This window comes from Manis javanica, chromosome 14 (assembly GCF_040802235.1).
Source record: "Manis javanica isolate MJ-LG chromosome 14, MJ_LKY, whole genome shotgun sequence".
Lineage (NCBI taxonomy): Eukaryota > Metazoa > Chordata > Mammalia > Pholidota > Manidae > Manis > Manis javanica.
In genome coordinates, this window is record NC_133169.1 from 64,770,717 (window position 1) to 64,842,805 (window position 72,089).

The following is a 72,089-nucleotide window of genomic DNA, read 5'->3' on the forward strand; positions in this document are numbered from 1 at the left end:
GGCAAGCACTTCAGCCTAATAAAAGCCATTTCCTATGCCTTCACAGAATCCACAGAAGTTGGTGTGCTGCTCTGTTGTTTTCATTTGTCTCCATATATTGCTTGATTTCTGTTTTAATTTGGTCATTGACCCCCTGATTTTTCAGGAACATGCTGTTAAACCTCCAACTGTTTGTGAGCCTTCTTGTTTTCTTTGTACAATTTATTTCTTCTTTCATACCTTTGTGATATGAGGAGTTCTTTGGTAGAATTTCAATCTTTTTGAATTTACTGAGGCTCTTTTTGTGGCCTAGTATGTGGTCTGTTTTGGAAAATGTTCCATGTGCACTTCAGAAGAAAGTGCAGCCTGCTGCTTTTGGATGGAGTGTTCTCTAGTTGTTTGTTAGGTCCATCTGTTCTAATGGGCTGTTCAGTGCCTCTGTGTCCTTACTTATTTTCTTTCTTGTTGATCTGTCCTTTGCAGTGAGTGGTGTGATGAAGTCTCCTAGAATGAATGCATTGCATTCTATTTCCCTTTTTAATTCTGTTAGTATTTGTTTCACATATATAGGTGCTCCTTTATTGGGTGAATAGATATTTATAATGGTTATATCCTCTTGTATATTTATGTATATTTATGTACTTAATTATGTACAATTATGACCCCTTTATAATTATGTAATGTCCTTCTTTGTTTCTTGGTACATTCTTTGTTTTGAGGTCTATTTTGTCTGATACAAGTACTCCAACACCTACTTTTTTCTCGCTATTTTTGTATGAAATATCTTTTCCAACCCCTTCATTTTTAGTCTGTGCATGTCTTTGTGTTTGAGGTCTCTTGTAGGTAGCATATAGGTGGGTCTTTCTTTTTTATCCATTCTGTAATATGTCTTTTAATTGGTGCATACAGTTCATTTGCATTTAGTGTGATTATTGATAGAGACGTACTTATTGCCATTGCAGTATTTAGATTCATGGTTACCAAATGTTCAAGGGCAGCTTCTTTTCTATCTCACAGTCTACCTTAAGTCACTTATTACACTTTTATAAACATAGTCTGTAGATTCTTTTTCTCTCCCTTCTTTTTCTTCCTGCTCCACTCTTTATATGGTAGGTTGCATATTCTGTACTCTTTGTGTATCCCTTGACTGACTTTGTGGGTAACTCATCTAATTTTGTATTTGGTTAGTGTTTAGTTGGTCTACTACCTTTGCTGTGGTTGTATTTTCTCTGGTGACAGCTATTTAGCCTTAGGCACACTTCCATCAAGAGAAGTCACTTCAGAATACACTGTAAAGATGGTTTGTGGTTGGTAAATACCCTCAACTTTTGCTTATCTGGGAATTGTTTAATCCCTCCTTCAAATTTAAAAGATAATCTTGCTGAGTAGAGTACCCTTGGTTTGAGGCCCTTCTGCTTTATTGCCTTGAATACATCATACCACTCCCTTCTGATCTGTAAGGTTTCTGCTGAGAAGTCTGATGATAGCCTGATGGGTTCAACTTTGTAGGTGTTCTTTTTTCTCTCTCTGGCTGCTTTTACTACTCTGTCCTTGTCCTCTATCTTTGCCATTTTAATTATTACATGTCTTGGTGTTGTCCTACTTGGGTCCCTTGTGTTATGAGATTTGTGGACTTCCATGGTGGCAGGCCTTTCTTGACCAATAACTTCCCCCTTGACACAGAGACAGCTGCACAAGTAAATCAGGTCACCTCCCTGGCCCAATTCCAGCAAAATCCCCAGAAACTGGAAGAAGCTTGAGAAGGGAAGGAAGTCCTCATTTTGAGCCAGGAGACTTAGTCTTAGTTAAGACAGTGCCCTCTACTGGTTCTTCTCTTATCCCATCTGGGAAGGACTGCTTACAGTTATTCCCCTCACTCCCACTGCAACAAAGGTGACAGGGCACAAGTCTCCAATTCATCACTCCTGACTAAAGTCCTTGGTGTCTGAAAAACCAAGCTGTCCTCTGATCCAGGAGGACTCCCTGCCCCATTATTCTTGTGGGTTTGTAGGATATCTGAAGATCCTTTTTAAGTGGCAGATTCCTAGGTTAAGCACCTCACAACTCCAGAGAACTGGATCCTTTTTGGCATCACTGTGGGAGTGGCATTTCTTGATTTTTTTTGTTCAATGTTTTTTGACCCCCTCCCAGTGGCCAGCAGTATCTCTGCCCCTGCTGGGTTTAAAGTACAAGCAATTGCCTTCAACCAAACTTATTACTATTATTGACACCATACTTACTGGCTCCTCCCATGGCAGCAGTGTATCCTCTGACTACAGTAGTTACCAAAATAATAATCTAACTAACCAGAGCAATAACTAGATCTGCCTCTGCTGAGATCATTTGGTGGATAATGCAGATCTCCTCGGTATTCTGATATCACTAGAAACAATTGCTAATACTATAACACAATATTGGGGTTTTCCTTATACAAACTATACCACCACCAAAAACAATGGACTAGGTAGAGGCCCATGGTCCCATGATCCACAGTGGGTTACTCCATTACTAGCTAAGCAAGTAGGCAACGTGTAGCACCTTGCTGCCAAAACCAGTCTGTGCTTCTCAGATTCATGGTGCATGTGTCTTCTATTTCTTTAACACCACGTTTATGTATAATCATACCTTTCCTTAGTGGAAGTCACAAATCTGGGGGAATTTCACTGAAGAGGAAGAGGACTTTGATGTCTATAGCCTTCCTACACCATCATCCAAAACCCATGTTTGCAATGCAAATCTCTGGCCTCTGGTTATGGTGGAGCAATAAGAAATTCAATACCGCCAATCATTATGATATTGAAGTTTGGGCAATAGCTAACAATCCCTGGGGCAAGAGACTCTCGGCATTGGAACTAAAACAAAGACAGTCCTCAACATCTTCTGTGACAACTCCCAAACTTACACTCCTTTTTATGTCATTCAACACATTTTTGGAAGCCTTCTCTGTCAGATTCTTCATACTCATAATGAATCTCTCACTGACTTCTCTCCCTTGTGTGCTCATGATTATTTCATGGGTTTAAAACCCTCTAGTTTTGACACCTAAGGGCCACAGGTTTCCTCTATTTTGGCCACCTATAGTAGTCTCCCAACCTCACACAAATACTCTCAGCTACATGGATGGTTGCCTGGAGTTTCACTGGCTGGGACTGGACCATTTTTTTTTTGTGGAACAAATGTGTGCTTGGCCTTGCTGAGGGGATGTATAGGGTGGTACACAATAATTGCAGCTATACCTGATGTATTGACTCTTAACATACCTCCTTCCTCACCTACAGGCAGCTGCCTGACCCAGGTCCCTTCCTGGATGTGTCACTATGGCACCAGCCAAGGAACCAAGTGCCCAAGATCCCTGATTTCAGTGGACCATCCACAGATAGTGCAATATTAGAGCTGAATGGTGTAGGATACTTAATATTTCATGGCCTGTTTTGGTTTATAGGGATTCCTGAGTTTGAAAGGAGCATTAGAAATATCTCCCTGGTGATGTAGGGCACCTGGAAAGTGATAGTAGGAGCCATAGAAACCCAGGAAAAAGTCTCAGACTCCTCATCTTAGGTGGTTCTTTGATTAGGAAAGCCTTGGATAGGCTCACTGCTGAGGCCAGGGGCACCTGTGCTGTGCCCAGTGAGACATGCTGTTTATATGTTATCACCGCAGGACTAGTAGAAGAGAATTTAGAGAGGATCAAGCAGCACATCTATGTCTTTAATGAGCTCACAGAAAGGGAAATGCAGGACTCCTGGATGGGCCAGATTGTCAAATCCACCCTGGGTGGGTGTGGCCCCAGTTGGCACCCTTTATTCCCCTCCCTGGAGTGATATTATTTGCTCTCATATTTGGACCATGTCTACTTGGTCTTCTAATTAAATCTCTTTATTTAATTATAAAGAGTCCTCTTATTTACAGTCCATCAAGCTCCAGATGGTGATGCAAATGGAACCCCCCATGACAATAATCCCACATTTACCAGGGGTCACTCAGAGTTTTGAACCCAGACTGTTGTTCCCCAGGAGTCATCCATTGTCAGTAGGAAGCAGCCCAAGTGATATTTCCCCTTCTGCCTACTGACAGAGAGGGTTACCTCTTCTGAGGTGGGTTTGATGCAGGTGGGACTTAGGCAGATAAAGCTCAAGGCCCTGGTAAGGTAAACTCATGGTAAGGGCTTCACAGTAAACAAGAAGCCTCACCCTGGACATCTGGGAAAATCAGCCAGAGAAAAAAGGTTTTTTTCCTCTTCCCTTTCATCCCAGCTTGACCATAGCAACAGGTCCCAACAATAACTCCCAGCCACTTGTATGCTTTCTGTGCAGATAAACCCCAGACAGCGCAGCTCTAATGGCATCCCCTCTTGGAGCCCTCCTGGTCAGTGGGAGTTTTACTCTTTCCTTTTCACTTTTCATTAAAATCTTTGCTGGTGCTCCATACTCTTGTCTGCTGACTTCATTCTTCATAGCCTCCAAGACATGATCCTGGGAAAGCAGCATCTTCACTGGTAACAACTTCACTCAACACATGTCATTTAAAAATCGTTTTTATGCCGGTAAAGCTAATGACTAGATCTACCTCTATTACTGTAGGGATACTTGCATTTGATAGGACAGATTTATACTTTCTTTATTTTATTAACCTAAATTTCATGTGTAATAAACGTTTCTGATTTCAGTGTGTCTCAGGTAATGGTTTAATAAAAATAATATACCTTGCAGTATATTTGCACTTGAATACATTTTCCTTAAGAAAATTTCCATTTTTTATTTATTAAAGGAGATGTAAAGCATTTAGAAATCAAGCATGGTTTTCTTATGTTTTCCTGTTGATTCTATAAGATATAGTTTCCTATTAGTTAACCATGTTGGAATAAACACATCATGATGTTCACATAATTTTTATTATAATAGATTTTTTAATTTACCAAATAAATACTGAAAAATTATGTTTGCTTATTTTATCCTGGGAATGTGACACATCATCAACATGTGAATAGACTAATAAGTAAGGTGACACATACCACCTTACTGTGGAATCACAGTAACTCATGGAAGTAGAATCTCTTTTGACCAGAGGTTTAATGGGCATGTTAAGAAACTTGCCAAACTGCACAAGTTTGCTGTGGAAACAAATCAAACTCAGGCCAGCACATCCCTGGATTCACTCTCTTTATTTCAGTAACATATTTTATGATCATTTTTATCCAGCCTTGTTCAAATATAGTTGACACATGTATATTTAAGGTAATGGAATGATTTGATGTGTGTACATGTTACAAAATGATTGGCACATCCACCACTTCACATAATAACTACATTTTTATTGCAATGTGATTTAAGATCTGCTCTTTAAGCAAGTTTCAAGAATACAATGCATAATTATTAACTGTATTTACATGCTGTATGTTAGCTCTACTCAGGATTTAGTCATCTTATAGCTATAAGATGGTACCTTTGACCACATTCGCTTACCTTCCACCCCTATTTTCAGCCCTGGGTAGCAAGAATGTACTTCCTGTTACTATAAATCATTTGATTTTTATTTATATTCCACATATAAGTGAGCTAACATGCTTTTTTTTCTATGTGACTCATTTCACAAAAATATTTATTTATATATAACGAGATTTTTATGGCTATATATATTCTTTCCTCTTTACTTTTTAATTGAATTACTGTTGACATACAATCTTATATTGATTTCAAATATACACACAGTTCCACATATAATAATATCCTCACCCCATGACTGGAGTTATTACCTATCAACATATAAAGATGTTGCAGAACCACTGACAGTGTTCTCCATGCTCTACTACCTCTCCTGTGTGCATATGTGTACATATGTACATATATATGTGTGTGTGTGTGTACATAATATATATATAACAACTTATTAGTCTATTCACATGTTGATGGACTCTTTTGTTGTTTGCACACCTCCTGTTATAAATAGTGCTGCAATGAGCACAGAGAACAGATACGTCTTTGGTAAAGTGATGCCATTTCCTTCAGTTACATATCCACCTTACCTGTCTAATAGGTCAGTGTTTGGTTGTTCCTATGAGGCTTTTGAAGGATGGTCACCAATATACTTGTCAATGTCAACCAGAGAGTTCTGTTATAGTTTTGATTATAAATACTTGCCCATCGTGTGCATAGAAAAGACACTGGTCATTACCACAGGGGAGGGTGGTTAAGGGATTGCTGAACTACGGGAAGGAAGAAAAGTAGTGAGATTGTTTGACATCCTGATCTGGCTGATGGTGACATGACTATCTATCTATCTATCTATCTATCTATCTATCTATCTATCTATCTATCTATCTATCTATATGTGTGTGTGTGTGTGTGTCAGAATTCCTTTAAATCTACTCACGATTTTGCATTTTATTGTATGTACTGCACCACACACACACAAAAAAAAACAAATAAATAAATGTCTGTCCAGAGAAGTTGATCAGAGCTAACCTCAACTTAAAGGAAGGAAAATTAATCATTTTACACAAAACAATGTATGTATAAAATGTTAGTATTTTCACATCATACGTTGTATAACCAGGAATAAATTTAGTGATTTAGGAAAAATTATCGGCAGGTGTTATTCTCCACATAATGGTAGATTCATTCATTTAGTAAGCAGTGCAAAAGGCCGGGAGACTTGAATCATGACACACGACCTTGCCCAAGGCAGCGGTGCCATCTGAGCATCTCCAACTCTCAGGCTCAACCAGGGTTCACCCTTGTGGTTGGTGCAGCCACCTGATTTCTATCAACAATTACATAATAGATGAGTTTTGAATTCCTGTAGGATGCTGCAGACATGGCCTCACTGCAATGTCATGCAAAGCATAGATTGCAAAAAATGTGGCTTTAATTACTGAGGTTAGTTGTGAGAGTATCTATGTTGTTGTAGGTACTACTAAAAATGGGGAAAATGTGTGAAATACACGTTCGAGACTGTACTATGTTCTTAACAGTATTTATTTTGCATGATTTCAAATGGACAAAAATGGATCATGAACTTTGCTCCATTGCAGTCCGATTCTATGGCATTTTCTGTGGACCCTAATGAAAGTGATGATGGAGCTTTCTGGAATAACTCAGAACGAACTAGATGCCCTTAGCTCAAGAGTTCAAATACTCAGAGGACCCTGATTTTTTTTGACTCGTGGTACTGAAGAGCAAAAGCCATATAACTCATCCTTCTCCTTCTAATCCCACTAAATTGGGACTAACCTGTAAATGGGCTCCACCAATGACTCGAATATTCTTCCAGAAACATTGTTCAAACCACTTTGATATTTTAAGTTTCAATCAAGGTTCATGAATCAAGGATCAACTATGAATTATCATCTTGTGATGATTTTGCAACAACATGAATTGTAAAACACTTCTCTGCCTCACTGATGTCAAATATGAAGCATGCACCTCTGTTAGAATTTAAGAAATGTATTATTACCCCAGCACTCACAAATGTAGTTAAAATATTTACTGTACTTCTTTCATTAGAACTCTTTCCAGAGCTGCCTTCATATCCGTATTTCTCAGGCTGTATATCACATAACACACAATTTACTAGCTTTTGAATAGATTTTGTTTTGGGTTCACAATTAACTGTTTTCATTATCTGAGGTTTAATAATATGTTGAGATAAATTGGAACCGTCAAATATACAAAATTCTAATTGATACTCTGCAATGACAATAAGCACTTGGCAATGATCAGAACTGAATAAAATGTGAGAAATATTTTTCCATTTCTACAGACAATGGCACATCAAACTATGGGGAGTTTACTTACACAGTGCTTATGTGTCAGTCTGTGATGTGATATTTTTATGAGAAGGTTCCCCTATTTTTCCACAGCTTTGTCACATTCATGTGTGGATTTAAAGCTGTTGTTCTTTATACTGGCTTCACATTCTGAGAAAATAATAGAAAAAAGCATTATATTTGGTACCAACCTTGAAACAGAAAATACAACTATCAATCATAAGAGGATGGAGACTCTCAGCAGATCTGAGCAGTGAGTGGCCTCCTGGAATAAGATATGAACTGAGTGGCGTAACATGTCACATCTTTTCAAAGCCTGGACCAGCCACGAGGGACGTGATTAGAGACCACATTCCAGGAGTGACCTTGGAAACTTAACGAGTTCAGCATGTTGATTAAGCCCATGGGACACAGACAGTATAATGTTAAATTTTGTGTAATAATTGAAGTGGTACTGGTGGCAGGTGGGTGACTCGGAAAGGGGAGAAAGTACTGAAAACTCATTTTAAGTGACATCCAGGCAAAAAGTCTCGCAGATAGAAGCCATCCTTAGAGCAGAGAACAACGCAGAACTGCCCCATGGAAACTTCATTGAACACATGGCTTCTGATAAGGCATTTTATGCAACACAAGCTAACAGCTGTATCTACGTCTGCTACAATAGAGTTATTACTATATTTAGGGGCACAACTTATGCCTTCCTTCAGTGATTAAATGAAGTTTTATATCTAATATCCTTTTCTTATTTCAATGTGGTTGGGTAATATTTTAATAAAAATAATATATCTTGGAAATTACATAGTTGAACTTAAGTATATTTTCTGTAAGGAAATTTCTATTTTTAATATATTTAAGAAATAGTGCAGTTAGATATCTAGAATGATTTTCATATGTTGTACCACTGATCTTTTAATAAACAATTTTCTATTTGTTAACCACACTGGAATAAACAACTCAAGATTTTCATATAATTTTTATTTTGACAGATATTTTAATTTATCATATTAATAGTGGAAGATTATGTTTGCTTATTTCATTCCAGGAAGGTGACACATACCACCTTACTGTGGAATCACAGTACCTCGTACAGGTAGAATGTTTTGAACAGAAAGGTTTAGGTACAAGTTAAGAAAATTGCCCATTTACACAAGTTCACTCTGGAGCCAAATCAAACTCAGGCCCTCCTGAATTCACTCGCATTGATTCAGGAACATATTTTGTGATCATTATCCAACCATGCTCAAACATAACGGACACATATCCACTTAAGGTGTAAAGTGTGATGATTTGATAAGTGTACATGTTACAAAATGATTACCACATGTGAGCTACCACATCTAGCACTGCGCATCATAACCACATTTTTATTGTAATTAGGTTTGAAATCTACTCTTTTTGTAAGTTGCAAGAATACAGTGCATATGTATTAACTGTTGTCATGCACTGTATATTAGATCTCCAGGATTTAGTGAACTTATAGCTGAAATTCGGTACTTTGACCCCATTCATCTAGGTTCACATTCCCATTTCCAGCCTTAGCATACACAATGAATCATGTGATTTTTATTTATATTCCACATGCAAGTGAGCAAATATACTATTTATTTCTGTGTGACTTGTTTCACAAAGCAGAATATCCTCCATGTTTACCCATGATGTCACAAATGGCAATATTTCCTTCTTTATGGCTGTAGCATATTCCAATTTGTATGCTATATATTACAATTTCTTAGGACATAAATATGTTGATGGAAACTTCTGTTGTTACCATATCTTGCTGTTATAAATAGGGCTGCAATGAGCACAGAGGGCACATACGTCTTTGACACAGTGAATTCATTTCCTTCAGATATATACCCACCTCCACTGTCAAACAGGTCAGTGCAGAGATGTTCACAGTGGGATTCTGAAGGAAAGTCACCAATGCATTTCTCAATGTCAGCCAGAGAGATCTGCAGTATCATCTTGATCATGAATTTCAATGCATCACTTGGACATAGAAGACACTGGTGGTTGCCACAGGAGAGGGTGGTGAGGGGACTGGTGAGCAAAGGGAAGGTACAAAGTTTCTGCTATCACTTCACAACTTGATCTGGGGGATGGTAACCTGAGTGTATATCTGCATGTCTGAATTCACTTAACTCTACTATAGAATTTGTGAATTTTATTGTATGTACTTCACAAAATGTAAAAACAAGTCAATAAATAAGTATTCTGTCCAGAGAAAGCCCATTTTTTTCAGAGCTAACGTCAACTTAAAGAAAGATAAATTAATCATTTTACATGAATCAACATGCACATAGAATGTTTGAGTATTTTCATATGCTACTTTGTATCACCAGGAATACATGTAGCGATTAGTAATAATGAGAGGCAGGTGTTATTCTCAATGTAACAGTAGCTTTATTCACTTAGTAACTAGTACAGATGGACTGGAGAGCTGAACCATGATCCATGGCCTGGCCCAGGCAGTGGGGCCATCTGAGCATCACCAGCTCTCAGGCTCAACCAGGGGCTCACCCTTGTGGTTTGTGCAGCCACCTCATCTCTATCAACAATTACAGAATGGAAGAGTTAGAGAATTCCTGTAGGATGCTGCAGACATGGCCTCACTGCAATGTCGTACAAAACATAGATTGCTGAAAATGTGGCTTTATTAACTGAAACTAGATGTGAGAGTTTCTATGTTGTTGTAGGTACTACTAGGAACAGGGAAGATGTGTGAAGTGCACGTGTGAGAGAATACATCCTGTTCTTAAGTTTTATTTATGCAGACAGAGATGGTTCATCAACTACAAAATAAAACAATAGGCAGATGCATTGGTTGAGTCACTCCTCAACTTTGCTCCATTGCTGTCTGATTCTGTGGCACTTTCTGTGGACACTTGCAGTTTTGCAATGAATCCTTCTGCAATACTAATAAAAGTGATGATGTAGCTTTGTGGAACAATTCAAAAGGACCAAGATACCCTTAGCTCAAGAGTTCGCAATACTCAGAGGACTCTGGTTTTTTTAGACTTGTGGTTCTGAAGAGCAAAAGCCGTATAACTCATCCTCCTCCTTCTAATCCCACTAAATTGGGACTAACTTGTAAATGGGCTCCACCAATGACTCGAATAATCTTCCAGAAACATTGTTCCAACCACTTTCGTTCTGAAAGTTTCAATCAAGGTTCTTGAATCAAGGATCAACTATGAATCATCATCCTGTGATGATTTTGCAACAGCATAAACTGTAAAACACTTCTCTGCCTAACTGATGTCCAATATGAAGCAAGCACCTCTGTTAGAATTTAAGAAATATATTAGTTCCCCAGCACTCTCAAATGTAGTTAAAGTATTTTCTGTATTTCCTTAATCAGAACTCTTTCCAGAGATGCCTTCATATCCTTATTTCTCAGGCTGTATGTGACAGGAATCATGATTGGAGACAACACAGTATAAGAAACAGACAAAAGGAGGTCCAGGATGGCCTGAGAGGGGGAGGGCGGCTTCAAGTAGACCAAGGCAGCTGTGAAAGTGAACAGCGCCACAACCACCAGATGAGGGATGCATGTGGACAGGGTTTTTGACCTTCCCTCCTTGGAGGAGATCTTCAGGACAGCAGAGAATATGTTCACATAGGAATATGAAATGGAGTTGAGACACATTATTGTCATAATTGCAGTGATCAGTGTCACTGATACTTCATCTATGTTCATTTTGGGGTCTGAGATCACCATAATCTGAGGGATATCACAGAAGAAATGATGGATTTTATTGGAACTGAAATTTGTTGAAAATGTCGCTGAGGCATGCATGGCTCCATAAACCAATGCACTGACATATGAAGCCACAACCATCTGCCCACAGGCCCCCTTGTTGATGATGGTCTCACAGTGCAGCGGGCGGCAGATGGCCACGTAGCGGTCATAGGACATCACTGTGAGGATGGCAAATTCAGCAGCACCAAAATTTGTAAAGAACAGCACCTGAAAAACACACCCAAGGAAGGGTATTGTGTTCCTTTTCATCAGGGAGTTGAGAGCAAATTTAGGAACATTGACAGAGATGTAGCAGCGATCTATGAGGGACAGGTTCTTCAGGAAGAAACACATTGGTGTGTGAAGCTGAGGGTCCGATGTAATGACTATGATTATGAGTCCATTTCCTAAAAGGGCTGCTAGGTAAGCCACAAGGAACAGGAATCCAATAAGGTTTTGCATCCCTGGGTCCTCATAGAATCCCAGAAGGAGAAACTCAGTGACTCCTGTGTAGTTGATCATCACATCCGCGGTGTGTTCCCAAGTGTCACTGCTGTAAATCAAGTGCACTTTAGCCACTGGGAGAAAGTGCCTCTATGTTCCAACTACCCAGAAAATCAACTTTGGAAGTGAAATTACATTTATCAGAGGCCGATGAATCCTAAAATGCATTTTATTAATTTTCTGTAGTGTAGTCTTGCTGTTCTTAGAATTAGAGCAAATAATAAATTTTTATGCAGGAGAAAGTGTCACTTACAAAATTAATGAAATATAAAAAGTGAATCCATATGAAACTTTTCTAATCTTAGCAAGGAAAAAACCTCTCTATTATTTTATGTAACTGTAAAATATTTTATTTTGTGTTGCATTTTATTGTGCTTAAAAATTAATTAAATGTCTTTAATGCACTTTTTCAATGGGAACATGACATTATAACAATGCACCATTTTTCACAAAGATTCTCCTATTGTCAGGCATCAAGGGTGTTTTCTGATATTTTTCCAATACATTTAACAGTGTGAGTCAAGGCAACCCATTGTCATCATTTACCAGGCAACTTAACATTTTAGTATGACATGAAGAAAAGAAGTCATAATCAGTAAAAGACAAAATCATCTCTCTTTTTTGGGTAGATGATGATTGGCAACCTAGAAATCCATGATAAATGATAAATATTGCACTAGAATGAATAAGAGAACCCAGCAATGTTGTTGGGTCCAATATCAACATTTTAAAAAATCAGTGGTATTCCTGTATACTAACAAAGCCAATTAGAATATTACATTTGTAAATTCAGTTTGAATCCAAATCTCAAGAGGCATTTTAGAGAACCTTCATAGCTTATCCTAAAATTCATATGGAAGCATGTGCTTCATTTTCTATTATCATGGACTCCCTACCAATGGTATCATATAATATACGTGTTGCTGTTTTAACCTAATGTTATTATTTTTTCTGAGATTCATCCGAATGCATATGGATTTTTAATAATTTGAAACTCAATACTTGTCCTCAGTTCCCTTGATGCTTTTCCAGGGCTGCCTAGGTTCTCCAAATATATTCCTATATTAACAAATGGTTGAAATATCCATAATTAGTATTTCAAATGTTGAGATATCCAATAATGAAATAAGGGGTATATTAGGATTTTCCATAGAGGGCTGCCAAGATGAGGATGGCAGCAGTGAAGGCCACCACCCACGTGCCACTAGAGGTAATGATTAAACTACACATATTCCTTCACAGGTTCAGGCTCCATGGTATATGTCTGTGCCACTGAGAAGGTAATATGATAATCTACAAATATTTATTGACAGATACAATGTATTGAAAGTATGTGCACTTAGTAAGAAATTAGTAATATTTCATGCCATGAAAATGCTGGCATAAGGACTGGCTTATCCCACCTAGTGGGTGTGTGATTTACTGTGCCCCACACTGATTTTAATCTTTGGTGGAGACAGAGTTCCTGGCGTTGTGGACATTGATTCTGCCAGTCACCTGCCAAATAAATGAAACCTTGCGTGGACCTTCCTACTTTACAGATCTTCATCTGCAGAAGAGGAGTAAACAGGTATCAAGAAGCTCTCTTGGAAAGTGAATCTGAGCCCATAATTTTATTATATACATTCCTCCATTCTATACCAATGGCCACAGCTTCCTCCACATTAGCTTAGGGAGTTTTATACTCTCATGGGGATTATATGTCAGCCTACAATACACTGAATGAAAATTGAGATGGTTGCTCTTTTCTTTATTACATACAAGTCACTTTTATATTTGGGTATGAAAGCATTGTTCTACATAGCTCCAACAATTCTGAAAAGATTAAAACATACAGTTACATTTGGATACCAACCTCAGAATGGAGACACAACTTTCTGTCACAGAGAGCATGGGAAACAGTGGCAGATGTGAGCAGTGTGTCACCTCCTGGCACACTGTGGACTCTGAGTCCAAGCAGCATACTAACATTTCACTTCTTTTCAAGACCACTTCTGGAACAGCCAGGAGGGACAGGATTGGAGATAATCCAGTGGTGACATGGCTTAGAAACTAAGGGACTTCAGCATGTTGATAAAGCCCATGAGGCCAGACAGGGTGCCTTACTCTTGTGTGAGCTGAAAGGGGGAAAAAGCAATTAAGAGTCCATGTAGAAAAGATTTGAAGTGACATCAAGGTAAAGACTATTGCATACCCAAAAATTCATTAGAGCAGAAGAAATGCATAGCCTCCCATGGAAACTTCATCCAAATATATGTATAGAACATTTAAGACTCAATATCAAATCAAACTGTTTAAAATGAGCATATATCTGAGTTGACATTTTTCTACAGAAGGCATACAAGGTGACAATAGTTTTATGAGGAGGTGCTTAATAGCACTTACATTATGAACATGCAAATCAAAACTACAGTATTACCTCACAGATATTATATGGGCTTTTATGAAAATTCAGAAGATTGTAAGGGTTGCTCTGGGTGTGGATTAAAAGTACACCTAATACACTCTTGTTGGGAAGGTAAATTGGCACAGACTCTTGTCAAAACAACATGGTAACACCTCCAAAATAAAAACTGGGACTACCATATGATCCAGCAATCCCTCTTCTGGACATGTACATGGAGGAAATTAAGTAGCTATCATGAAAGTTAGAGGTACCTGTGTGTCACTTCAGTGTTATTTACCCCCCCCCCAAGGCATGGAAACCACTTTTAAGTGTGCATCCCAGAGGAATGGATATGGTGGCCCACACAGTGGATATACTGAAATGTATATAAGTTATGATTATTTTATTTTCCCCCTTTATTGACTATTTCTCATATAGGGACTTTCTTAGTTTCTGTGACAGTTTTTGACAAAGCTTATATCCTTTGATAGCTGTACAACCCACCCCCTATTCTTTTGTGGTTTCCATTTGTATGGAATATAGTTTTCCATCTCCTCACTTTAAGGCCATGTTTGTCTCTGGGCTACAGTGACTCTTTTGTAGGGAGCATGTAGTTGTCCTTTTGGTCCTTTCTTTTTTAATCCATTCATCCACTCCAAGTTATCTAATGTCTCTTTCCAACTCATAATTTATAATTGTTCACATATTGTGTTGAAAGTCAAAATTTTAAGTGTGTGAAAAGGAACATCAAAGTCCTATAAATCGGTGGCAGAGTCAAGATGGCAGCTTGAGTAGTTCAGTGGAAATCTCCTCTCAAAAACTTATATATTTATGAAAATACAATAAATACAACTATTCCTAAAAGAGATGCCAGTGGATACAGTACAACAGCCAGGATACATCTACATATGCAAGAATTCAACATCACACAAATGGGGTAAGATACAAGCCACAGCCAGGCAGGACCCGAACGCTCCCCCCACCCCAGAACCCAGCAGGAAGAATGGAGTTGGGACGGGGAGGGAATAAAAGCCCAGGACTCCTAAACAATCAGCTCTAGAAATCTGCACGCAGAGCACAGACACAAGGTGCATGGGGAGCTGCTTATTAGAGAAATGGAAAAGCAAAACCTGCAGGCAGGTCCTCACAACCAGCGCCCCTAAGAAAAAAAAAAGGCAAGTGCTTTTTGCAGGTCTTAAAGAGACAGAGACCCGACAGTTGGATGAAATTGTTCCGGCACACTTAGCCAGCAGCCAGGGAATCCTGGGGAACTTTAGTCACCCTAATCCCCTGGACTGCAGCACAGCTCTGACGCCTGTCACAGCACTAAGCAGCCAGCCAGTTGCTCCCCCAACTGGTGCAGACCCTGACACACCTGCCCAGTAGTGGGAGAGTGACAGTACACCCGGGGGTGGCAGTGCCAGAGGGAAATATGACTGGCTCATGCTGCTGGGGCACCAGAGGTGACTGGGAGCAGCCTGTGTGAGCCTGTGGCAGCAGTGACCAAGTGGCCTGGGAGCAGCCCATTGGAGCCGGTGGCGGAGGAGCAGCCATGCTCCCAGCAGCCGACCGTAATCACAACCCAACACACAATGGCCTGGGTCAGGCCCAAAGGCCGTTACTGTTACACAGCTGCCTGGCAGGGTCACCATCATCAAGGAGGAGTGCACCCGGTGTGCCTGCCACTCCCTTCAGAGCACTGTGCTGCTCTGATGGAGACCCCGCCCACAGCAGCTTAAGGGATGAACCCGGTGGCTGCTCCAGGATTGTGGGTAACTGACACAGGTGGCAGTGAAGGGCAAGGCATCCAGCAAGCAGGAAAGGACTTTCTTCTCCCAGCTGGCACACCCACAACCTGCCTACAGCCACTGCTATCACCATGAAAAGGTAGAAAATTTAGTCCAGTCCAAAATAGTCCAGACAACCCCTGAGAGAGGATCTGCAGAGACAGACCTAACCAGTCTCCCTGAAAAAGAATTCAAAATTAAAATCATAAACATGCTGATGGATCTGCAGATAAATATGCAAGAGCTGAAGGAGCAAGTACAGAGGGAGACTAAAGAAATAAAATAATCAGAAGGAATTAAAAGCAGAATGGATATGATGCAAGAGGCCATTAATGGATTAGAAACTAGAGAACAGGAAGGCATTGAAGGTGATGCAGAGAGAGATAAAAGGATCCCCAGAAATGAAACAACATTAAGAGAACTGTGTGACCAATCCAAAAGGAACAATATATGCATTAGAGGGGTACCAGAAGAAGAAGAGAGAGAAAAAGGGATAGAAAGTGTCTTTGAAGAAATAATTGCTGAGAGCTTCCCCAAACTGGGGGAGGAAATAGTGGCTCAGACCACGGAAGCACACAGCACTCCCAACAGATGAGACCCAAAGAAGACAACACCAAGACACATAATAATTAAAATGGCAAAGATCAAGGACAAGGACAGAGAATTAAAGACAGTCAGAGAGAAAAAAGGTCTCCTACAATGGAAAACCCATCAGGCTTTCATCAGACTTCTCAACAGAAATCTTACAGGCCAGAAGAGAATGGCATGATATATTTAATGCAATGAAACAGAAGGACCATGAACCAAGGATACTGTATCCAGCTCGATTATCATTTAAATATGAAGGAGAGATTAAACAATTCGCAGACGAGCAAAAGTTGAGGGAATTTGCCTCCCACAAAAAACCACTGCAGGCTATTTTAGAGGGAATTCTCTAGATGGGAGCACTCCCAAAAAGAGCACAGAACAAAACACCCAACATATGAAGAATGGAGGAGGAGGAATAAGAAGGCAGAGAAATAAAGAATCACGAGACTGTGTTTATAATAACTCAATAAGTGAGTTAAGTTAGACAGTAAGGAAGTAAAGAAGACAACTTTGAACCTTTGGGAATCACAAACGTAAACCCTGCAATGGCAATAAGTACATATCTTTCAATAATCACCCTAATTGTAAATAGACTGAATTCACCAATTAAAAGACACAGAATAGTAGAATGGATAGAAAAGAAAGACCCAACTATATGCTGCTTACAAAAGACTCACCTCAAACCAAGGACATGCACAGAATAAAAGTCAAGGAATGGAAAAAGATACTTCATGCAAACAACAGGGAGAAAAAGCAGATGTTGCAGTACTAGTATCAGACAAAATAAACTTCAAAAAAAAGGAGGTAATAATAGTTATAGAAGGACATTACACAATGTTAAAGGAGTCAGTTCAAGAAGAGGATATAACCATTATAAACATATATGCACCCAATACAGGAGCACCAACATATGTGAAATAAACACTAACAGAATTAAAGAAGGAAATAGAATGCAATGCATTCATTCTGGGAGACTGAAACGCACCACTCACTCCAAAGGACAGATCCACCAGACAGAAAATAAGTAAGGACACAGAGGCACTGAACAACACAGTAGAACAGATGGACCTAATAGACATCTTTAGAATTCAACATCCAAAAGCAACAGGATACACATTCTTCTCAAGGGCACGTGGAACATTCTCCAGAATAGACCACATACTAGGCCAAAAAAAGAGCCTCAGTAAATTATAAAAGATTGAAATTCTACCAACCAACTTTTCAGACCACATAGGTATAAAACTAGAAATAAATTGTACAAAGAAATAAAAAAGGCTTACAAACACATGGAGGCTGAACAATATGCTCCTAAATAATCAATGGAAAAATGAACAAATTAATATAGAAATCAAGGAATATATGGAAACAATAAAAACAATAACACAAAGCCCCAACTTCTCTGTGACACAGCAAAACCAGTCTTAAGAGGAAAGTATATAGCAATACCAGCCTATTTAAAGCAGGAAGAACAATCCCAAATGAATAGTCTAATGTCACAATAATCAAAATTGAAAAAAGAAGAACAAATGAGGCCTAATCTCATCAGAAGGAGGGGCATAATAAAGATCAGAGAAGAAATAAATAAAATTGAGAAGAATAAAACAATAGAAAAAATTCAATGAAACCAACAACTGGTTCGTTGAGAAAAATAAACAAAATAGATAAGCCTCTAGTCTGACTTATTAAGAGAAAACTAGAATCAACACACATCAACAGAATCAGAAATGAGAAAGGAAAAATCACGAAAGACCCCACAGAAGTACAAAGACTTATTAGAGAGTACTATGAAAACCTATATGCTAACAAGCTGGAAAACCTAGGAGAAATGGACAACTTCCTAGAATAATACAACCTTCCAAGACAGACCCAGAAATAAAAAGAAAATCTAAACAGACCAACTAACAGCAACGAAATGGAAGCTGTATTGGAAAAACTACCCAAGAACAAAACGCCCAGGCCACATGGATTTACATCAAAATTTTATCATACAGAGAAGCCATAGTACTCATTCTCCTTAAAGTTTTCCAAAAAAACAGAAGAGCAGGGAATAACCCCAAACTCATTCTATGAAGCCAACATCACACTAATACCAAAACCAGGCAAAGACGCCACCAAAAAAGAAAACTACAGACCAATATCCCTGATGTACGTAGATGCAAAAGTACTCAACAAAATATTAACAAACCGAAATCAAAAATACATCAAAAGGATGATACACCATGTCTAAGTGGGATTCATCCCAGGGATGCAAGGATGGTACAACATTCGAAAATCCATCAAAATCATCCATCACATCAACAAAAAGAAGTACAAAAATAACATGATCATCTCCATGGATGCAGAAAAAGTGTTTGACAAAATTCAACATCCATTCATGAAAAAAACTCTCAAGAAAATGTGCATAGAAGGCAAGTCACTCAACATAACAAAGGCCATATATGATAAACCCACAGCTAACATCATACTGAACAGCGAGAGGCTGAAAGCTTTTCCTCTGAGATTGGGAACAAGACAGGGATGCCCACTCTCCCCACTGTTATTCAGCATAGTAATGGAAGTCCTAGCTATGGCAGTTAGACAAAACAAAGAAATACAAGGAATCCATATTGGTAAAGAAGAAGTTAAACTGTCACTATTTGCAGATGACATGATATTGAACATCAAAAACCTGAAGAATCCACTCCAAACTATTAGAACTAATATCGGAATTCAGCAAAGTTGCAGGATACAAAATTAACACACAGAAATCTGTGACTTTCCTATATACTACCAATGAGCCAATAGAAAGAGAAATCAGGAAAACATTTCCATTCACAATAGCATCAAAAAGAATAAAATATGAAGGAATAAACCTAAGCTAGGAAGTGAAAGACCAATACCTGGAAACTACAAGACACTCTTAAGAGAAATTAAAGAGGACACTAACAAATGGAAAGCCATCCCATGCTCCTGACTAGGAAGAATTCATATCATCAAAATGCCCATCCTGCCCAAAGCAATATACTGATTCGATGCAATGCCTATCAAATTACCAACAGGATTCTTCAATGAACTGGAACAAATAGTTCAAAAATTTATATGGAAACACCAACGACCCCGAATAGCCAAAGCAATGCTGAGAAGGAAGTATAAAGTGGGGGGGGGTATTGCTCCCCAACTTCAAGCCCTACTACCAAGACACAGTAATCAAGACAATTTGGTACTGGCACAAGAACAGCCACAGACCAGTGGAACAGAATAGAGACTCCAAACATTAACCCAAACATATATGGTCAATTAATATATGATAAAGGAGCCATGAACATAGAATGGGGAAATGACAGTCTTTTCAGCAGATGGTACTGGCAAAACTAGACAACTACATGTAAGAGAATGAAATTGGATCACTGTCTGACCCCATACACAAATGTATATTTGAAATGGATCAAGGAACTGAATGTAAGTCATGAAACCATAAAACTGTTAGAAAAAAACCTAGGCAAAAATCTCATGAACATAAACATGAGTGACTTCTTCATGAACATATCTCCCTGGGCAAGGGAAACAAAAGCAAAAATGAACAGGTAGTACTATATCAAGCTGAAAAGCTTCTGTAGCACAAAGGACACCATCAATGGAACAAAAAGGTATCCTACAGCATTAGAGAATATATTCATAAATGACAGATTTGATAAAAGATTAACATCCAAAATATATAAAGAGCTCACACACCTCAACAAACAAACAAAAATAATCCAATTAAAAATGGGCAGAGGAGCTGAATAGACAGTTCTCCAAAGAAGAAATTCAGATGGCCACTGACACATGAAAAGATGCTCCACATCGCTTGTCATTAGAGAAATGCAAATTAAAACCACAATGAGATATCAACTCACACCAGTAAGGATTGCCACCATCCAAAAGAGATACAACAACAAATTTTGGCGAGGTTGTGGAGAAAGGGGAACCCTCCTACACTGTTGGTGGCAATGTAAATTAGTTCAACCATTGTGGAAAGTGATGTGGAGGTTCCTCAAAATGCTTAAAAAAGAAATACCATTTGACCCAGAAATTCCACCTGTAGGAATTTACCCTAAGAATGCAGTAGCCCAGTTTGAAAAAGACAGATGCACCCCCATGTTTATTTCAGCACTATTTACAATAGCCAAGAATTGGAACCATCCTAAGTGTCTACCAGTAGATGAATGGATAAAGAAGATGTGGTACATATACACAATGGTATATTATTCAGCCATAAGAATAAAACAAATCCCAGAATTTGAAACAACATGGATGGAGCTAGAGGTTATTATGCTCAGTGAAATAAGCCAGGTGGAGAAAGACAAGTAGCAAATGATTTCACTCATATGTGGAGTATAAGAACAAAGAAAAACTGAAGGAACAAAACAGCAGCAGAATTACAGAACCCATGAATGGACTAACAGTTACCAAAGGGAAAGGGACTGGGGAGGATGTGTGGGAAGGGAGGGATAAGGGTGGGGATAAACAAAGGGGGCATTACAATTAGCATATGTAATGTGGGGGGATACGGGTTGAGCTCTACAACACAGAGCAGAGAAGTATTGATTTTACAGCATCTTACTACGCTGATGGACAGTGACTGTGAAGGAGTATGTGGAGGGGGTGGAATTGGTGAAGGGGAGAGCCTAGTAAACAATGTTCTTCATGTAATTGTAGATTAATGATACCAAAAAAAAAATCCTACATATCATTTATAGAAATTGTAATTTGCATCAAAGTGAAATATGAAGAGCAGTTTCAATAACCCAAAATATACTGTGTCTCATGGGGGAATTGGTGGCACAACTTCATACTTCTGGTTAATATACTCACAGATTATCAATTTTGTGCCCATAATTTTCCATGCAGAATGTAAGTCACAGGTTAAAAGATATAGAATGATAATGGAAATTATTTTGGCATGTATAATGTGAAGCATTAAAAAGAGTATTTGAATCTTTGAAAGTTTGAATATTTCTTATGAGAGATTAAAATACCTATATATTTTTAAAAAGGAACAAATATGATTTCCCTAATCTTAAAGCAAAATATTGGCTATACAGACTTACCAAAAAGTGCTTGGAAAAAACCGTTTCATCACTGAAATAGCCTCCCAGAAAGATTAATTATAAGCACACACTCAGAAACAGCAATATGGACTTTCATTAATTAATCCATCATTTTATATTATATTATGTCATAAAGAGATGTGTAAAGGATAAAAGAATCACAAGTGTGTTATATTTTTATCAAGTATCACAGTAATTGAAATACAATAGTTCTTGAAAATCAAACATTGTGGAGCTTAAATCCATGTACATAAATTCTACCTATAAATTTATATGTATACATTATATATACATCATCTATGTATGTGTATATATATGGAGACAGAACTTAAGAAGGGCATATTCACTCATATGATGACTATAAATGTAACCCACGAAATCTATAAGTGTGTTACTGGAATGCAAAATCTGAGCAGTGATGTATTCTAACAGAAAACAAGATTGCACTTGACCCAGGTATGAACAAGTGTATTTTAAGAGGAAACACAATGGAATGTTAAACTAACTGATGTCTTTAAAGACTGAGGACATATTTTACGCATTGGAGAATTGTGGCCAAAGTTCAAAGTTGTTCAAGTATTTTTTGTTCAAGCTTTTTATACTCATTTATTACTTGTTTTTATGCTGTATAATACATAATGAGTCACCATAAATCTTATAAGTAAGTTACACAAGTTCCTAAATCCTGAGCCTTTTGCTGATGGGGATTTGGATTCTGAAGTATAAGTGCAGACTTTTATGGGATTCAGTTCTCAGATATAAAGGTTAACATCTTTACCCAGGGGAATTCTGGCTTAGCTTTAGGAAATGACACAAATCAAACTGTTTCTGTTTGAAAAGTTTCACATTCATGTCACCTTTCTAGTGGGCAAAATTCTAGTGCAAAGAACATCTGGTTCCACCCAGGAAACTCCAGCACAAGTTATTGCCGCCTCTCACTCCACAATGTAGCTACTAATTCTTTAATTCATCATGCAAAATGTTTGGATAAATTAGGCATGACATAAAATTTTTTGCCTCCATAGATCAAGGAGGAAACAAAAGCATCAGACTACGTTCATAGTTGAAGGTCAGTGGTTCCAAAGTCCACCATTGCACATATTAAACTGACGTTTCAAGGCTTCCAGAAACCAGAGAGAAGCTGGTTTCCCATGTTCTCCATGTCTTAATCCTGGCCCCTCTGTGTCTAAATTCCTTACTTGTCTCTCAGCTCTAATCCTTCATTATTTAGACCACCTTCTGTTTAAGAATGAACAAAAACAGAAGAATTTACTTTTATTTTTATTGAACTACTTTGATATACAACATTATATTGGTTTCAGTTGAACAGTATGGTAATTAGGCAAGTATATACATTACAAAATTCTCACCTGTATGAGCGTAGTTACCAAATGTCAGCATACAAAGAAATTACAACATTATTGACTGTATTCCCTATGATGCACCTTTCATCCCCATGACTTGCTGATTTTAAATGAAAGTTTGTAGCCAAAGAGAAAAATTTAAATAGTGAAGTTCTCCACCCTAGCAACTACAGTCAGCAGGACCCGGGATCCTGAAGTTCCCTTATACAAACAGGTGCTTGTAAAGAACTAATATACAGACATGGTTTTCTCCATATGAGGTCTTCCTTTATGTTGTGATCAAATTATTCCAACCATTTACCAAAACTCTTTCAGAATATTCTCAGGTTTGTTTTACTCTCAAGAATCATGTATCAATTATATGAATAGTTTCAGTAAGAAATAAACATAAGGAAAGCTAAAGTTCACTCCAAAAAGGGTATGTGAAACATATAAAGAATAGTAGCACTAGATATTTCATTCAAGGAGATTAAAAATTAAGCGTGTCTCTTTATCCATCCACCTGTATTCACACTGTGGGGTAAATGACAGAATTTCCAGAATCTCCTGCCCAGCCTTAGTTCATTTATGTATCAGTAGATGTTTACCACTGTAGAGGCCCCGTGGATCTGGGGCAAAGGGTGGAGAGAAAATGGCCCATCTCTCCTCTCCTCCATTCCTTGTACGTAATTGGTCTGTCATCTGCTGGTCACCATGGACCCACCAATGAAGTTCCTCAAAGAAGGAGTGCTTAGGAGGTAGAGAGCATGCCAGGGCAGCAGAGAGTGAGCCCCAACTGGAGGAGATTTACAGTGCCAAGCCTGGCCAGCGAATTTGAGCAATATGTGAGCAACAAAATGGTTTCTCTCAATTTACCCTTTCCTTGACTTACTATGGTTTCTTTGGTTTCGTAGAGATTTCAACCCAGGCTGGAAACACCTTCCCCCTGGATCTGTACACACATGCACACACACTAAACATATCAAACAGTCCTCTTTTTAAACATTTTTATTGGAGAGAATTATTGTATGTTTTCTCAAAATAGCTCTTGTGCTTCTTGCGTAGAGCAGTGTTTATCTGCCTGTTCCACAGACTGTAGATGATGGGGTTTAAGAAAGGGGGCACCATGGTGTAGAGCACGGCTGTCAGCAGATTTTCAATAGATGCTTTATTTGCAATGGGACCTAAGACAGTAATCAATCCAGAAAATGAAAACAAAAGAATTACCAACTGGGGGGTACAGGTGGGTAAGGCTTTATTGCGGGCTTCCACTGAACGGATCTTATATGCTGTTGAGAATATATTGACATATGATATAACCATAAAAGAAAGGCAGACTAAGACAATACAAGCACTTATTACAAAGGTCACTGATTGAGAATACTGAACATCTAAAGATGATTTTTTCATTATCTGTGCTACATCACAGAAATATTGGTTGATCACACTGGATTTGGTGAAGGGAAGCCTGAACAGGTTACCAGCGTGGGTGGCAGAATAGACCAGCCCACTGCCCCACGAGCCCCCTGCTGACTGTGAGCACACACAGGAGGTGATCACCAACCTGTAGAACAGAGGGTGACAAATGGCAACACAGCAGTCATAGGACATGAACACAAGGAAAGCAAGCTCAGCAAATGCTAACAAGGAGTACAGAAAAATCTGAGCAGCACATCCTGTGAGGGAAATGGACTTACTACCTGTCAGGGAATTCACAATTGATTTGGGAACCACAACTGAGATGCTGCAAAGATCTATGAGGGATAAATTGCATATAGAAAAGTACATTGGAGAGTGAAGGCATGGGTCTGTCACAAAGACAGCAATGGTCACCAGATTTCCAGCCAGGGCACCCAGATAGATCAGAAAGAACAGCAGACCTTGCAAGACTTGGAGCTCTCGGGAACTTGAGATGTCCATAAGGAGGAATTCCGTGATGGTGGTGAGGTTGTCCATGCCTGCTAATATGCTGCGGGTGTCCTGGAGTCACAAAACAAAGGGATAAGCTGGAGTGGTAAAGGACCAAATGGAGATACTCCAGAAAATCCATAAATTAAATTGGCATCACTGTATGGCTTTGAACCACAACATACAAGAGAGGAAATGGAAAGAGAGAGCCTATTAAAATAAATGAATGTGCATATTTATTGGTTGTGTTTTCTTTCAGTCTCGGCTGAGATATCATATGAGTTTCAACTGTCATAGGTTTGGAGAATTGAGCATACATAAGATTTAAAATGAAACCAAGCCCTTGGCAACCATTTAGCTCATGAGACACATGCAGTATTTCCTTAAAAATGTCTAATTCTGCCAGGACACATCCCATGACTATGTTCTCATTTACTTCAAAATCTAACATTTGTCCGAGAAATACTCTGTACAGGATTCCGTGTCAGCCCTCTGGGTTTGAACACTCCGCGATCTGTCCGCATTATGCCCTCTCATGTACTAGAGGACTGGGATGATTTTCATATCTCTCATTTTCATTCCAGCTGCTCTAGAAAGTTCCACTTATCAAAGTTCATATTGTATGTAACTACACCAGATATCTCAACATTTCTTTCAAATTTTTAAGAAGTATCTTAACTTTTTATTAGACTATTTTTAAAGCAGGTTAGTTTCATAATAAAACTGAGCAGAAGGTACAGATATTTCCCATGTACCTTCTGCCCCGACACATACATAGCCTCCCCCATTGTCAACATCCCCCACAAAGGAGGTATGTTTGTTCCTACTGATGAACCTACATTGACACATAATTATCATCTGAAGCCCAAAGTTCACATTATAAGTATCCTTTTATCATTTTACCTCAATGAATGTCCATGATATATCATCAGCCTACACATTTCTGTGTTATGTTTAATATACAGCTCAAGAAATATATCATCTGTGGTACCTGCAGTCCTTCATTTCCAAGGAAATTTTTGGTCAGTGTAGTTTGTATTTTTGACAAAGACTATGTATCACACATCTTCAGAGACCATTTTTAAAATAAAAATTAATCACCTAAAATAAATCTAGTACCAAAAACATTCAGTATATGATATAAGAACAGACGTTTTCTATGGGGGAAAAATAATGCTTGGGATATTGAGACATACCAGACCTATTTCAGTGATGTATTCATTAGCAACTTTGAAGAAACACATAAATTACGACTTACCAAAAATTCTTGGGAACTGAGGTAAGAAGCTTATCTTCCCTAATAGAGATATAGCTTTTGTGCAGTTTGAAGGCAGTTGACTGTTTTAGATTGTGCCTTTTTCCTCAGTGAGTAAAATTCAAGTAGCAAATTTTCAGAGATGTTCACACATAAATAATGCAAACAATTCTGCTTCTTGATTATTTATAAGCGTGGTTATCCTTTAAGAAGCAAATATCTGAGTCATTCCTCTGGCGAGTCCTTGGGAATATGGAATTTTAGCTTTCAGGGAGACCAGCCTACTTCAAATGCCTGGCTGTTAAATATTCTTTGACCATACCATTTGAGATCAAGTAAATATGTAAACGTGTTTCTTGGCAATGAAATTAGTATTTTTTTATGTGTGTGTGTGACACTTAAATAAGTGAGTTATTTAAAAGTCTTTTCTAGGTCACTGGAGATCCAGTATATTTTCAAGTTGATGAGTAATTACAAAAGTTACTTACATACATTACAGGAAATCCATAAATTACATAACTCTTAATATAATTATCTTTTCATAGGTTTTGGCTTTAAATTATGGCATAAAATCATATTCAATTAAAATCATTAAAAAATGCAATCAACTTATTGATCTTAATTTAAAGGAACCTAAGTAATAATTCTCAATGGAATTTCAATAGAAGGCAAGTACAAGAAAATGAAACCATGGCACCTTTTGGTACTCATCTAACCAAATATGCTAGGAGGAGATACTCACACAAGCAATACATGAGACAGTAATAGTTCCCCTCAGAAGGCAGGCACCACGCCTCAGAAGCAGTTCTTAGGGAAAGTCCAATTTGTCAATATTCAAAAGGTCCTTATTAGAAGCTCCCTTATGGAGAGAAGCAAAATGAAATAAAGTTGGAGAAGCTACAATGAGATGAAGACTGAAATGCCACACTCTCTATTCCCCTACCACAGATTATGGACACAGCTGGGAAAATCCACAGAGATTCCCCAAAATTTATTGAGCATCAATACAATTTAAGCCTGTTAGCAAAAATCCCTCTGATGCTACATAACGTTTAGGTTTCTCCAGAATAGGGAGCCTGTATCTAGGGTGTGACAGAACTCTGGCAGACCTTCATCTACCCTCCACCATTGCTCCTTGTGCTCATTCTATGTCTGTGTATATTTGGGCAGAAAGCAGCACACTGGCGGCTTGTGCAACTTGATTATTTTATCAACTGTCCCTGAAATGTCGGTGGCAATTCATATAGTGTCACAGTGCAGAGGTGAAGGAGGCTTTGATTTTGCTGATTCATGGTTTTGTAACATATGGTTTTGACCACTTGGAATACATTGGCTCACAGAGTGGTATAAATCTTACAAACATGACATATTTCATTGTACAATGCCAGAATAAATCACTGTTTTAAATATCACTTCTAATCTTATTAGGAAGGTCTTCACATATTACAAAAATATAAAGCTCATGTGGAGAACATATTTCTATGTTCTAATTTCAAAATTCTAATTTTGACTTAAAGCTCAAATTTTATCATGAGCAGCTCATTTTATAAATTATTTTCACTTCACTTTTGAGACAATGTCAAGCACAAAAGTCTGATTACTTGTATGCCTGTCAGGAACAACTCCTATTTTTACTAATATGTGTTTTTTTTCCAAACATTTTAAAGATATATTTGACATGCAACTTTGGGTAAGTTTAAATTGTGCAATATGATAATTCAATGCATTTGTATATCATGAAATAATTACAATAAGGTTAATTAGCATATCCATCAACTCACATATTTATTGTAAATTTTTGTGGTGAAAACATTTAAGATCTGTTTTCTTAGCAACTTTCAGTTATACAATGCAGTATTTAACTATGGTCCATGCTGTACATTAGAGTCCCAGATTCTTAATTCATCTTGAAATTGGGAGCATATAATTTCTTTCTATCCCCATTTCAATTATTTTCTTGAAGAGAGTTTTGTCTATCTCAGCTGCTCCATTTTATCCGTAGTGCACAAAGACAGGTGGAGATTTGGTGAATATTTGGTTAATGGGATCACAATAATAAGATGTTATTTCAATAGTTACTTATCTTTTTTCCAGATGTATTGGGATATGATTGACAGAGATCACTGTATAAGTTTAAGGTGTACAGCATAATGGTTTGAGTTATGTATATTGTGAAATTTCTACTAAAATGATTTTAGCTAGCATCCATTATTTCATACAGATCAAACAAAAAAGGAAAAGCAAAGAAAAATTTCCTTGTCATGAAAACTGTTAGTATCTGCTCTCTTAATATGTATGTGTTTATTATATAGTAGTGTTAACTATAGTCATTATGTTGTACATTATATTATGTTTACATATTATACTTATTTTGTAACTGGAAATTTGTGCCTTTTAATTACCTACTACCAATTCTCTCTCTTTCTATCTCTTACCTCTGGTAAATCAAAAATATCATAAACCTGATCTTTGTCTCTATGAGGGTTTTTCTTTTTTTCGTTCCCACAATTAAGGGAGATCAAACATAATATTTATTTGTCTGATTTTTTTTCACTCAGGATAATGCCTTCAAGATCCATCCATGTTGTTGCTAATGTCAGGACTCCTCAATTTTATGACTGAAAATTTTATCTTGATCCTTTCATCTGTTTATGGTACTAGGATTTTTTCCTTTTTCCTGGTTACTGTAAAGAATGCTGCTATGAGGATGGGTAAAGGTACATGTTAAAGTCAGGGTGATTGTTTCCATCAGATAAATGCCCAGAAGTGCAGTTCCTGGATCGTAGTGTAGTTCTACTTCTAAGTTTTTGAGGATCCTCCACACTGTTTTTATAGTGATTGTACCAATTTAGAAACCAAGCAACAGTCCACAAACTTTCTCTTTTCTCTGCATCCTCACTAGAATTTTTTTATCTAATCGATGATGACCATCCTAATATGTTTGAGGTGATATTGTAATTTTCTTTTGCATTTCCCTCACTACTAGTGCTGTTGGGTGTCATTTCAGGTACCTGTTGTCCATTTATATATCTTCTTCAGAATATCAATTCAGTTCTTATGCCTACTGAGATTGAACTATTTTTTTCTGCTACTCAGTTTGATGAGTTTCTTATGTATTTTTCACATTAATATATTCTCAGATATCTGGTTTGCAGATAGTGTCCCGTGATGTAGGCTATCTTTTCACTTTTGATTGTTTCTTTTGCAGGCATAAGCATTTTAATTTGATGTGGTCCCACTTGTTTACCTTTTATTTTTGTGCGTGTGCTTTAGGTGTCTTAGGACAAAGTGAAATTTAACCTGCTGTTCTTTTTAGTCAACCTGAGAGTGAATTTATATGAAAAGATATGACAAAATGGTGTTTTTTGCTTTTCTACAAAATGCTGCTAAACATCAAAAAGCACCATTTATTTTCTTTAGAGCTCTTGATTTATTTTGCACATTTTAATAGTCATTTTACTGAAATACATTTTCTATATGATATTTTATTGGCTTCAGATAAACAACAGTGATTCTACAATTAAATGCATCAGTGATGCTCACCATGGTCAGTGTAGTTGCCATCATCACTTAACAAAGATATTAAAATATTATGACCTATGTCCCCTGTGCTGTACTATTACCCCTGTGAACTATGATTTTATATGTGTATCTCCTCATCCCCCTCACCTATATCACACATCATCCCTCTCCCATGGTAATCAACCACCTGTTTATGTGTTTAAGAGTCTATTTCTGTTTGCATCCATCAATAGATGAATGGCTAAGGATGTGGTACACACATGCAATGGAATATTCTTCAATCATAGAAAAGAAAGAAGTCTTGCCATTTGTGACAAAATGGGGATAGACCTAGAGGATATGATGCTAAATGAAAAAAGTCAGTCAGAGGAAGATGAATACCACATAATTTCATTTGTATGTGAAATCTAAAAAAAAAAACAGAAAATGTCTCACACATCTCTTTTGTAATGGCTTTACTGATACATAATTTATATACAAAGAGTGATGCATATTTTAATGTGTACAGTATATTGATTTTGGACTTATGTATGTGCCTGGTGAAACTATCATGACAATTAAAGTAATATATGTACCTGACACCCACCTTGTTTCACTCTATTTCTGAGGGTTGAAATCACTTAATATCTATGCACTAAACAGATTTTGAGGTAAACAGAACTACAATGTTAAAATTAGGCACTATGCTGCACATCAGAACTCTGTCTTCTGTTATATATTCATATAGCACAGTTTAAATTTCATATCCTCTGAATATAAACTCCTTAATTCTCTCACACACCAAGGCCCCAGCAACACCTATTCTATTTTCTGCTCCTATGAGCTTGTTTTAGAAACTCCATATAAGTGTAATCACTCAGTATGAGAACTTCTATGACTGACTTGTTTTAGTTAACACAATGTTCTCCAGATTAATTCACATTTGTATACATGCAGGATTTTTTGCCTTTCCAATGTTAAGTCATATTCCATTGTATATATAAACCACACTCTTTTCATCCATTTATCTGTCCATGGACACATGAGTTTTTTACACATCTTGGCTACTGTGAATAATGCTGCAATGAACATGGGAGTATAGATATCTTTTCAGGATCCTGATTTTAGTGTGACCTCCTCAATACAATACTATGCCCTCTGCATCGTATATAATTCTCAGATAGAATCATGTTATGACTTAGCCCATCCTTGTCTAAGACTGAAGACAAAGAGGTGATTTGACAATGCAATAGTAGGTGTCCAATACCAACTACTCAATATGTTCTCACAGCTTGGCAGTGTGCATCACCCTGAAGTTCTCTCAAGAGTACAGCACTTGTTAATGTAGTAATAAACAAAGCATGGCCTTCTCAGTAGGATGTCCTCCTTTTGTTTAGCTAGAAACATAACATTTCCACAATAGTTTGGCAATGTGGGTCAGGATTCTAACATTTCAAGAACTATGAACAAATTATACAAAACACTATTGATCAAGAAAAATGGAGACACAGATCTGTAACTTACTATCACAAAAAAAGACAATAACAATATATGTAGACAAACATAACTAATTCATGGAGATATATTCAAATATAAGAATATATATAAAATATAAATTTTTATAAATATAAATATAAATGCCAGCATCAATGTTAGCTTCTAACCAGGAAGTCATGATAGGAAAAGCAGATAAATTACCTTGAAATTAAATGAAAATACATATTTCTTTGGATTTTCTTTCCCAACTCTGTTGAGATAACATTAATTTAGACATTTGTAGGGTCAGAGAATCTAAGCGCATAATATATTAAAAGTAAGATCCATTCTCCCGAATGTTTTACTTATTAAGTACATTACAGTATTATGTAAAAGGCTTTAAATATTCTTCCTAAACACATCCATGATTTTTATATCACTTCTTCAGCATCACATAGTTGTCGTAGACATGTTTCAAGAGGAGTTTGATATTGATGTTTGCAAGTTCCACAGTTTACTCATTCTCTCCAAGCACCAGCAATCGAAATGTCTTTTAATGTACCCCCTTCTGTGATTAGCTCCTCTAGAGTTTCTCTCACAAATTTTTGAATAATAAATCTCCTCTGAAATGTTTTTAACACAAATGAGAAAAGATAAGTTATGCCAATTTCTTTCACTTCAATTTCTCAATAGAACTAGTATGTGAATCCTTTCTTTCTTCCTTTACAACAAATAGTCCATAGCAGGTGTGGTTCAATTCATATTTGATTGAATCTGGTTTCCTCTGGGCAAGCATGTAGTCGTTTCTCTTGCTGTACTCTACTTCACCTCTGCAGTTGCACATTTTGTCTCAGTAAAGCATCCGCCGTGAAATTATTCCTTCAACAAGCACCCCTCCTTCTGTGTAGCAATCATTTCAGTGTTTAATGTATTGCTAACCCTCTATGCAGTCCTCTCCACCTACTTACATAGCTTTTGCTGAAATCTCCTTATTCTAAAGTAACTATTGTAAATTCATTTCAGTTACTTGTGCTTGCCTTGAGCATTTCAAATCATAAAGAATTCTCATTTATATCTTAATTGCTTTTCAATAATAATGTTAGTTAATAGTGGTACAATTACAGTAGTATTTAATATTCATCTGTGAAAAATCTAAAGGATTATATAATTAAAAATGTTAGTGTTTGCATTTCTGTATCTTATTTATATGTAATTCATGTCATAAATTTTTTTATAATTTTATTTTTATATTTTGGGAATAATATTGAAAATATTGTAAACAATAATATTTATATGCCTGCACTAGTGGCATTTATATGACCTTTCCAGTGCTTTACAAAATTATTTTATGTTAGTTTTTTCTATAACAACTCTCTGAATTATATGTGGTTTATTTTATTAGTTTCATTTTTCTAATGAAAAGAAAGTTCTTTCAGCAGAGAATGTCATATTCTAAAACAAAACTCATTGATTTAGTTGATACTATAGATTAATATTTTTAGTTAGTGAAGAAAATCATGCTAACAGCTAATTAATTAATTAATTTTATTAAGGTATTATTGATGTACACTCTTAGGAAGGTTTCACATTAAAAAACAATGTGGTTACTAGATTCACCCCTATTGTCGTGTCCTCCCCTTACCCCATTGCAGTCACTGCCCATCAGTGTAGTAAGATGTTACAGAGTCACTATCTGCCTTGTCTGTGCTACAATATCTTCTCCCTGGTCTCCCCACCCCATACCATGTTTGCCAATCATAATACCCCGCTAACAATTATTTTTAACTGACTATATTTAAACAATAACAACCAATTTTATCTATAGGTCATTAGAAGTTTCATTTCCATCTTCCTGTCTTCAACTGCATATTCTTTTTCCTAGAAATTAAAATTCTCATGTTTCCCTCTGCCAACTTTGCCTTATATCTCGTGTCTCAGAGTGTATCTGCTGGCTGAGTCTTGTTCAGTAGAGAATGTTCAGGACTTTTCCCCTTCTTATTATCTCAATTACATTTATAAATTATTTTGTTCACAAGACTTTCAAATGTGGACAACTGAATGAGTAGAATTGTTAAGTCCCTACAAATGATTAAGCAGATGAAATTAAATGACATATTAAAATAATCACTAGAATCATTTTAAGGGCTCATAAAATAAAACTGTCATAAAAAATTGATCATACTTATAAACATACAAGATGTTTTACATTTTATATTTTATATTACAATATTTTGCTTATGTGGTTCAATTTCTATGAAATATTATTACAACTCTTTTTGGCTGGTTGATTGTTTAGTTATTTTAAATTCAGCTCATGTGATATTTAACTCATGGGGCCTGCATTTCAATGCACAGGGACTTTTTCTGTCACCTGTGTTTCAATACTTTGATATGTATCAAGCACAGATATTCAGACTATTTTAAACTAATCATTTAAAGTAAACACTAGAATCAGAACCTTGTAGTCTATTCTATTAGCATAAATACATTATATAAAGCATAAACAAATATGCTTAAGATACTCAAATGCGTCTTGGCTATGTCAGGGAATTATTCATTAGTAATTTTAAATAAATACATAAATTAATACATACAAAACACCTGAGAGATGAATTCATAACTTTATCTTCTCTATCATGAATATTTATTTTAACACAGTTTAAAGAAACAACATAATCTTAGACTCTACTTATTCATTGAATAGAATTCATGGAGTTACTTCCCATGGATATTCATACTTATCATAGACCATATGAACAATTCTGCTTCTGGGTTATTTATAAGCATGACTCTTTAGTAAAGGACTTGTACAGGTTATATCTCCAATAAGCCCTGGAGAACTGGGTGAGTTCTACCTCCAGAGAGTCCAGCTTTCCTCTAAGTGCAGACTGGTGAGGATTATCTGGCCATGCCATTGAGATTAATTATATTTGTAAGAGTATTTCTTAGCAATAAAATGACAAAGCTTTTGTGATACTGAACAAATTGGAAGTATTCAAAAAAAGTTTCTAGCCCACTGCAGAGTCAGTTAAATTTCAAGTTCACCTCTGATTACAAAGGCAATTTATTTACTATTATAGTAACTTCATAAATATGTGAAAATCCTATACAATTAAATTTTCTTAAGATCCAGACTTCAATATGGCATGAAAGAAATCAAATACAAGGGACATGGGGTTAAAGATGGAAGCATGAGAGGAGAGACAGAGGCTTCCTCCTAAAACTGAATACAATTAGAAAATTTAAGTGGTGCAACTAATCCTGAGAGAACAACAGGAAAGAGGATGACGTCAGAGTGCACACACCTGGAGGAAAGCACAGACCTCAGCAAATCAGGGGTAACATACCAGAGCTGTGGCTCCATGGGACCCGAGCCCATCCCCCAGCCTAGCTCACTGGTGGGAGGAAGAGAAATGGAGCAGGGAGGGACTAGAAGGCTTGGGACTGCTGAATACCTAGCTCCAGAGATCTGTGCTGGGAGCATGAACCTACATTTCATGGTGTTTTCATGAGATTCGCATGACTACTGGGTTGGAAAGTTAATACAGGCATGATTCCTGGGGAGACATGGATTCCGGATGCTTGTGGAAAGCAGGGATCCATATCTGGCTGCTCTGGGAAAAAAACATAACTGTGTGCCTGGCCCACTGGCTCAGGCAGTGGAGACAGGCACAGGAGCCAGGAGGGGGTAACAGCTCTTTCCTCCCCCGAGGCACCAGTACCGCTCCCCTGCAACCCCGAACATTGCTCCAGAGGCTCAGCAGCTCTAGTATACAGCTTCTGGACACTAGAGGGTGCCATATACAAACATGAAGTGCCAAAGGAACCTTGTCCAGAGTAAAATTGTTGATACAACTCCTGAGAAAGATTTAAATGATATGGACCTCGTGACTCTTCCTGAAAGGGAGTTCAAAATAAAAATCATCAACATCCTAATGGAGGTATGGAAAGACATCCAAGACCTAAGGAATGAATTCAGGTCAGAGATCCAATCATTAAAGAACATGATGGATGGTATTAAAAGCAGGTTGGATATGGTGGAGTAGACAATAAATGAAATAGAAACTAGAAAATAGGAATACAAAGAAGCTGAGGCACAGAGAGAAAAAAGGATCTCTAAAAATGAAAGAATGTTGAGAGAACTGTGTGACCAATCCAAGCAGAACAATATTCGCATTATAGGGATACCAGAAGAAGAAGACAGAGAGAAAGGGATAGAAAGTGACTTTGAGGAGGTAGTTGCTGAAAACTTCCCCAGTCTGGGGAAGGAGATAGTCTCTCAGGCCATGGAGATCCACAGATCCCTCTACACAGGGACCCAAGGAAGACAACACCAAGACACATAGTAATTAAAATGGAAAAGCTCAAGGATAAGGACAGACTGTTAAAAGCAGCCAGAGGCAGAAATAAGATCACATACAAAGGAAAGCCCATCAGACTAACAACTTCTCAGCAGAAACCTTACAGGCCAGAAGGGAGTGGCATGATGTATTTAATGCCATGAAGCAGAAGAGCCCGGAATCAAGATTACTTTATCCAGAAAATATTTTCTTAAATACATGGTTTGTGAAAATTAGCACATATGTAAATATTTTAAAAAATAAATCCTTATAAATAAAAGTCAAGCAGATCAAACATTTAAGCATTAAAGAAATAAACTGTAAATTAATTGTTATCACTGAGAAAGTAGGAAGTACCAGGAAGTATTTATTTGAACCTATGCACAGGTAGCTTGTTGAAAGTAACATGGGATATTGGTGGCATGATTTAATATGAGCATGAAGAATGCTAAATATTTAGGGTTGTCAAATACCCTGCCAAAGGTATTAATAGTGATCCCACTAAGAATCACTATCTAAAGACAATAGAAGATAATTTTAAAAATGAACTTTTTGAGCTATAATTGCATACTATAAGATACAGCCATTACAAGGATAGAGTTTGAGTTTTGATAAATGTATACAAATGTAACCACAACAGCAATCAAGAAATAGAACCCTCAGAAAGTATCCTATTGACCCATGCATTCAATTATTTTCTCCACTTAGACACAAGAAATTGCTGCTTTCTATTTTATTGCTGTAACTCGGGGGGTGGGGAGGGGCGGAATATGTTCCCAGCCCAGAACAAATTACGTTTGATGGCAAAATCAGTCAAAGGAAAAAATAAAGTGGGATAAACCTGATTATTGCTTACAAGCACTTGTCCACTTCTGCTCACCAGTGACTTCTGACTGCGCTGTAACTGACCCAACCCAACCTCTCCAGTAAAGATATGGCCTCACTCTTGTGATAATCTATTGATATGGAGATGGACAACATCTCTCCACAGCCTGGAAACACCTATTCATATGGAGATGCACTAAGGCCAGGCCAGAGAGTGTGGTAATATTTAAGTTTTACCCAGAGCCCACCCCTCCAAAAATCTCACCGCACAATATACTAAATCTCTATCTTCCACAATGGCCCTGGTATGAGAAAATTGGAGCACTGTAACCATACTCACAACATGCAATAACAAAAGCAATAAAATCATGAAAATCCTCAAGCAGGAGGATTCAGCTAGGTTCAAAGTCCTATGCAGATTAAGTCCATTGCTCACCCATACTACAGGCGCCAGTAGCTACAGGAGTTCAGAGCAATCATCATGCAGCAGCTGCAGCCAATGGGCACATCCAGGTCATGGGGAATGCAGAAGAAAATAACCTTAAGGGCAATAAGATACATGTTTAAATTTCACCAGCATAGGCAAATCTTTTTTATTTGATAGGATGTATGCAAGAGAGTGGTCCTGTGAGAGGACACTGGCAGGAAGAGGATCTCATCCTGGTCTGGTACACCAGACTTTCACCGCCCCCCCTTGGGAGTTACAGATGGGTCATTATATGGGGCTACAGGAGGTACATGCCCTGGTCATAAAGATAAAACAAAACTTCCTGGTAAGAGGCTCTCACTCCCCAGACACTTTGGGTATACTACCATGATCTTTGGGGTCCACCCTCCTGTTACTCCTGGTACATACACAAGGCCAGCTTCCAGGGCTTTTTGCCAAGGTGCCAGAAGGCCCAGCCATCACTGGTCTGTGTGTCGGAATGTGCAGGGCCACGTCCACTCAACAGACTCTCCAGGGTTTAAAGCAGTTGGGGCTGCCAGCAGGATGTTGCACTGCTGCTCATATCCTGGCTTCAATATTCCTGTTTGGTTTGCACATACATGTGTAGGAGAGGCATCACTGTGTGTTAGCACACCCACAGGGTTCAAGGCTCTTTTCTGGGGCTTCTCATTCAAATGTCATAGCATCATCCGTAGGTGAACTGACCAGCCCTGTAGACTATTAGTGTCTAACTTCAGGCCAGATTTCAACAAAAAATTGTAGCTCTCTATCATTACTACCCTAGTAGAGTTATTTGGTACCTGAAACTTCCATGTTATTCCTAATTGCTGTGCCCATTCTTGTAATGCATGTCAAGTAAAGTGGATATCTTGATCTCTCTCAATCACCTGTGGCCGGCCATAGGCTGCAAAGAGATGATCTGAGCCCCTGTTGCCGGTTTGCTGATCTGCACAACATGCAGGAAAAGCAACCAAGAGTCCAGTAGCTGTGTCCACACAAGTCATGCAATAACGATATCCTTCTCGTTTATACAGAGGACCAGAATAGTCTATCTGTCACCTGACAAGGGGTATTGTCTCGCTTGCTACTGTCCCTTGCTGCTGCAGAACTCAGCATAAGTCCCTCTTAGAGCACACAAGGAACTCCTTCCAGGCTCTGCTGACTTCTTCTAAGGTCAATGTTAAGCCCTACCGACAGGCCACAGCCCACCTTGTCTCTTGCCCCATGTACAACAAACACTGATGTAACCACTGGGCTCCATCAGAGGCAGGCTTTCCTTCCAGCCAGTGCTCCTGGACCAAAGTAATTGCTTCATCATGCTCTGGGAATGCCAAAGGCAAATGGCCAGTCACATGGTATATGGTAATTGTCTTAGTTTGAGCAGAGACCCGTAGTGTTTTGCCACAGCCCTTGCCCCCGAAAGGGCCAATGACCAACCATCTAGTGGCATGGTACCATGTTGGTAGCCACAGGGTCAAGCCCCAATAGATGGTCCAGCTGTCAGTGCAGACAACCATAGGGGAAGGCTCCTGGGTGATCATGAGCCATACTGCCTGCAACTCAGCCCACTGACTGCTCTTCCCCTCTCCACCCTCCGTCCATATTGTCTCAGTCTAGGAAGGAAAGCCATGGCCCTCCACTTACGCAACTGCCTGCAACTGGAGCTGTCTGTATACTAAGCATCTTCAGATATAGGGGATTTTCCCTCCTGATAAGCAATCTTGGCTACCAATGGCTCAAAAGCAAGCTCTTCCTGCTTTTCCACTGGTAAACATCACTGGCCACAATAATCATTGGATTTCTCCACTTAAGGGGCTATTGGAAACAGTGTTAATCTATTGTGAATATATGTCCCATTTGGCTAGTGTAGGCGTCTGTGCCACACCACTCCATGACCTTTGGGTCCAGTCTTGCACCCACCACGCTGCAATGGGATAGGTGGTTTTTACCTAGGTCAGAGCTGTTCTCTTCATGGGCTTCATGGTCAAAAATGTATGGTACCCAGCATCCAGTGGCTTCACTGTCAAAGTGTACTCGACTTCTGCTCCTTTCCATAGTTGTGTCCAGAATGCAATAGGTTGGCAGATTAGTTCAAGCTGCTACCAAAGGTCCCATCCATAACCATCTTCATTTACATGAACATCTAGCTCATAGGGCCTTGATGAGTCCATTACACTCAGGGCATGTATGGCAATACCCAATCATCACCCTGCGGTGGTGAGGGTCCAGGCAGAGCCTTAGTACTGTCCCCCTGGAAGTCCTGCAGGGACACAGGCTGAGCATGGGACTTTGCCTCTCACTTCCACGTCTTGGACCTCAGTGGGTGGAACTGTTCCTCTGGCTTAGTTGTTCCCACAGTTATGACATCATCTTATTGGGTTGCCCATCAAGTTTTTCTTTCACTACCCCAGCCTTTATCAAATCAACCCACATCTGAGTCCTCGAGACATTCACGGGGCCCTTTGCACCTCTCCTTTCGGTTGTAGCCTGTACTTCCTTCCATTTTCATATTGTTTCAACCTCCCCCAGATCTGCTAAAGTATGAGTAGCCTCATTTATGGGTTGCTTTATGTGGAGGGCAAGAATAGTCACTAGGGACCCAAGGAGATATGAGGGAGTTATATGGAGCACTGTATTTCTCATTCCCACAGTGAACTACTCTTAATTGGGGTGCTGAGTGTCCATATTATAGATGATATTTTTCATGCCCATCTCCCATAATACCTGCTGTAGCTGTGCATACATTTTCCAGCTAGTGGGTGAGTATAGTAAATCACCCTGATTAGGTCAAAGTGCCCTGATGGCTACTGCCAGTCAATCCAGAAGTGCCTGATTCTTTGAGGTCTGCTGGGCACTTTACAACTATTGCCAGAAGGAAGGATGAGTTTTCAGGGAAGCCAGTCTACTCATCTCAGTATCTGACATAAAAATGTTTTCCACCTGAATATCCCAGAGATATAAAAGCCATGTAGGCAGAGATTCCAATGGCTTCTGCCTATACCAGATGCTCATGACCACTAGTTCATCCTGGGTATAGGGATGGAGCATGGAGTGCTCCACAAAATGGGGAGGAGGCAGCCCCTCCCTGTGAAGGGACAACAGTTGCTGTGTTTTTATTTTTTTAATTACAACCCGTAGAACTTTAATATGGGAGAGGTTGGTTCCATGCGCAGTGACCTCGGCAACAGATCAGCCCCTTACCCCACCCTCTCTTCCCCTCCTGATGACTCCTCTGCCATCTCCAGGGGTGAAGGTACCACTCTTCCCTCTAAATGTTTAGATTGTTTCCAATTTAGAGTAATTAGGGATAAAACTAAATGAGCCTTACACATACAAATCCTTGTATGAAGATATGCTTGCTTATGCTTGAATAAATAGCTAAGATGATAATTTGTATGTATAGTGTTAAGTATTAAACTTAGTAAGAAATTATTACCAAAATTGTCAGATTTGTTGGAACACTTTACATTCCCATGAGGAGTGACAAGTGCCCCACTGTCCACGTCTACACCAACACTTAATGCTGTTCCTCTTTAATTTAAGCTATTCTGGTGGGTACGTATTGTATTTCATGTCTCAGTTTGTGCTTTTCTTACACCTAATGACAGTGAGCATGTCTTCATGTGTTCACTGACCAATCTTATGACATTTTTGTCAAGTTTTCAAATGCTGGCATTTTAAATTGGAGAGTTTATTCTCATATATTTATTTTTTATTATATGTGTGCATATTTTTATCCCAATTTTTTACTTGATTTTCCCTAGCCTTAGGAATGATTTCTAAATAGTAAGAGTTTAGATTTCACTGAGATTTATCTCTATTATTATTTGTATCTTTCATATTTCATGGTTTATGATTTTTGGCATGTGTCTTACAAGACTTCTTATATTATTACAATTGTTTGAAGACAGCTTTCTCTATTTTCTTCTATAAAATGTAGTTTTACATCTTCTATTTAGGTCTAATATCTTTTTCTAGTGAATTTGTGCATGGCCTGAAATAACATGAGATTCTATGTTTTTCCTATGCTGGTTTCTACACTATTTTATAATCTTTTCCTCATTAAATTTTCATAGCACATTAGAAAAAAGCTCAGTGTAAGTCTATGTAACTATTTCTAAAGTCCTATCTGATTCATTTGTTTATATTTATGCTAATAACAGTTCTGATTAACATACCTGTATAGTCATTCTGAAAATCAGGTGGTAAAATTGGACAATATGGTTTCCTATTTCCAAAATTGTTGATTTTCTAAACATTTGGACTCCATGTACATTTCAGAAAGAGTTAATCAACTTATACAAGCACACATACACAGACACACACATATCCTTCTGAAAATTTATATGTGGAATCTAGAAATGAAACAAAACGAATAAAACAGCAGTAGACTCACAGACGCAGATATAACTGGTGGTTACCATGAGGAGGTGTTGAAGTGGGCAGTTGAAATATGTGAAGGGTATAAAGAGGCAGAAAATCTCAATCATAATATAAATTAGTTACAAGGATGAAAGTACAGCCTAGAGAATGTAGTCATATCTCCTTAATATGTTTCTATGCTGACAGATGGTAACCGCACTATTTGTAGGACACATTTAGTAATGTATATAACTGTTGAATCACTATGTTGTATGTTGAAATAAATATAATATATCCACTATAATTAAAACATATAAAAAGAAAAAAGATGTCTTATCAATTAAACATCCATAGTGAAAATGTATCTTTAACATAACTAACATGATAGATAATATCAGCTGCATTGTAATTCTAAATTTAAAATATAAATTACTAAATATTTTACAAGAAAACACATGCATGCATGGGTATATGGAACACGTATCTGTTTGATGCAACATTCACATTTGACCTTTAAACTCTTTGGTGAGTTTTCATTTTTTGTTATTATATAGAATACTATGAGAAATATAGATATAGAGTCCTTATCCACTATTTATCCTGGATCATCTGTTTCATACTGATCAATCTTGACCCCTTTGCAATCTCATCACTGGGATATGAGACCTTTAGTGTTAGTATAACTATGTTGTACACTTTATTTCTCAAGATTACTGGCATTTTGCAGTGGGGTAGTGAGGGTTTCAGAGTGGGCATGATACCATGAAGATCAAGTTTTAGGCATGTGTTGTCAGGATTCAGCCAATACTATTAAGCACAATTTATTCCTGTTGCACATATATGTGCACGAATGTGAAACAAGGACATTTGGTAAAATGCCACCAGCATTATTGGAGTAAAAAGTGCCTTATCCTCATGTGTATTAAAGCCATAGATCAATGGAAAAAATTTACATGATCAAATTTTTAGATATTGAGAAGTATATGACATATTTAACATCTATTGCTGACCACTTTCCTTCTTTACCCCAAGTAAACACACATGCAGACACAAACCAAAGGAAAATGGAAATGAGAAATATATACATATACAGAGAGAGAAAATAGAAAAAAAGAGAGATAAAATAAAAAATAATATATAGATACTTTATATAAAATAATATATATACAATATAAATAGAAAATAAAATTTATATATGTGAAATAAAGCATTATATACATTATTTTATATATGTATATAAAAACACATTCCAACATCTTAAAAACATAAAATTGAAAATAAGTTGAAAATGAACATATGGTAAAATTGAAAGTAAATGAAACAGGATGCGCACTACACACCTGTTTTTTTATATGTATCAGAGTTTATTACCAATACAATTAACCTAAAAGATACAGATAGTGAAAATTGAAAATTAATTGATAAATATATTTATATTTGCTATGATTTGACTTTATAGTTAGAATATTCAAATGAATCTTCCTAAATACAACCAGAACTAATATCAAATAAGTGTAATTATGCCCTTTTGAATAATGTTATTACACAATATTTTATCATATCCAATAGAATAAATTTTAAAATAAACATATTTGAGATTTATTTGACATTTTAGGATTAGTCAGGTTTGTAGAAATCCTAGGAATTAGAAATTTTTTTCTACAACATCTACAATATTTATGATACTCAGATTTATGTACTTTAAAATTGTATGGTAACAGTTGTGTTAAGATATTATAATTCATAAATTATTATACACAAATAAAATAATTTACTGAAGAAACTACAAGGCTTACAGTCACAAAAAGCACATGAAAATGGGACCATTTAATAAAATTTTTGACTCATTTATATGTTCACCTGAAAAGTCCTCACACCTTGAAATATATCATATAAACAATTTCTTTTGGATGGTTTTCCTAAGAACTCCTGTCAGATTAGTATTCCTTAGACTATAGATAAAAGGGTTTAACAAGGGAGTGATCACAGTGTACATTGCAGCTGCTGCTCTGTCTGTTTCAGCTGTGTGGAAGGTGGAGGGACATAAATAAACAACAATTATTGTACCAAAAAACAAGAGGCCCACACAGGTTTGAGAAGAACACGTGGAGAATGCTTTAAACTTCCCTGTGGTTGGTGGTATTCTGACTATAGCACAACCAATAAGTATGTAAGAAACTAAAATACAGGTAAAGCTCACCACCACTACAAGTCCCCCCTCAATAAAAATAAATAACTCATTGATGTGCGTATCTGAACAGGACAACTTTAGCAATGGATGAATATCACAGAAGAATTGAGGAATTTTGTTATCCTTACAGAAGGGTAATTGCACCAATAAGTTGCTGTGTATCTGTGCACTCAAGACGGCAAAGATCCAGGAGCTGGCCAGCAGATAGGCACAAAATTTGGGAGTCATGATGGATAAGTAGGATAAAGGGAGGCAGATGGACACAAAACGTCCATAGGACATGATAGGGAGAAGCAATGTGTCCAACCCTGAGAGGCAGATAAACAGGTACATTTGCATCATGCAGCTATTGAAAGAGATGGTGGAATTTCCTGTCTGGATGTCTACAAGAATTTTGGGAACTGTAGTGGAAGACAAACAGAGATCAATCAAGGACAAATTGTTAAGGAAGAAATACATGGGGGAGTGAAAACAAGCATTTGAGATGATTGTTAGGATGATCAGCAGGTTTCCTACCATGGTGGTCAGATAAATGCAGAGGAGCAGGGAAAACAGGAGCGACTGTTTAGCTGGGTCATCATAAAACCCCTTGGGAAGGAACTCCACAGCACTGGGCTGATGTAGCCCCCTCAAAAATTCCATCACCTGCATGTAGGTCTTGTGGTTTACAGAAGCATGAAGCTCAGAAACCAGATTTAATCAGGCCATCAATCCATTTTGGATTTTTTTTTATGTGAAAATATAAATACAATTTATTTGGGGTATGATGTAGTCATATTAGTTCTATTGATTCATTACCATCAAATTAGTTCAAGAATAAATTCTATATTAAAACAAAAACATTTTATCACACCCAAACTTAACTATGACATACATTATCTAATTCATTTTCATTCAATTCCCCTGGAAATCATATTATCTGATTACCAATGAAAAAACTGAGATTGTAAGATGTTAAGTTTTTCCCATGATTTATCATACACTTATAAGTAAGTGAAACTAATATTTCAACACAGATATTTTTGACTGTTCTTTTGCAACTCACATGAGGTGTAAGTTCACCATGAAAATGCCAAATGTAAAATTATTCAAACACTCTTGTTTTTTTACTATCAAGAGTAGTAGTTATAATCTATATAAGACTCATTCCAGCTTATTTTGGGTGTGTGTCCCAGAGCCCTTTATCTTTGTCAAAACAATTAAGCTGTAGCAATTCAATTGATCCTTAATTTATGTATTTTAAATTAACTTGCAAGGCCCTTGAATAATAGAGTCTATGTCATGTTTACTCTTGTATCACATCTTTTAATAGTTCAGACTTAGATAATGGAATAATTAGATGAATGAAAAATTATCAAAACAAAATAATACATTTCAGGAAACTTTGGCTAATATAGCAACTGGCAAGATAGGGAGTGGCTCATCTATTTTCATAACATAAAGCCTATGTGTTCCAACTTGCAAAAATAAGGAATAAATGACTTTTTGAGAATAAAGTGAAGCAATTTACAATTTTTCTTTGTCTCCATTTGTGAGATTAAACTCATATCAGAGAATTGTTGAACAGCAAATAAATTATTTGAAACACATAAATCAAAATTATGTAATTCTAATTGAATGGACCTAGACAGAAAAGGATACAAAGATTATTAGCTCTGTAGCTGTGAAATGAAAATTTGTTATTAACAGTTTTCTGGTTTATAGAATAATGAAAACAATTACTATACTTAAAAAATACCTTTATCTGTATGAATTAGTAATAGAACAAATATAATGAATATACAACTAGTCTAATATGTTTGGAGAATAATAGCTGAATTGAATGAAATGATGACATTTCTAGGAGTAGACTATGGCAATGATTGCATAGAGGGAGTATTAAGATTGACATCTTTCCTTTGTGTTATTTATGTCATCTGTGCCTATCTTATTGAAGGCTTAAACTCCTCTTGAAGTTTAATGTGAGTTTTCCATTCAGAGTCAGGCTAATGCTCTTGAAGTGGATTGAAGCTAAGTTTTCAATAATATTAATTCCAAGAAACAGTGAGGTGTATGGTTTTTTTAAGCATCATGTTATCAAAAAAACTCTTGTGGAAAACAAATGTAACCAGAGCCTCAGCTTTTCTCATATCTCCCCGGGCATATTCCTTTATCTTAGATTGCTGGTCCACAGCACTTCTCCAAGTACAGCCATTTTAACACATCTATTGAAACATACCTGGCTTCTAAAAGAGGAAAAGCCAAAAATTCATTATTGAATAGATGACAAAATTAAGAAGATAGAGCCTAACTCTCGTACATTAGAAATAAATAAAACTCTCAAATGTAGAATACTTAAAGAATATTAATTGAAAATTGTGCTCAAGGCATCCATGGAAATTATCATAATTTCTGACTATATATGGCCCAAAACAATCATGTTCTCTTTAGTAACAAATGCGTGGATGGAGTTGTTCTCCCTCAAATACCACATTCCACCCCTTGTGTAGACAAAATATTAACTGCAGCAGATCATGTGTATAACTTAAACATCTAGAAAAGTCACACTAGAACCAAATCTTGTATGTGTTGGCTGCATAGTTGTGTTTAATGATATCAACATATTATTTGAACATTGAATTTATCACACTGACTGAAGTTTTATTTTTTGGAAAATTTATAGTCTCATCACCATAAAATCAAAGACCAATTTATCTCATGCTAGAAAGAACACAGAAATTCAGAAGTGTGTAATATATATTTCTACGATATATATGATAGACAAACCCTTAGGCAGAGATATCAAGGCAAAGAAAGAGAAGACAAAAATAAAGAAAAGATCAGAAATGTAAAAAGAAGTTACCACTGACACAGAAAAACTCAAACAATTATAAGAAAATCGCATGGGAAATGATATGCCAATAAATTTGACAAACTAAAACAAATATATAAATTCCTAGAAACATACCATCTTTCAAGACTTACCCAGGAATAAACTGAAAACCTGAACAGACCAATTACTTCTAATAAGATTGAACTGGTAATCACAAAATTCCCAATAAACAAAATCCCACAACCTGGCAGCTTCATGGGTGAATTCTACCAAACTTTTAAAGAGCTAATACTCTTTTGATAGTATTCCTGAAAAATGGAAGAGGAAGGAATAATTCTAAACTCATTCTGGGAGGTCAAACTACAAAAACTAGACAAATATGAAAAAAGAAAACTACAAACCATAATTCTACATTAACTGAATTGTCATGGTTTGGATACTTTATAGTCTCATCAGCATAAAATCAAGAGGACCGGCTTATATTATAAGGAAGAGAAATTCAGAAATGTGTAATGACATATACTTTTAAATATTTCTAGAACAGCTTTGGAAATGGAGCTGTTGGAAGAGTTTTCAACCTAAAAGTCATTTAAAAATATGAACTATAACCCATAGCTATAGTTTTCAGATACTAAATAACATCAATACCTCTAAGCCTTATTATTTGGGTGGACATCTGTATACTAAATCTCTCAGAATAACTTTCTTTGAGAGCAGGGACTACCACATCTATAAAACTAAAAGATGCCCATGTAGACATTCTATGTATCATAGGCTGCCAGTAAAGGGGCTTTTGTAAAAAACTGGAAATAACTTACCTAAATTAATGTTTTTATTTGGGTATTTTTTTCACTGCTGTCATTACTGTTTCTTCTCATGAACAAAGTGGGCTTAATTGACCAACCAGTTTCATCTCCAGCAGCAATGATAAACCATGTGCATGATGAATTCGTGGTTGGTCATAATGATTTAACCAAAGGATATGGGGTAGAAAGAGGTAAAAAAGGAAGCGTGAAGAACATAAACGGGCTCTTAGGTGGCCTCCAGGGTACAATCTATTCAGTTTCTCAAGAGAAAGGGATACAAAGCAGATAGTCAACCTCAGGTGTGTACCCCAGAAACATTTTCTCTGGAGAGGAATAAAGATTTATAAAATTATCCCTTCTTTTGGTAATACTCACAGTAATGTAATGATAGCATTTTTTCACCACAGTGATTAGGAAATTGTTACATTTCCCAGGAGTTTCTGGTAACAATCTTTAAAGTAAAATTTCAGGTACGAACTTAGGTTAATATCACCTGACAGTCTGAATTCTACTGTATTTAATTGCTTCCCTTATCAGTAAAGAAATATCCTTCATCTAAACTGTTGTGTTTAAAAACATTTAGTTGTGTTACTTTCTTTTTGTCTACCACGTTGTATGACATAACTTATTTATCCAGGAGACTGTACACCTTTTATAGCCTTTATTACTTTTCACATGTAATTGTATAACCTTTATCCTAAAAACCTCTTCAATACAGACTGCACATGTTATTTAGATCAGGATTTCCAAGACTGTGGAAAATTAGAAAACTTTTCCTTTTCTATGGTATGCAACTATGTGAAGTAAAATGATAATTAATGCATCAAAACAATAAATATATAATTGAAAAGTACTGTATTGTGTGCTAGATATGTAAAACTTAGATTAACTTGAGTACCAATCTACCTTGTCTGTCACCTCACTTAAACAGTTAGTGAATATTGGCATCAGCAAGCATAATATCTTCAAATATTTTTATTTGATCATTATTTCTATTTTCTCCTAAACATAGCTGTTGGTTGATAAAACAGACGTAAAAGCCTTAAGGGATTACTTATAATTTGTATCCTTTAAATTTTCCCATTTGTAATTTTAAGGGTGAAATTCTCATTGTTATTTTATAAGTTATCAATTATAAATGACTGTTGTAAACAGATATTAAAGCAGATATAAGAATTGTACAAATCATTTATGTTGATTTACATGACTGTATTAATATACTTAGTATATTTTTCTAGTTTTATTGAGACATAATTAATGTACAACATTGAGTTTAAGTTGCACAATGTGATGATTTGATAGATTTATATAATGCAAAATGGTTACCACAAAGATGTTAATTCAGACATACATCACCTCACAAAATTACCTCATGTGCATGTGAGTCTGTGGTAATATATTTAAGATTTACAGTCTCAGCAACTTTCAACTGAATAACACAATATTGGTACCTCTAGTCACCCTGCTGTACATTAAATACCCAGAACTTATTTCTATTAAAATTGGAAGTTTGATCCTTCGGATCAACATCTGCTATATATTCCAAAACCCCAGCTCCTGACAACCAGAATTCTCTCTGTTTCTATTAATTTGGCTTACTTAGATTCCATGTATAAGTGACACTATACAGTATTCATCTTTACTATCTAACTCATTTATCTTAGAATAATGTCCTTAAGGTTCATCTATTTTGATGTAAATGGAAGGATCTCCTATATTGTATTACCTTTATTCATTCATCTTTCAATGGATATAGGTTGTTTTTATGTTTTGTTTGACTTTTGTGACTAATACAGCAATGAACATAGGCATGGAGCTGTCTTTTCAAAACAGATTGTTAGGTCATATGACTCCTTTGTCAATTATTAGTTACTTCATTGTACATGCAGAGTTTTATTTCTGGAATATTGACTTGGTTCCATTGGTCTATGAGTCTTCTTTCATGCCAGTGCCATATTGTTTTAATTACAATATCTTTGTAATGTAGTTTGAAATCAAAAAACTGTGAAGCCCCAGTTTTGTTCTTCTTTTTAAGAATTTCTTTGGCTACTAGGGTATTTCTATGCTTCCATATGACTTTCAAAATTATTTTGTATTTCTGTGAAAAATGCCTTTATAATTTTGATAAAACCTGCATTTAATCTATAAACAGCTTTGGATAATTTTGTCATTATGACAATATTAATTTTTCCAATCCCTGGCATGCTACATATTTTCACTTATTTATATTTTATTTAATTTCTTTAATCAGTGTTTTATAATTGAGAGCACAGATCTTTTATCTCATTTGAATTTCTTGCTGAATATTTTATTGTTTTTGAAGGTATTATATATTGGAATATTTTATTTATTTTCATATAGTTCATTTTTCCATTTAGAAACGAGTGAATGTATATGTTGATTGTACATCATACAAATTTACTTTAATTCTAACAGTTTTTTATAGAGCTCTTGGGAGTTTCTATAAAAAAGGTCATGTCATTTGCAAATAAAGACAATTTAATTCTTCATTTCCAAATTGGATATATTTCACATGTTTTATTTATTTGTCTAATTGCTTTAGTTAAGATTTTCAGTACCTTACTGAAAAGAACTGGAGGGAGTGGGCACCCATACTTTGTTCCTAATCTTGGAGGAAATTATTTGATCTTTTTATCATTGATTATAATGTTAGTTGTGGGATTGTCTTGTATCTCCTTGAATAAGGACACATGAAACTGAGAACCAGAGAGAAAAATGGATCTCTTGGAATGAAAGAATGATAAGAGAACTCTACAATAATTCCAAATGAATCAATATTTGTGTAATAAGGATACCAGAAGGACAAGATAGAGACAAAGGGTTAGAAACACTCTTTGAGGAAATAACTGTTGAAAACTTCTGGGGAAGAAAATAGACACTCAGGTTATGGAAGGCCAGAGACCCTCTAATAAAGGAACCCCAGGAGGACACCACCAAGACATACAATAATTAAAAAGGCAAAGATTCAGGATAAGGAGAGAGTATTGAAAGCTGCCAGATAGAGAACAAAGATTACTTATAGTGGAAACTCCATGAAACTATCATCAGACTTCTCAGCAGAGACTTTATAGGCCAGAGGGAGGGGCATGAATAATTTGATGTACGGAAACAGAAGGACCTCCGACCAGGAATCTCACCCCAGCAAGATTTTCTTTCAAATCTGAAGCAGAAATTGACCATTTCCCAGGTAAATGAAGGCCTAAGGAATTTATAACCACTAAACTAGAATTACAGAACACATTAAAAGGACTGATGTAGACAGAAATGTTCCTTAGGCTGAAGAGCTTTCACCAGTGAAAATAAATGCACATTAAAGGTAGTAGACCAATTAATTACCAAGCACACACAAAATTAAAACAAAACAAGGGTAGTAAATTTACATAAGATGACTCAAAGGATACACAAAAAAATGCAGATTATGACATCTAATACATAAAGTGCAGAGGAGGAAAAAGAAGACAAAAGCACTTTTAGATTGTGTTTGAAATAAAGCAATCATCCACTTAATATAGGCTTTTATGTTCTTCAGAAACTGTCCTTGAACCTGATGATAACCACAAACCTAAGCCTGTAACAGACACACAAAAAAGTAAAAAAATGGAAATCCAACCACACAACACTAAAGAAAACCATCAACAAAAGATGAAGAAAGGAACAGAGAGGAACCACAAAACAAACAGAAAACAGTTAATAAACTGGTGACAATATATACCTACCAATAATTACATTAAATGTAAATGGACTGAATGCACCAATCAAAAGACACGAGGGGCAGAGTAAAGAAACAAGATCAATACATATGCTGCCTACAGGAGATTCTTTTCAGACACAAAGACGTGCACAAATTAAAAGTGAAGGGATGGAAAAAGATGTTTCATGTAAATAAATGGAGAAGATGATTCTAGTCCATGCTTTCTCTTCCACGGATGGAAGTTACACCTCACTATAAATTTCAAATATATTTGTAGTTCAGGAAGTCCCAAGGTAAACTCCATATAATAGTTGTTATATATATAATAATGTGATTTCTTTGTTTATAGTATTTCATAAAGAATGGACTATATCTGAGAGGAAGTTATTACAGGTAGAAAGGAACATTAGTTTGATAATCACTGATATAAAGATGGTGGCACAATAAAATACCTACTTTGTGGCAACACATGCCTTGATGAATTTCTTTTATAAACAAAATTTTGTCAATAATTTAAACATATATCAAATACATAACTCCAGTAGAACCATTCAGTAAGAGCATAAGACAGCCAGCTAGGCAAAAGTAGCCAAGTTAATTGATTGAATAAATTTGTGAGTTGTGGTGTGGAAACACTGTAATAAGGATTTGTGATCAACAAACTTTTAACATCCACAATTTATTCTTGACGACAATGTAATAGACAGTCCCAATATATGGAGGTCCATCAGCATTTCAAAGAAAAAGAAATAACCGTTATAAATATAATGCATATATAACTACTCTCTAGGAATCTTATTTAAGGCAGGACACTGGCCCATAAACCTTGTCAGGGCTCCCTTGACCTCATTGTTCCTCAGACTGTAGGTGAGGGTTACAACACAGGGGTTAAGATAGTATAAAATGCTGACACAATCGTGTCATGGTTAGCTAACCTATAGGACTTGGATCTCATGTAAGTAAAAATGCCTGCTCTATAGAACAGTCCCACCACAGGCAAATGTGAGAAGCAGGTGGCAAAAACCTTTTTGTGGGCTTCAGTAGAATGCATCTGGAGAAGAGCAGCCAGGGTGAGACTATAGGAAACCTGGATGAGGGAAAGTGGGACCAGGAGCATTAACACACAGCTGGTGTAACAGCACAAGCCAAAGGCACCACAATGAGCATGTCACCGAAGAAATGGTCAATCTCATGAGCCCTGCAAAACATGAAGCCCAGGGTGGCAGCAGCCTGCATGAGCCCATCAGCTGCTCCAGGAACCAAGACCCCCAGGTCATTAGCAGGTATAGTCTTCAGTTCATAAGGATGGGGTATCTCAGGAGGTGGCAAATAGCCACATAGCGATTATAGGACATGGCCGCCAATAGGAAGCACCCACCTCCTTCCAATGTGAAGAAGATCTGCACCCCAGAGCCAGTGAGGGAGATGGACTTTCTCCCTGTGACGTAGTGAACAGCTATCTTGGGCACAGTGGTACAGACCTGCACCTGGTCCCTGAGGGAGAGCTGGCTCAGCAGGAGGTACATGTGCGTGTGCAGCCAAGGGTACTGGTGAACCAGCAGGATCATGAGGGCGTTGCCCACTAGGGCGGTGAAGGCAACTGTCGGAGCCATCACAAATAGAATGGGTGGGCACCTGAGTGGTAAAAAGGTCCTAGGAGAATGAACTCTGAGGTGGTGTTCCCACTTCCCATGATTTCAACAGGATTGACACTGAAACAGCGAAATAGATGAGTTTTCATCAGTCACACTGCTCCATTTCAATTACATTTTTCATGAAAGTAACTGAAAATAACAAAACTTATTTCAAATACTTGATCTGCCATTTGCAAAATCTTTTAACTAGGGCACAAAATTAATTTCAATATTTTCCTATTTTCAAGGTTTTAATTTTAAGTACTTCTGAGTTTAGTTTGTTTGACACAATGAATGAGAATTCTTCGTAAGTGTATCTTTATGCTCTATGATAGTAACAAACATGGACAAGATATTAATTACATAATTTATAACATATTTGTTCTAGCCTTGTATCATACACAGTAATATTCTTGGAAGCTGAATTAAATCGATGGATTTAACTGCGTAAATGCTAAGTACTTGATAGTGTAGATATACCTGTGTAACATTTCAAAACTTATTGAAACTTACCAAAATCAGATAATTTCTCCTAACGTTGAGTAATCTTCGAAGGCATTCTTTCCTTTCCAACCAAGACACCTTATTTCCTATGGTCTAGGAACTGACAGGACTGAGTCTGCAGATGGAAACATATCTACTTGGAATTGACAGTGCCTTTAGCTTGAATGTATCACGTCATACACTAAAAACAAGAATGACCTTCTTAGAATACTTTCCCCCAAAGCAAGATTGTACTGCTTAATGTGCTCTCATTTACTGTATAAAGGCACTCATGTAATGACACTATTTCCCCTCAAATTCACAGTAATATAGTATCTTCTGATAAAGAAGAAAAAATAAAAAGTCATTCGTTTCTCACCCAACAGAGATAAATTACTTTCCTCCTCGGTGCCAAGAGAACATACATATTTAAGGGCAATTTCATTTCTTATCTGCTGGTACTGGAACTACTTATTCTTTTTAAATAAATATGACCAGAGATGGGGATGGTAATTCAGTCTCAAGGATCTGATGTCATTCAGTGAAGTGACATGGAGGTAAGGAGTCCCCATATCCTCCGTGTTCATTCCTTCTCCCCACTGCACACAGCCCTCCCATACTGGAAGGCCAATGAAGGCAGACAAAGGCAGTGCCAGGTCTCACTCAGTCCCCAGCCCCACTGCGGGAGCATCATGGTTGTTCGGGCGGCATTCTGCTGGAGGGTTTTAGTTGGTTGGCTCAGAGTTAGACGTCACAGAGCCCACTTTCTCTTTGCATTTTCCAAAACTTTTCTATCTGCAAAGCCCTATATTTGTGACTTGCACTCTTAACACATAGTAACTAATCCTCCTGACTCATTTCTTTGATTGGAAGACTTCTTATTTTCCATTATTCTGATCTCTCCTTGTTGAATGTTGACAAAACTTTAAACTTGTTCTAAAATCAATGCATAAAAAGTAAATGGTGCCTTTGTGTATGCATGTGTGTGTGTGTGTAGTAAGTGAGCACTTGAGAAAGAGAAAGAACAATTTTAAGAGGTGGGAGTCTGAATGCCACTTACTATTTAGTTTTTAAAAACAACAATAAAAAATAAGGCAAGTTAGTGTTGAAAAATCTGTAGTTCAGTCATTGTAGTGTGCTGGGTCATTTTCTTAAAATAATTTTTGCTATTATTGTACCCATTTTTAAGTATTCTGTAGTACAGTGATATGCATATTTGCATTTTTTTCTGCAACCATCACCAATATCCATTGCCATATGCATATTCTCAAACTGAAAATACGTGCCCAATAAACAGTAGCCCTCTATATCCCCTGCCCCCAGAATCTGGCAGGCACCTTACTACTACTATTCTGTCTCTTTAAATTTGACTCTTATGGGATCATCAGATAAGTGGAATTATACAAAATTTGCCCTTTTGTGACTGCCTTATTTCATTTAACATAACATTCTCATCACTCATCCACACTGCAAATGTGTCAGAATTTCATTCCTTCCTAAGGTGAATAATATATTTCTTTGTATGTATAATGATTTCCTTATTAATTCCATCCATCTATGGACATTTGGGTTGATTGGTACTGCATTAATATTCCTAACTCTACTTTCATGCTATGTGAATGAGTCAGTTTTCCACTGATTTAAGTATCTGTAAACCTACACAAGTAAGATATTAAGAGATAATTCCTAACTAAATTGCCAACTCATAAAAATTATGGTTGGAAATACAAATGAAGAATTAGCTCATCTTGCAAGTAAAGAATAGTGGGCACTAAGTGGAAGAATGGAAGTTCAACATTGACTAGTGCAGGAACAGAAAGATTTACTAATCTAAAACATAAGTATTTATCTTTCTTTTTTTCACTGTGGCTTCAGAAATCTTTTTTTTTCCTCTGTTCCCAAACTTTTGCTTAGAATATTTCTTAAATTTCTAGATCTTTGTGTTCAGTCTCAGAATCATCTCTTTGACAATGCTAATAGAAGGCACAAAGATACACCCTTCCTATTATAGAGTTTTCGCAGAAAATTTAGGATAGTATCTATAATTTTCCTTCTACATTTTCCTGATCTTTGTTGCCCTAACATTAAAACTGAACTGTTTTTCTTTAGGATGCTGAGATGTTTAATCAATCTATGCTGTAAAAACTAAAATAGTAACAGCCAAATCATTCACTTGAATGAATTGACAGGTTATTACTATAGTTTTTACCTGATGACTGTGTCAGCTTGCATAAATTTCAGTTCTTCAGATTGTAGGATAGACAAACAGAGGCTTTTATCTGAGAATCTATATGGAGTAAACAGCAAAGCTATGGATTTTCTGGGGTTCAAAAGTCAGTCTATGGAAAGGGATGAAATATTTGCCCACCGCATATAAGGGCTTAATATCCAAAAATGTGTTAAAAGAACATACACAACTCAGTATCACAAGAGCAAATAATCTAATTAGAAAATGAAAAAAGGACCTGAGTATAATTTTTCCAACGTGGATATGCAAATGGACAACAGGTATTGAAAAGGTGCCTCAACATCACTAATGGACAGAGAACTAGAAATCGAAACCATAACCAGATATCACCTCACATATCTCACCATGGCTGTTGTCAGACAGATAACAAATATTAACAAGGTAAGGGAAAAGGTATCCCTCAGACACTGTTGATGTAAATGTGAAATGGAGCAGTCTACGGAATACAGTGTGATGGTGACTCAGAAACTTAAAACATAAACCCCACTTGATCCAGTGATACCACTGCTGGGATGTACCTGAAGGAACGGAAATCAGTATATCAAAGAGGATCTGCCCACCCATGTGCATTGCTGCATTATTCACAAAAGCCGAGCTATAGAAACAAGCTAAAAGATCTTGGATGGGGAAGTACACAAATAAAATTATATACACACTACATCCATGGTATATAATTGAACAGTAATAAAAGAAGGAAGTCTTGCCATTGGTGACCAAATAAGGGAATCCGAAAGGCATTATGCTAAGTGAGGTCAGCCAGACAGAAAGACAAATGCTGTATCACCTCACTTACATGTGAAATCTAAAAAACAAGCAAACAAACAACTTCATATTTACAGAGAATACAATGTAGCTGCCTCGGGCTTCACTGAGGGAATGAATGTCTAAAGATAAAAATTTTTAATTATAAGAAAAGTTCAGAGGATCTTATGTAGAGCTTTGTGACTATAGTTAATAATATGGTATTCTATATTTAACAGTTGCTTACAATATATCTTATAAATTATCACTAACACACAGTGAGTTAATTCTGTGAACTATGTGAGTTGATGATGCATTAACTATGCTCATCTTGGTAATGATTCAACTATACATATACTTATATATAAATATATATATATAATTTTCATATTGTATACTTTATTTTTATTTATTAATAGGATATAAAATATATTTGTTTCAGAGGTACAATATAATGACTCAATAAATATATATAAGTACAATTATATTTGTCAATCATCCCACAATAAAAATTGTTTAAAAAGCAAAACCAGTCACATCATAAAATCAAGAACCGAAACAGAGTTAGAGGACTCATACTGTCCAAGGTCAGGACTTAGTGGGAGGCTACAATAATCAAGATAGTGTGGAAATGACCAAAAAACATAAAATAGGTTAATGCAATAGAATGGAAAGCTCAGAAATAGACCTCTGTAAATATAATCAACTCATATTTGACAAAGAAGCAGATTGTTTATTTAACTAATAATGTTGCTGGAAAAACTTGGCATGAAAAACCAGACCAGATAAAGACTGTAACACGTTAAAGAATTTAATTCAAAACGGACCTTAGACATGAATGCAAAGCATTGTAGCATAAAACCCTGCTAAACAGCCTAAGAGAAAGCCTAGATAACCTTAGTTATATGATGCCTTTTTAGATACAACATCAAAGGCAGGATTCATGAAAGCAAATGTTGGTAATCTGGACTACGCTACAATTAAAAAAATTTAAAACTCCTGAGAAAGAAAATATCAAGAGAAGGAAAGACAAGCGACAGGCTGGGAGAAATAATTTGTGGAAGACAGATAGGATAAAAGAACCTTATTCAAAACATGCAAAGAACAAATAAATTCAACAATAAGAAAACAAACAATCCCACTGAAAATTGTGCACTTCACTGATGAAGACAGACAGGTGTTAAATAAACGTTTGAAAAGATGCTCCATATCATATGTCATCATGAAAATAAAAATAAAATCAATGAGATACCACTGCACACAATTTGAATGGCCAGTTCCAGACATTAATAGAAATGCTGCTGAGAAGGTGCACCACCAGGAAGTCGTACATATTAGTTACAGGAATTCAAAATGGTACAGCCACTTGGAAGCCAGTTTTGGTAGATATTTTACAAACCATATATACTGTTATCATGTGGTCTAGCAAACATGTTCCTTGGTATTTATCCAAAGGAGTTGAAAACTTATGTACACAAATGATAATGCAAAAGAATATCTATAGCAGCTTTGTTCTTAATTGCTAAAACTTGGAATGAACCAAGGTGGCAATCAGCAGGTGAAAAGGTAAGTGAATGTGGTGTATGCAGACAATGGGATATTATTCATAAATAAAAGGAAATGAGCCGTCTAGCTATAAAAGGACATGGAGAAAGTTAAATGCCCATTACTAAGTAAAATAAGCTAATTTCAAAATGTTCTTCATTGCATGATTCCAACTGAATCACATTCTACAAAACCAAAAATTATGGAGAATGGAAGAATTTAGTGGCTGCCAGAAGCTGAAGGAAGTAAGGGAGAAAAACAGGCAAAGCATAGAAGATTTTGGGGGTAGTAAAATGCTCTGTGTGATGTTATACTCGTGAGTCAGTGTTAGTTTACATTTGTACAACACATAGAATATAAAACACTAAGATAGAAACCCTAAGGTAAACTATGGATGTTGAGTAATTATGAGACGTCAACATTACATTGTTGGTTTAAAAGAAGTATGACTCTTGTTAGTTATATTGCTCTTGTGGGAGGCTAAGCATTTGTGGGTATAAGGGTTATGTAGAAAATCTCTATACCTCACAATCAATTTTGTTACAAACCTAAAAATCTTCTGAAAAGAGTCTTCAAAGGATTTTAAGTAAAAATATTACCAAATAATGGACATATAATTATTGATGATAATTGTTATTGAAATAAAAGATAGAATATCTAATGCTTTTGGGTGAATAGTCCGTTCAGCAACATTCCCAGAGACTTTTTTATGGCATTATTTCTTAGACTATATATCATGGGATTAAAGATTGGGGGATCCATGGTGTAGAACACAAAAATGACAAGGTCAAAAATGGAAGTGGCCTGTGAAATTGGCCTCAGATATGCAGAGAAACCAGTGGAGAGAAATAACACAATCACAATCAGATGTGGAAGGCAAGGGGAGAACGCTTTTGTCTGACCTTCTGTTGATGGCATTTTCTTGACAGTGGAGAAGATGTAGGCACAGGAAACAATGATGAAAATAAAACAGCAGATATCCAATTCCACACTAATGAGAATAGGTACAATCTCTGTTGTTATGTTTTCTGAGCAAGAAATAGCCAATAACTATGGGATATCACAAAAAAAAAGATGGACAACTTTAGAACAACAGTAGGATAAGGAGAAGGTACCGGCTGTGTGCATTAGGGCCATCAGACCCCCACCCATCCAGGACACAGCTGTCAACTGAACACGCATATTCACATTCATGATGACCTCGTTGTGCAGGGGGTGGCGTATGACAGCATAGCGGTCAAAGCACATCACGGTGAGGAGATTCCGCTCTGCAGTCGCTAAAAACACAAGCAGAAAGACCTGGGCTACACAGCCAGGAAATGTGATGGAGTCACTGTGAGTCAAGGAGTTGGCAATGGATTTGGGGATTGTGAATGTAAGTAGGCAGAGATCCAAGAAGGACAAATTCTTCAGGAAGAAGTACATGGGGTGCAGCGACGCTTGTCCAAAGTTATGATCATGATAATGAGGACGTTTTCCATTAGTGCCAAGAAGTATATCAAGGTGAAGAGCACTGAGTGCAACATGTGCATATTTTCATTGGTAGAAAATCCAATGAGGATAAATTCTGTGACAGCTGTGAGTTTTGGTGTGCTTGGAGACATAAATCTGTATTAAGAAAAAGGAGAAATGAAATGTCATTTTCAAGTCCTTCCATATTCAACTGACAAGATAGTTCTATATTCATATAGTCATCACACAATCTATTTAACAGAAATGTTACTCCTACCATGTGCGTTGATCACCAACAGTACCTGAATAACACTGCTTTACTGAACCACGTTATTCTCAGTGCACATGCACGTGCCATTTTTAATACCCAAATATGTTCTATGAAAGATGCTGAAGGACCGAAAATTTGAACCGACCTTAACGTAAGTGTCCTGATAAAAAGCACCCTCCCCATATCTATAAATGAATCCTGAGAAACAAACTGATAACTGCTAAATTGAGTCCTAATCTTAATGTCCTTACATCCTATCCCGTGACTAACAACATTTGTTTCAGCATATCTTCCAATAAATTGAACAGTAAACAATTCTTTAAAAAAATGGATTACAGACTTTTCTCAATCTTATAAACTATTTAACCTACATTCTCTCTACAAAATACTTAATCTGGAGATGTTCTTGCATTTAACATTTTAATATAGAGATAGATCTAACTACGTTTTTCACGTTCATAATACTCAAATTATTTATCATATAACTAGGTGGTTTTATTCACATATGCATTATGGTTCTATGTGACACATATGCTGATTACCTTAGGTATCAAATACTACAGGGTATGACCTAAGATTGTTGGCCTCATATTCATCAATTTATCACTTCCTCTTATTATTTCTCATTTTATCCAACTTTTTCCCCATATCTAATATGTTAAAAAGTGTTTCTCTATAATCTTTTTTCTTTTTCACGTCTTAACTTCCAGTCACACAATGCATGAACTTGCAAGTATCATATTTTCCACTTTCACCTATTCCCCATCTATTTTCCTCTCTCCTTCTATCCCTAACCTAGATGAATGCAAATACGTGGAGGGGGAGAAGAGACCATTTATAGCTGGAGCTTAATTCAGTCTTGGTCTGCTGAGTGTAATTTTCCTCTTTTTGCAGTAACACATTGATACCTTCTGTTTTTACAGATTTTGTTCATCAACCTTCATGCAAATGTGGTAAAATATTAAGCCTTTACTATACAATATTCTATCACACACAGTCTTCTTATTCTAATTCCCTAAAATATTATGTTTCACTTTTCTCCATGGTGCTGGACAATGTGAACATCTTCAGTACATATTGGTTGTTAGGTTTGGGAAAGTAATAATATAAAGCAATTTTAGTGTATTAGTGGAAATAATTCCACATACTTTAATGAAAAAAAAATTAAGTTTAGAACGTATTCCAGTCAAAGATGTAAAAATTTGGGGGTGACTTAAAACGCATGTTCATAATGATAAAATTAGATTTGATATACATATGCTGATGTCCCTGTTAAAATATTGTGAGTCCTTCATTTTCCAAGATCAGTAGCAGCCTCAGTGAGAGACTAAGAAAAACCCAGGTGTTCATCATGATAAATGTATTTCCATATCTGTCCATCACTTCTACTGTGATATATTATTTACTGTCTACTTCTCATTAATTGTTATTTATTTTAACATTTTATACACTTTCACCTTAGTATTCTAAATGCTAAATTCAGCACTAACAGATAGGACTGTAATACTGTAATAAAACCACCACTAAAAATCATAATCAGTGGAGCACCTTAAATGTAATAAAAATAATGTTTTCTTCCACTGAAACTCACCTCAAAAAAGATGATATTGTTAATTGAACAATTTGTGCACTGCAGAATAAATTGATCCCTCTGGATACTTTTTAGAGTTCATTACAGTAAAATTAGTACTTTACTGTTACTTTTTTTCAAATATAAAATGAAATTTTAAATCTAGAATATTTTAAATTTAAAACGATTTTTTCAAAAAAATTATTTAATAGTATACCTCCAAATCCTGGTACATAAAATTTCCAGTTGTCTACTTAAGCTTTTTTCTAGTGAAATTTACTGCCATCACAAGGACAGAAGGATACACATTTCCACTGAGTAGAGATGATTAGCTTTGTTGGTTCCTCTGAAAACTTGTATGATTCTCAACTCTGGCTTCATCAATAACTCAGTCAAAAGAAACAGGAGACCTGAAGAGCTTGACCATTTTACCTCTCCTGCTGATCTCTTGTGTGTTTAACCGTAGTCCAAGAGTTGTAATTTATCAAGCTGTTTTATTCCCAAGGGAATATAGTGTTATTGTTTTCTCCATTAACCTGCTGTGTCAGTATCAGCCTGTAATAAATCTCACTCAATTATTAGTGCGATCAGTGTGCCATATTTTAACTTTGTTAGTGGTTTACATATCTGTGACAGGACTCCATTTAATCTAGCATCCAATGTTTCAGTCATTTATTGAGTGCCTACTATGGGTCAGACTCTGTAGACTGCAATATGTCATTAAAAACAGTGCAGTGAGTCAAAGTCCAAAGGTGAGCGTGAATGCACTGTCTCTTACCCGGAGATGGAGGCCTTGGAGAGAGACTGGAGGAAGAGAATACAGTGCAGTCCCAAAGGGAGGGCCACTAACACCAGGTCAGTTAAGAGCACAAGCAGGGATGTGACATGTGAGCTTGACAATCTCCAGGGGAGTAGGGAAACAAGAGACTAGCATATGACTGAACAAAAAGATTTCATGATCAGGAATACTGCACTTCATGTGAAGCTGTTAATTTTTACTGTGAGAGGAAAGACACAGGTGGTTCTGAGTAGGAGAGAAGCATGTCATGTTATACTTAACCTTGATCACTCTCTGGTAAGTGTAGACTGTAGAGAAAGTAGACTGGGAGCAGGACTGGATGCAAATACATGGAAAGGAAATAAGTCCACAGATTATAAGAATTACTATTGTTAATACACTATACTACACCAAACCATCTACAGATTCCAATTAATCCCAATCAAAATTATTATGCGTTTTTCACAGAAATTGAAAGCTATCATAAATTAGTATGAAATAAAAAAAGTACTCTGACTAGCAAAAGCAGCCTTGAAAAGAAGGACAAAGTTGGAGGCATCTCACTCTCTCATTTCAAGCATTCTTATCACAGTAATCAAAATAGTATAGTACTGGCATGACACTAGATAAATAAATCAGTGGAACATATTGGCTACGCAGAAATCCGTACACTTACATATATTCTAGTAACATTCATCGAGGGAGCCAAGAAGATGAAATGAAACATGATATTCTCTTCAATTAACAGTAGTGGGGAAAGTGGATAACTACATGAATAAAAATACAATGGTCCCCTATTTTACAACACTCACAAAAACTAACTCAAGATGGATTAGAGACTTTCACCTAAGATCTGATAACATAACACTCCTAGAAACCAGACCCAAGAGCCACCTTGACGTTGGTTGTGGCAAAGTTTTTTGAATATGACACCAAAAGCATAAGCATCAAGGCAAAAATAAACAAGTAGGACTACCCTGAACTACAGCGCTTCTGCAGAGGAGAGAAACAGTAAAACAAAAAAAAAAGCAATGCATGGAAAGGGAAAAAATATTTGCAGACCCTCTACCTGACAAGGAATTAATACCCAAAATACATACATGCAATGTAATAGCAAAAACTAAGCAAAAAAAAATAAACAAAAAGTGGTTTAAAAATAGGTATCTGCAACAAAATGCAAATAAAATGAGGTGTCACTTTATGGTCTGTTAGAGGGCTATTACTGATAAAACGAGACACTAAGTGTTGGCAAGGATGTGTGGAGAAAAGGGAGTCCTTGGTGGGAATGGAAATTGGCACAGCCCGTGTTTAAGACACTGTGGACGTCACTCAAAAAATAAAACTACCATACAATTCACCAATCCCACTTCTGTCTATATACCTGAGAGATATGCAAATATTGTATTCATTTCAGTACCACACCCATAACCAAGAAAGATGTGGGAACATCCAGATGTGGAAATCCTAGGTGACCTTCAATGAATGATGGAAAAAGTGTGACTTCATATATATATATGTAATGAAATATTATGCAGTTCTATCAATGGAAATTTTGCCTTTCTCAGTAATTTGGATAGACCTAGGAGGCATTATACTGAGTGAAATAAGTGAGACATACAGAGAATAACACTATGTTTTTACTTATATGAGGAGTCTAAAGAAGCTGAACTCATAGAAATGGAGCATCAAAATTTGATTGTTGTGTATTGGATTGGATGAGGCAGAAATTTGGAGTAGTTGGTCAAATGGAACAAATTACCAGCTATAAGACAAATAAAAACCATTTATCTAATGTACAGCATCATGACTGTAATTAACAATACTCTGTATATACTTGGGGGTTATTAAGAAAGTAGGTCATATTATCACTACACACACAAATCATGATTATGTGAGGAGGTAAAGGTGTTAACTAACCTTACATTAGGAAGAATTTTTCAATACATTTTTGTCTAATTATAACATTGTACACCTTAAGTCTACGTATGTTTCGTTTCAGTAATACCTAAATAAATCTAGGGGAAAATAATGCAAGAACAAAAGGAGACACACTATGACAATTTCACTGCTATTGATACTAATTTTGATCACTCGCTTGAGATGGTGTCTGCCAACTTCTCCAGGAATAATGATCAGTACTAGGTGGGAAGATACCTTGATACTAGACCTCTTGTTAGACTGAAAGTTATCGTTCCATTTTTTAATCCCTTAAGTTATTTACATGTTATACACTCTCCTGAAATTCTGTACAATGTGCTTAGTGGGGTTTTTCTTTTTTAGTATATAACACATTTTTTTATTTTTATCATTGAGATATTCTCTTATGAAGATTTCACATGAAAAACATTGTGGTTACTACATTCACCCATATTATAAAGCTCCCCCCATACCCCATTGCAGTCACTGTCCGTCAGTGTATTAAGATGCCACAGAGTCACTACTTGTCTTCCCTGTGCTATACTGTCTTCCCTGTGACCTCTCCTCACACCATGTGTACTAATCATAATACCCTTAATCCCCTTCTCTTTCCCTCTCCACCCACCCTCCCTGTCCCCTCCCCACCCCTTTGGTGACCACTAGTCCCTTCTTGGAGTCTGTGAGTCTGCTGCTGTTTTGTTCCTTCAGTTTCGCTTTGTTGTTATACTCCACAAATAAGGGAAATCATTTGGTACTTGTCTTTCTCCACCTGGCTTATTTCACTGAGCATAAAAACCCTCTAACTCCATCCATGTTGTTGCAAATAGTAGGATTTGTTTTCTTCTCATGCCTAAATAGTATCCCATTGTGTATATGTACCACAACTTCCTTATCCATTCAACTACTGATGGACACATAGGTTGCTTCCACATCTTGACTATTATAAATAGCGCTGCAATAAACATAGGGGCGCAGGTGTCTTTTTGAATCTGAGATCTTGCTTTCTTTATGTAAATCCCTAGAAGTGGAGTTACTGGGTCATATGGTATTTCTATGTTTAGTTTTCAAAGAGCCTCCACAGTGATTGCACCAATTAATATTCCCACCAACAGTGTAGAAATGTTCCCTTTTCTTCATATCCTCATCTTCAGTTTTAAATGTTTGTACCAGTGGAAAGTGTTAATATAATGTCAGATTCTATATACTTTTTGAAATTGGAGCGAAGACAAGTTGCTAATGTAGAATGTGCAGTTAAGAAGGTATCCAAAAGAAACAACAAGTGTCCTTTGCTCTTCAGAAGACAGGGATCTATGCATACAGGAAGGGAGTCATACAGGAAGGGGACCCATGAGACCTGACTGTTGTTGGAAGACTACTCTCTCTCTCTTGCCTGTATGCACAGCTTCTCCTGGTTAATCTTCCTTTAGATGTAAGTGACAACATGGAGTCTTATAATCCCTAAATGTATAAACACATGGCTCTGCGAACTCATTTTTCTACCACATATTTACTCCTTCAGAAGTGTAAGAAATCATCCATGCCATCTGGAAATTATTAATCAGCAAAATTCTTTAGAGTTTAAAACTTTACCCTGCAAGTCCATTCAAACATCATCATCTCCTTAAAATGCAGAATACATCCCACCATCAAACATCATTATCTCTTTAAAGCACAGAATACATCCCACCCTGAAGTCCTATCAAATGGTGTTGATACATCTCTGGAAGAAAGACTTGTTGCCTAACTGAGGTCAGCAGACATGTTCAGGTATCACCATCTCTGGACCTACCTGGGGAAAAGCAGTCCATGCCCTTCCATGACAGCCCACTATGACTGAGAAATATTGGGGTGAAGGTACACCACGGTAGAAAATGCTGGCTGTGAGCCCTAACAGGATGTTGGTTCACAACCTTGGGAGTTGTCCAGATGAGATTGAAACTGACCACCATTCAAAGAATGGCAAGGAAAAACTAAAGAAAGAGGTAGGCCATACCATGTATGTAGGCTGCAGGTTTGATAAGCAAAGGAACTTACATACATTTTTATTCTTGGGTGGCTGCAAGATGAATACATGTCTGTGCCTGCTCACCAATATCTTAAAAGTGTACACAGAGGTCTTAATGGCTTCAGGAATTTATAGGATCCAGATGGTCTCAATAACACTAATCTGTAATGGCTGTATTCTTGAATCAGCACCTACAGTGAGAAGGTGGCACAATCTAAGGAGAAGGGAGAGAGAGAAACCTTCCACTTCCCAATTTCAGCTTTTTTATCAATAGCAGTTATACCTTCTCCATGACCTCCTCCAACACTAGGTAGGGAAATAGTTTGCTGACTCACCCTCTGCCCAATCCTACTTCTTTCTAATTCTTTCCACTGGTGGTGTTGATTTCTGGAGTATATCCATCTCAATTTAATATCTGTGTCCAGGCAACCCTACCTGCAACACAGGGGGTGTTGCCTTCTCTTTCACCCCCTTCTATCACTCAGTCTAAGGAAGAGCATGCCTGCCTTACTGTTCATCACCAGTTCTAGATCCTCCTCGCTGCTTCTTCCTGGGGTGATGAGTTGCTTGAATTTTATGTCATAAGCCTATACTTCCTTCTCACCACTTTTGTTGAGTCATTTACCCTCCAAGATTCCCCACCTGGATGATCATGCCCAGTTTGACATCTCATTGTCATTATCCTAGACAAAATGAAAGATGAGGAATGTGGTATATGATTAATATAATTATTTTCAGAATGAGCTATTTCAATAACTGATTTTTTATAAAAACAATATAACTTAATGCACATTTAGAATGAAATTCTTCAGTTTCAAAGAAATTAACTGCAGTGATGGTGTGATTTCACTTAATTTATTAGTACTTCTGATATGAGCTTTCAATTATAATATGTTTTAGTATTACATCTGAATGTAGAATTTTCTCAAAGTATAATGTACATATTTTTGAAAACTTGAAATTTTTTGCAAAATAGATTTATACTTACCCTTAAATGCTATACCAAGTTGATATATTTTGATTTTAACAATATTGTGATATCTGTAATATTTTTGGTGTGCTTTTTACAAATAATGGAGAAAATATATTGTATTTTATTATTTTATTTTTTTCCTGAAACCATTCTAGTTTCATCGTATATTAGATCAAGAAGATACATTGGTATATAATTTTTAAACTTCAACTTAAAATTATTCTTCTGAAGATCTTTATTGTGTTCACACAACTTTAATTATCAGTGTATTTTAAGATAGATATATGACATAAAGAGAAAAGAAGTTCAAATAATAATTGAATCATGTATACAATCTGGAATTTTTTAAAGAGATAGAAATTTGACTAGGAAATACACACTACCTTTGTTAAATTGTTCTGTGAGTTATATATATGAGAGTTTGGATGGCTTGAACAAGAAGTGAACTGGAATATTTTAAAAAATCCTTAGATATATCAATAAAACCAAAAAATGTGATTTTCTTTGGCAGGTTCAATGTATTCAGATTTCCCTGTTTTAAACAAAAATACTTGGAGTATATTGGAGGGGAAAGTAAGTATATTGGAGGGGAAAAGGATGGCAGTGTAAGAAAAGGTAAAAACCTCCCAAAACCACATATAACATAAAAATACAGCAAATACAACTAATCCTGAAAAAGCAACCCAAAAATGGCAGAACAGACTTTCTACATCTGTGGGAAATAGAAGAGCTCACAGAAAAGGACAAAGTAGAAAAGCTCCCCTCTGGCAGGCCCAAATTCTCTAGAATATAAACATGAGCAACTTTTCCCTGCAGACATCTCCTTGGGCAAGAGAAACAAAAGCAAAAATGAACAAGTGGAAATATATCGAACTAAAATGTTTCTGTGCAGCAAAGTATACCATGGGCAGAAAAAAAAGGCATTCTATAGTATTGGAGAATATATTCTTAAATAACTTATCCAATAAGAGTTTAACACACAAAATATATAATGAGCTCCTCACACATCTTAATACCCAGAAAACAAATAACCCAAATACAAAACGGGTGGAGAATCTGAACAGACACTTCTCCAAAGTACAAAATTAGATGGCCAATGCACACATGAAAAAATGTTCCACATCACTAATTATTAAGGAAATGTAAATTAAAACCACAAGGAGTTATCATCTCACACCTGTTAGGGTGGCCAATATCCAAAAGACAAGAAACAACAAATGCTGATGAGGTTGTGGAGAAAGGGGAACCCTCCTACACTGCTGGTGGGAATATAATCTAGTTCAACCTTTGTGGAACGCAATATAAAGGTTCCTCAAAAAACTAAAATTAGAAATACCATTTGACACGGTAATTCCACTCCTAGGAATTTACCCAAACAAAGCAACTTCTCAGATTCATAAAGACATATGCATCCCTATGTTTACTGCAGCACTATTTACAAAAGCCAACATATGGAAGCAACCTAAGTGTCCATCAGTAGATGAATGGATAAACAAGATGTGGTACATATACACAATGGAATACTATTCAGCCATAAGAAAGAAACAAATCCTACCATTTGCAACAACATGGATGGAGCTAGAGGGTATTGTGCTCAGTGAAATAAGCCAGAGAGATAAAGACAAGTACCAAAAGATTTCCCTCATTTGTGGAGTATAACAACGAAGCAAACCTGAAGTAACAAAACAACAGTAGACTCACAGACTCCAAGAAATGACTACGGGTTAGCAAAGGGAAAGGGTTGGGGAGGGTAGGTGGGGAAGGATGGAGAAGGGGATCAAGGGGTATTATAGTTAGCACACAATATAGATAAGTCATGGAGAAAGAAGTATATGATGGAGAAGACAAGTACTGTCTCTACAGCATCTTGGTCTCCTGATGGACATTGATTGCAATGGGGTTGGGAGGAATGAATAATATGAGTGATTGTTGAAATCACAATGTTGCTCATGTGAAATCTTCATAAGACTATATATCGATACATCAATTTAAAACCAAAAAGAATTCAGGAAAGAAAATATCATTTCCTATTAAATACTTAAACATTTAAAATGTAGGATCTATTCTGAACTCTGAATTCTACTGCATGTGTCTATAGGTCTGTCACACATAGTTGACTACTGTACCTTTCCAGGAAGTTTTAAATAAGGAAGTATGTTAGCTAACATTGAATTTTCTCCCAATTTATCTCTGACTATTCTGGGTCTTTTGAATGTTTGCATCAAAGAAAATGGAAACCATGCATATCAATGAATAAATTATGTAACTGACATTGAATTTTACAAAAAATCCAAGTGAAATTTAACTGAATATGTAAATCAATTTGGGGAATATCGCCCTCTTAAAACATCATAATTTATGAATTCAATAATTTGTGATTTTTTCCATTTTTCCAAGGTTTTTAATTTCTGTCAACCATATCTTATATTTTTCTGTGTATAAGGTTTATAATTCCTTAGTTAAATTTTTTTTTGAGAGGGCATCTCTCATATTTATTGATCAAATGGTTGTTAACAGCAATAAAATTCTGTATAGGGAGGTCAATGCTCAGTGCACAATCATTAATCCATCCTAAGCCTAATTCTCATCAGTCTCTATTCTTCTGAAGCATAACAAGCAAGTTCTTACACGGTGAACGAATTGCTACATAGTGAATGAGTTCTTACATGATGATGATGAACAGTACAAGGGCATTCATCACAGAAACTTTTGGTTTTAATCATGCATTATGAATTATAAACAATCAGGTCAAATATGAATATTCGTTTGCTTTTTATAATTGATTTATATGTGGATCCCACATTTCTCCCTTTATTATTATTATTATTTTTATTTTTAATAAAATGCTGAAGTGGTAGGTAGATGCAAGATAAAGGTAGAAAACATAGTTTAGTGTTGTAAGAGAGCAATTATAGATGATCAGGTGTGTGCCTGTAGACTATGTGTTAATCCAAGCTAGACAAGGGCATTAAAACATCCACAGATGCAGAAGATTTCTCTCAAAACAGGGGGGTGAGGTTTTAAAGCCTCACCTATGTTGATCCCCAATTTCTCACCTGATGGCCCCCCTGCGATTCTGCCTGTCTTAGGTTGTCCCTCCCTTGAGGAATCTTACCCGTCTCTGGCTAACCAGTCATCCTCCGGGGCCATATAGGGAGATGTAAAGTTGGTAAGTGAGAGAGAAGCAGTATTGATTGAAAAGGTTAGCTTTTTACCTCTTTGCAAATTTATGCCCTGTGGCTTCTATGCCCAGCACTTGTCTCGAGGTATCTTTACCACCTGGAGGAATTATGATGCTCGATAAATTCAATATGAGGCACGAATTCTATTTAGGGGTTGTAATTAGGAAGGAAGAAGAAAAGCTATAGAGGTAGCATATGGAAGAAAACATGGGAGGATTGATTATTTCTTTGACATATCTTCTTGTAGAGTACCTTAAGCATGTATAGGTTTTAAACTATTACCTAAATTGTGCACACATATTAACAAAATAGAAATACGGTGACATAAACTAAGCAAATCTATAATTACCAGCTATCTCCAGTGAAGCCAAGAAAACCAGTTAGGCACCCTAGGCATTTGTAAAACTTTGTCTAAGATATGATGGATATTGTCCAACGATACTTGAGCAGTCTGAGAGAAATCAGACAAATTAAAGCAACCCATTTCTGGGATCTGTTCACATCCCATATGTCTTTTAACCGTAGATAGTCTATAGTAAGATTTTGGAGCGCTACAACTTGCACCCCTCCCATCTCATGGTTGAGTTCCAACAGTACAGATCCACTCAAATTCCTTGTCTCACTGTATGCACATGCCAGCCTAGACATCTCCCTCCTCATTCCAGTGGCATGTTCAGGAAACTGTGGGATGGACACAGCCACAACCTCAGCATCGCCCGAATCCCTGTGGAGGCTTTTTGATGATCATCCCCCGGTACGAGTCCTCCAGAGAGTGCTGATGCTGGAAGCTCCTCCTCATATCGTATCTTAGTTCTTTTTCTGGGTAGCCAAGCCAGTCCTTGATCTTCTGCATAAAAACAAACAGACCCTCTGCGCACACTTTGACATGCCCTCTATACAATTGTGTAGAACTCATTGGAGGTCAGCACACAGGAACTGCTTTTTTTTCATTTTTATTAAGAGAAAAGAATATTATCAGAAAAGAGTACATCCATAGCCAATCATCTGACACCCTTTAAGTAATCAAAATTAAGGATATTTAAAGCATGCATTAATCTTTGATTTACCAATAGTTTTATCCTATCAAGGAGTAATCCCCTTTTCTTTCTTTCTTTTTCTCCTTTTTTTAAAATATTGAATCTACACTTACATGAAGAATACTATGTTTATTATGCTCTCCCCTATACCAAGTCCCCCCTAAAAATCACATTACAGTCACTGTCCACGAGTATAGCAAAATGTTGTACAATCACTACTTGTCCTCTCCATGTTACAGCCCTCCCTCCCCTTTCTTCCTCCCCCCCTATGCATGCTAATCTTAATACCCCCTTTCTTCTTCCCCCCTTATTCCTCCCTGCCCACCCATCTTCCCAGTTCCTTTCCCTTTGGTACCTGATAGTCCATTTTTGGGTTCTGTAATTCCGCTGCGGTTTTGTTCCTTCAGTTTTTCCTTGGTTCTTATACTCCTCAGATGAGTGAAATTATTTGGTATTTCTCTTTCTCTGCTTGGCTTATTTCATTAAGCATAATACTCTCCAGCTCCATCCACGTTGCTGCAAATGGTAGGATTTTCCCTCTTCTTATGGCTGAGAAGTATTCCATTGTGTATATGTACCACATCTTCTTTATCCATTCATCTACTGATGGACATTAAGGTTGCTTCCAATTCTTGGCTATTGTAAATATTGCTGCGATAAACATGGGGGTGCATCTGTCTTTCTCAAACTTGATTGCTGCGTTCTTAGGGTAAATTCCTAGGAGTGGAATTCCTGGGTCAAATTGTAGGTCTGTTTTGAGCAGATGATGAACCTCCATACTGCTTTCCACAAAGGTTGAACTACTTTACATTCCCACCAGCGGTGTAGGAGGGTTCCCCTTTCTCCACAGCCTTGCCAACATTTGTTGTTTGTCTTTTGGATGGCAGCCATCCTTACCAGTGTGAGGTGATACCTCATTGTAGGTTTAATTTGCATTTCTCTGATAATTAGTGATGTGGAGCATCCTTTCATGTGTCTGTTGGCCATCTGTATTTCTTTTTTAGAGAACTGTCTGTTCAGTTCCTCTGCCCATTTTTTAATTGGGTCATTGGCTTTTTGTTTGTTGAGGCATGTGACCTCTTCATGTATTCTGGACGTCATGCCTTCATCGGATCTGTCATTTTCAAATATATTCTCCCATACTGTAGGGTTCCTTTTTGTTCTATTGATGGTGTCTTTCACTGTACAGAAGCTTTTCAGTTTAATGTAGTCCCACTTGTTCATATTTGCTGTTGTTTTCCTTGCCCGGGGAGATATGTTCAAGAAGAGGTCACTCATGTTTATGTCTAAGAGGTTTTTGCCTATGTATTTTTCCAAGAGTTTAATGGTTTCATGACTTACATTCAGATCTTTGATCCATTTTGAGTTTACCTTTGTATATGGGGTTAGACAATGGTCCAGTTTCATTCTCCTACATGTAGCTGTCCAGTTTTTCCAACACCATCTGTTGAAGA

General features: G+C 36.7%; 1 protein-coding gene and 2 pseudogenes across 1 annotated transcript; all 3 read right to left on the reverse strand.

Annotated features, from left to right (window-relative positions):
- Positions 1-24,171: 24,171 nt before the first annotated feature.
- On the reverse strand, positions 24,172-25,119 carry LOC140846041 (olfactory receptor 14I1-like). The gene has a single exon (XM_073221461.1). It carries the CDS (start codon positions 25,117-25,119, stop codon positions 24,172-24,174), a length of 948 nt encoding a protein of 315 aa, XP_073077562.1.
- Positions 25,120-51,578: 26,459 nt separating this feature from the next.
- LOC108404524 (olfactory receptor 2T8-like) lies at positions 51,579-52,492 on the reverse strand (annotated as a pseudogene).
- Positions 52,493-58,107: 5,615 nt separating this feature from the next.
- Positions 58,108-59,054, reverse strand: LOC108408191 (olfactory receptor 14A16-like; annotated as a pseudogene).
- Between the last annotated feature and the right edge of the window lie 13,035 nt (positions 59,055-72,089).

Bases quoted from the DNA above. Each gene is read 5' to 3' on its own strand.
- LOC140846041 (XM_073221461.1), bottom strand. From the start codon at position 25,119: ATGGACAACCTCACCACCATCACGGAATTCCTCCTTATGGACATCTCA.